The sequence below is a fragment of the Nothobranchius furzeri genome, chromosome 7, assembly GCF_043380555.1.
Source record: "Nothobranchius furzeri strain GRZ-AD chromosome 7, NfurGRZ-RIMD1, whole genome shotgun sequence".
In the NCBI taxonomy this organism is placed as follows: Eukaryota; Metazoa; Chordata; class Actinopteri; order Cyprinodontiformes; family Nothobranchiidae; genus Nothobranchius; species Nothobranchius furzeri.
This window is the reverse complement of record NC_091747.1, coordinates 18,796,672-18,868,760: the sequence shown is the minus strand read 5'-3', so window position 1 is coordinate 18,868,760 and position 72,089 is coordinate 18,796,672. Positions and strand designations below refer to the sequence as shown.

At 42.0% G+C, this 72,089-nt stretch overlaps 2 pseudogenes; both read left to right on the top strand.

The window, feature by feature from the left end:
* The first annotated feature begins 43,653 nt into the window (after window positions 1-43,653).
* Window positions 43,654-45,900, top strand: LOC139070647 (piggyBac transposable element-derived protein 4-like; annotated as a pseudogene).
* Window positions 45,901-52,653: 6,753 nt separating this feature from the next.
* Window positions 52,654-54,922, top strand: LOC129161155 (piggyBac transposable element-derived protein 4-like; annotated as a pseudogene).
* Window positions 54,923-72,089: the final 17,167 nt, after the last annotated feature.

Sequence of the window (72,089 nt, the reverse complement as noted above, 5' to 3'; positions counted from 1 at the left end):
CTGGGTGCCATTTACAAACCATAAGTGCTAATGACTCCATTCCTTTTTGTGGTTGTAGGGGCTGTTGATTGGAGTACACTGAAACAAACCTAATATCTCTAGGACATTCAGAAGCCAAGTTATAAGCCGACAAATGTGTAACTTGACCACTTCTTTAAATTGACACCAGATCCGGTGACCTTTGGGACATGGTTTGACCCCCTTAGGAAAGTGCTATCATCATGAAACGTTCAGATCACTTACAACTCAATAGATTCTACCTTCCTGTAATGTGTCAGCCTGATTGGACCTTGTTTTCAGACAAATGAACCCAGAATGATGTGAAATTGTGCTTCGTGCAACATAATTATGGGTGCCATTTACAAACCATGAGTGCTAATGACTCCATTCCTTTTTGTGGTTGTAGGGGCTGTTGATTGGAGTACACTAAAACAAACCTGACCTCTCTAGGACATTCAGAAGCCAAGTTATAAGCCCACAAAGGTGTAACTGCACTACTTCTTTAAAGTGACACCAGGCCCGGTGACCTTTGGGACATGGTTTGACCCCCTATAGGAATGTGCGATCATTATGAAACGTTCAGATCACTTACAACTCAATAGATTCTACCTTCTTGTAACGTTTCAGCCTGATTGGACCTTGTTTTCACACAAATGGACCCAGAATGATGTGAAATTGTGCTTCGTGCAACATAATTCTGGGTGCCATTTACAAACCATAAGTGCTAATGACTCCATTCCTTTTTGTGGTTGTAGGGGCTGTTGATTGGAGTTCACTAAAAAAAACCTGATATCTCTAGGACATTCAGAAGCCAAGTTAAAAGCCGACAAATGTGTAACTGGACCACTTCTTTAAATTGACAGCAGATCCGGTGACCTTTGGGACATGGTTTGAACGCCTTAGGAAAGTGCTATCATCATGAAACGTTCAGATCACTTACAACTCAATAGATTCTACCTTCCTGTAACGTTTCAGCCTGATTGGACCTTGTTTTCACACAAATGAACCCAGAATGATGTGAAATTGTGCTTCGTGCAACATAATTCTGGGTGCCATTTAAAACCCATAAGTGCTAATGACTCCATTCCTTTTTGGGTTAATGGGGGCTGTTAATTGAAGTACACTAAATTAAACCTGACCTCTCTAGGATATTCAGAAGCCAAGTTATAAGCCCACAAATGTGTAACTGCACTACTTCTTTAAAGTGACACCAGGCCTGGTGACCTTTGGGACATGGTTTGACCTGCTATAGGAATGTGTGATCATCATGAAATGTTCAGATCACTTACAACTCAATAGATTCTACCTTCTTGTAACGTTTCAGCCTGATTGGACCTTGTTTTCACACAAATGGACCCAGAATGATGTGAAATTGTGCTTCGTGCAACATAATTCTGGGTGCCATTTAAAAACCATGAGTGCTAATGACTTCATTCCTTTTTTGGGTAATGGGGGCTGTTGATTGGAGTACACTAAAACAAACCTGATCTCTCTACGACATTCAGAAGCCAAGTTATAAGCCCACAAATGTGTAACTGGACTACTTCTTTAAATTGACACAGATTCGGTGACCTTTGGGACATGGTTTGACCCCCTTAGGAAAGTGCTATCATCATGAAACGTTCAGATCACTTACAACTCAATAGATTCTACCTTCCTGTGACGTTTCAGCCACATTGGACCTTGTTTTCACACAAATGGACCCAGAATGATGTGAAATTGTGCTTCGTGCAACATAATTCTGGGTGCCATTTAAAAACCATGAGTGCTAATGACTCCATTCCTTTTTGTGGTTGTAGGGGCTGTTGATTGGAGTACACTAAAACAAACCTGACCTCTCTAGGACATTCAGAAGCCAAGTTTTAAGCCCACAAATGTGTAACTGGACTACTTCTTTAAAGTGACACCAGGCCCGGTGACCTTTGGGACATGGTTTGACCCCTTATAGGAATGTGCGATCATCATGAAACGTTCAGATCCCTTACAACTCATTAGATTCTACCTTCCTGTAACATTTCAGCCTGATTGGACCTTGTTTTCACACAAATGAACCCAGAATGATGTTAAATTGTGCTTCGTGCAACATAATTCTGGGTGCCATTTAAAAACCATAAGTGCTAATGACTCCATTCCTTTTTGGGGTAATGGGGGCTGTTAATTGGAGTACTCTAAATTAAACCTGACCTCTCTAGGATATTCAGAAGCCAAGTTATAAGCCCACAAAGGTGTAACTGGACTACTTCTTTAAAGTGACACCAGGCCCGGTGACCTTTGGGACATGGTTTGACCCCCTATAGGAATGTGCGATCATCATGAAACGTTCAGATCACTTACAACTCAATAGATTCTACCTTCTTGTAACGTTTCAGCCTGATTGGACCTTGTTTTCACACAAATGGACCCAGAATGATGTGAAATTGTGCTTCGTGCAACATAATTCTGGGTGCCATTTACAAACCATAAGTGCTAATGACTCCATTCCTTTTTGTGGTTGTAGGGGCTGTTGATTGGAGTACACTAAAACAAACCTAATATCTCTAGGACATTCAGAAGCCAAGTTATAAGCCGACAAATGTGTAACTGGACTACTTCTTTAAATTGACACCAGATCCGGTGACCTTTGGGACATGGTTTGACCCCCTTAGGAAAGTGCTATCATCATGAAACGTTCAGATCACTTACAACTCAATAGATTCTACCTTCCTGTAATGTGTCAGCCTGATTGGACCTTGTTTTCACACAAATGAACCCAGAATGATGTGAAATTGTGCTTCGTGCAACATAATTCTGGGTGCCATTTACAAACCATGAGTGCTAATGACTCCATTCCTTTTTGTGGTTGTAGGGGCTGTTGATTGGAGTACACTAAAACAAACCTGACCTCTCTAGGACATTCAGAAGCCAAGTTTTAAGCCCACAAATGTGTAACTGGACTACTTCTTTAAAGTGACACCAGGCCCGGTGACCTTTGGGACATGGTTTGACCCCTTATAGGAATGTGCGATCATCATGAAACGTTCAGATCACTTACAACTCAATAGATTCTACCTTCCTGTAACATTTCAGCCTGATTGGACCTTGTTTTCACACAAATGAACTTAGAATGATGTGAAATTGTGCTTCGTGCAACATGATTCTGGGTGCCATTTACAAACCATGAGTGCTAATGACTCCATTCCTTTTTGTGGTTGTAGGGGCTGTTTATTGGAGTATACTAAAACAAACCTGATCTCTCTAGGACATTTAGAAGCCAAGTTATAAGCCCACAAATGTGTAACTGGACTACTTCTTTAAATTGACACCAGATCCGGTGACCTTTGGGACATGGTTTGACCCCCTATAGGAATGTGCGATCATCATGAAACGTTCAGATCACTTACAACTCAATAGATTCTACCTTCTTGTAACGTTTCAGCCTGATTGGACCTTGTTTACACACAAATGGACCCAGAATGATGTGAAATTGTGCTTCGTGCAACATAATTCTGGGTGCCATTTAAAAACCATAAGTGCTAATGACTCTATTCCTTTTTGTGGTTGTAGGGGCTGTTTATTGGAGTACACTAAAACAAACCTGATTTCTCTAGGATATTCAGAAGCCAAGTTATAAGCCCACAAATGTGTAACTGGACTACTTCTTTAAAGTGACACCAGGCCCGGTGACCTTTGGGACATGGTTTGACCCCCTATAGGAATGTGCGATCATCATGAAACGTTCAGATCACTTACAACTCAATAGATTCTACCTTCCTGTAACGTTTCAGCGTGATTGGACCTTGTTTTCACACAAATGAACCCAGAATGATGTGAAATTGTGCTTCATGCAACATAATTCTGGGTGCCATTTAAAAACCATAAGTGCTAATTACTCCATTCCTTTTTGGGGTAATGGGGGCTGTTAATTGGAGTACTCTGAAACAAACCTGACCTCTCTAGGACATTCAGAAGCCAAGTTATAAGCCCACAAATATGTAACTGGACTACTTCTTTAAAGTGACACCAGGCCCGGTGACCTTTGGGACATGTTTTGACCCCCTATAGGAATGTGCGATCATCATGAAACGTTCAGATCACTTACAACTCAATAGATTCTACCTTCTTGTAACGTTTCAGCCTGATTGGAGCTTGTTTTCACACAAATGGACCGAGAATGATGTGAAATTGTGCTTCGTGCAACATGATTCTGGGTGCCATTTACAAACCATAAGTGCTAATGACTCCATTCCTTTTTGTGGTTGTAGGGGCTGTTGATTGGAGTACACTAAAACAAACCTGATCTCTCTAGGACATTCAGAAGCCAAGTTATAAGCCCACAAATGTGTAGCTGGACTACTTCTTTAAAGTGACACCAGGCCCGGTGACCTTTGGGACATGGTTTGACCCCCTATAGGAATGTGCGATCATCATGAAACGTTCAGATCACTTACAACTCAATAGATTCTACCTTCCTGTAAGGTTTCAGCCTGATTGGACCTTGTTTTCACACAAATGAACCCAGAATGATGTGAAATTGTGCTTCGTGCAACATAATTCTGGGTGCCATTTACAAACCATAAGTGCTAATGACTCCATTCCTTTTTGTGGTTGTAGGGGCTGTTGATTGGAGTACACTAAAACAAACCTGATCTCTCTAGGACATTCAGAAGCCAAGTTATAAGCCCACAAATGTGTAACTGGACTACTTCTTTAAATTGACACCAGATCCGGTGACCTTTGGGACATGGTTTGACCCCCTATAGGAATGTGCGATCATCATGAAACGTTCAGATACCTTACAACTCAATAGATTCTACCATCTTGTAACGTTTCAGCCTGATTGGACCTTGCTTTCACACAAATGGACCCAGAATGATGTGAAATTGTGCTTCGTGCAACATAATTCTGGGTGCCATTTAAAAACCATAAGTGCTAATGACTCTATTCCTTTTTGTGGTTGTAGGGGCTGTTGATTGGAGTACACTAAAACAAACCTGATCTCTCTAGGACATTCAGAAGCCAAGTTATCAGCCCACAAATGTGTAACTGGACTACTTCTTTAAATTGACACCAGATCCGGTTACCTTTGGGACATGGTTTGACCCCCTATAGGAACGTGCGATCATCATGAAACGTTCAGATCACTTACAACTCAATAGATTCTACCTTCCTGTAACGTTTCAGCCTGATTGGACCTTGTTTTCACACAAATGAACCCAGAATGATGTGAAATTGTGCTTCATGCAACATAATTCTGGGTGCCATTTAAAAACCATAAGTCCTAATGACTCCATTCCTTTTTGGGGTAATGGGGGCTGTTAATTGGAGTACTCTGAAACAAACCTGACCTCTCTAGGACATTCAGAAGCCAAGTTATAAGCCCACAAATATGTAACTGGACTACTTCTTGAAAGTGACACAAGGCCCGGTGACCTTTGGGACATGGTTTGACCCCCTATAGGAATGTGCGATCATCATGAAACGTTCAGATCACTTACAACTCAATAGATTCTACCTTCTTGTAACGTTTCAGCCTGATTGGAGCTTGTTTTCACACAAATGGACCTAGAATGATGTGAAATTGTGCTTCGTGCAACATGATTCTGTGTGCCATTTACAAACCATAAGTGCTAATGACTCCATTCCTTTTTGTGGTTGTAGGGGCTGTTGATTGGAGTACACTAAAACAAACCTGATCTCTCTAGGACATTCAGAAGCCAAGTTATAAGCCCACAAATGTGTAACTGGACTACTTCTTTAAATTGACACCAGGACCGGTAACCTTTGGGACATGGTTTGACCCCCTTAGGAAAAAGTGCTATCATCATGAAACGTTCAGATCACTTACAACTCAATAGATTCTACCTTCCTGTAATGTTTCAGCCTGATTGGACCTTGTTTTCACACAAATGAACCCAGAATGATGTGAAATTGTGCTTCGTGCAACATAATACTGGGTGCCATTTACAAACCATGAGTGCTAATGACTCCATTCCTTTTTGTGGTTGTAGGGGCTGTTGATTGGAGTACACTAAAACAAACCTGACCTCTCTAGGACATTCAGAAGCAAAGTTTTAAGCCCACAAATGTGTAACTGGACTACTTCTTTAAAGTGACACCAGGCCCGGTGACCTTTGGGACATGGTTTGACCCCTTATAGGAATGTGCGATCATGATGAAACGTTCAGATCACTTACAACTCATTAGATTCTACCTTCCTGTAACATTTCAGCCTGATTGGACCTTGTTTTCACACAAATGAACCCAGAATGATGTGAAATTGTGCTTCGTGCAACATAATTCTGGGTGCCATTTAAAAACCATAAGCGCTAATGACTCCATTCCTTTTTGGGGTAATGGGGGCTGTTGATTGGAGTACTCTAAATTAAACCTGACCTCTCTAGGATATTCAGAAGCCAAGTTATAAGCCCACAAAGGTGTAACTGCACTACTTCTTTAAAGTGACACCAGACCCGGTGACCTTTGGGACATAGTTTGACCCCCTATAGGAATGTGCGATCATCATGAAACGTTCAGATCACTTACAACTCAATAGATTCTACCTTCTTGTAACGTTTCAGCCTGATTGGACCTTGTTTTCACACAAATGGACCCAGAATGATGTGAAATTGTGCTTCGTGCAACATAATTCTGGGTGCCGTTTACAAACCATAAGTGCTAATGACTCCATTCCTTTTTGTGGTTGTAGGGGCTGTTGATTGGAGTACACTAAAACAAACCTGATATCTCTAGGACATTCAGAAGCCAAGTTATAAGCCGACAAATGTGTAACTGGACCACTTCTTTAAATTGACACCAGATCCGGTGACCTTTGGGACATGGTTTGACCGCCTTAGGAAAGTGCTATCATCATGAAACGTTCAGATCACTTACAACTCAATAGATTCTACCTTCCTGTAGCGTTTCAGCCTGATTGGACCTTGTTTTCACACAAATGAACCCAGAATGATGTGAAATTGTGCTTCGTGCAACATAATTCTGGGTGCCATTTAAAACCCATAAGTGCTAATGACTCCATTCCTTTTTGGGTTAATGGGGGCTGTTAATTGAAGTACACTAAATTAAACCTGACCTCTCTAGGATATTCAGAAGCCAAGTTATAAGCCCACAAAGGTGTAACTGCACTACTTCTTTAAAGTGACACCAGGCCTGGTGACCTTTGGGACATGGTTTGACCTGCTATAGGAATGTGTGATCATCATGAAATGTTCAGATCACTTACAACTCAATAGATTCTACCTTCTTGTAACGTTTCAGCCTGATTGGACCTTGTTTTCACACAAATGGACCCAGAATGATGTGAAATTGTGCTTCGTGCAACATAATTCTGGGTGCCATTTAAAAACCATGAGTGCTAATGACTTCATTCCTTTTTTGGGTAATGGGGGCTGTTGATTGGAGTACACTAAAACAAACCTGATCTCTCTAGGATATTCAGAAGCCAAGTTATAAGCCCACAAATGTGTAACTGGACTACTTCTTTAAATTGACACAGATCCGGTGACCTTTGGGACATGGTTTGACCCCCTTAGGAAAGTGCTATCATCATGAAACGTTCAGATCACTTACAACTCAATAGATTCTACCTTCCTGTAACGTTTCAGCCTGATTGGACCTTGTTTTCACACAAATGGACCCAGAATGATGTGAAATTGTGCTTCGTGCAACATAATTCTGGGTGCCATTTAAAAACCATAAGTGCTAATGACTCTATTCCTTTTTGTGGTTGTAGGGGCTGTTGATTGGAGTACACTAAAACAAACCTGATCTCTCTAGGATATTCAGAAGCCAAGTTATAAGCCCACAAATGTGTAACTGGACTACTTCTTTAAAGTGACACCAGGCCCGGTGACCTTTGGGACATGGTTTGACCCCCTATAGGAATGTGCGATCATCATGAAACGTTCAGATCACTTGCAACTCAATAGATTCTACCTTCCTGTAACGTTTCAGCCTGATTGGACCTTGTTTTCACACAAATGAACCCAGAATGATGTGAAATTGTGCTTCATGCAACATAATTCTGGGTGCCATTTAAAAACCATAAGTGCTAATGACTCCATTCCTTTTTGGGGCAATGGGGGCTGTTAATTGGAGTACTCTAAATTAAACCTTGACCTCTCTAGGACATTCAGAAGCCAAGTTATAAGCCCACAAATTTGTAACTGGACTACTTCTTTAAAGTGACACCAGGCCCGGTGACCTTTGGGACATGGTTTGACCCCCTATAGGAATGTGCGATCATCATGAAACGTTCAGATCACTTACAACTCAATAGATTCTACCTTCCTGTAATGTTTCAGCCTGATTGGACCTTGTTTTCACACAAATGAACCCAGAATGATGTGAAATTATGCTTCATGCAACATGATTCTGGGTGCCATTTACAAACCATAAGTGCTAATGACTCCATTCCTTATTGTGGTTGTAGGGGCTGTTGATTGGAGTACACTAAAACAAACCTGATCTCTCTAGGACATTCAGAAGCCAAGTTATAAGCCCACAAATGTGTAACTTGACTACTTCTTTAAATTGACACCAGATCCGGTGACCTTTGGGACATGGTATGACCCCCTTAGGAAAGTGCTATCATCATGAAACGTTCAGATCACTTACAACTCAATAGATTCTACCTTCCTGTAATGTTTCAGCCTGATTGGACCTTGTTTTCACACAAATGAACCCAGAATGATGTGAAATTGAGCGTTGTGCAACATAATTCTGGGTGCTATTTACAAACCATGAGTGCTAATGACTCCATTCCTTTTTGTGGTTGTAGGGGCTGTTGATTGGAGTACACTAAAACAAACCTGACCTCTCTAGGACATTCAGAAGCCAAGTTATAAGCCCACAAATGTGTAACTGGACTACTTCTTTAAAGTGACACCAGGCCCGGTGACCTTTGGGACATGGTTTGACCCCCTATAGGAATGTGTGATCATCATGAAATGTTCAGATCACTTACAACTCAATAGATTCTACCTTCTTGTAACATTTCAGCCTGATTGGACCTTGTTTTCACACAAATGAACCCAGAATGATGTGAAATTGTGCTTCGTGCAACATAATTCTGGGTGCCATTTACAAACCATAAGTGCTAATGACTCCATTCCTTTTTGTGGTTGTAGGGGCTGTTGATTGGAGTACACTAAAACAAACCTGATCTCTCTAGGACATTCAGATGCCAAGTTATAAGCCCACAAATGTGTAACTGGACTACTTCTTTAAATTGACACCAGATCCATGACGTTTGGGACATGGTTTGACCCCCTTAGGAAAGTGCTATCATCATGAAACGTTCAGATCACTTACAACTCAATAGATTCTACCTTCCTGTAACGTTTCAGCCTGATTGTACCTTGTTTTCACACAAATGAACCCAGAATGATGTGAAATTGTGCTTCGTGCAACATAATTCTGGGTGCCATTTAAAAAACATAAGTGCTAATGACTCCGCTCCTTTTTGTGGTTGTAGGGGCTGTTGATTGGAGTACACTAAAACAAACCTGACCTCTCTAGGACATTCAGAAGCCAAGTAATAAGCCCACAAATGTGTTACTGGACTACTTCTTTAAAGTGACACCAGGCCCGGTGACCTTTGGGACATGGTTTGACCCCCTATAGGAATGTGCGATCATCATGAAACATTCAGATCACTTACAACTCAATATATTCTACCTTCTTGTAAAGTTTCAGCTTGATTGGACCTTGTTTTCACACAAATGGACCCAGAATGATGTGAAATTGTGCTTCGTGCAACATAATTCTGGATGCCATTTACAAACCTTAAGTGCTAATGACTCCATTCCTTTTTGTGGTTGTAGGGGCTGTTGATTGGAGTACACTAAAACAAACCTGATCTCTCTAGGACATTCAGAAGCCATGTTATAACCCCACAAATGTGTAACTGGACTACTTTAAATTGACACCAGATCCGGTGGCATTTGGGACATGGTTTGACCCCCTTAGGAAAGTGCTATGATCATGAAACTTTCAGATAACTTACAACTCAATAGATTATACCTTCCTGTAACGTTTCAGTCTGATTGGACCTTGTTTTCACACAAATGAACCCAGAATGATGTGAAATTGTGCTTCGTGCAACACAATTCTGGGTGCCATTTAAAAACCATAAGTGCTAATGACTCCATTCTTTTTTGTGGTAATGGGGGCTTATAATTGGAGTACTCTAAAACAAACCTGACCTCTCTAGGATACTCAGAAGCCAAGTTATAAGCCCACAAAGGTGTAACTGCACTACTTCTTTAAAGTGACACCAGGCCCAGTGACCTTTGGGACATGGTTTGACCCCCTATAGGAATGTGCGATCATCATGAAACGTTCAGATCACTTACAACTCAATAGATTCTACCTTCTTGTAACGTTTCAGCCTGATTGGACCTTGTTTTCACACAAATGGACCCAGAATGATGTGAAATTGTGCTTCGTGCAAAATAATTCTGGTTGCCATTTAAAAACCATAAGTGCTAATGACTCCATTCCTTTTTGGGGTAATGGGGGCTGTTGATTGGAGTACACTAAAACAAACATGATCTATCTAGGACATTCAGAAGCCAAGTTATAAGCCAACAAATGTGTAACTGGACTACTTCTTTAAAGTGACACCAGGCCCTGTGACCTTTGGGACATGGTTTTACCCCCTATAGGAATGTGCGATCATCATGAAACGTTCAGATCACTTACAACTCTTTAGATTCTACCTTCTTGTAACGTTTCAGCCTGACTGGACCTTGTTTTCACACAAATGGACCCAGAATGATGTGAAATTGTGCTTCGTGCAACATAATTCTGGGTGCCATTTACAAACCATAAGTGCTAATGACTCCATTCCTTTTTGTGGTTGTAGGGGCTGTTGATTGGAGTACACTAAAACAAACCTGACCTCTCTAGGACATTCAGAAGCCACGTTATAAGCCCACAAATGTGTAACTGGACTACTTCTTTAAAGTGACACCAGGCCCGGTCACCTTTGGGACATGGTTTGACCCCCTATAGGAATGTGCGATCATCATGAAACGTTCAGATCACTTACAACTCAATAGATTCTACCTTCTTGTAACGTTTCAGCCTGATTGGACCTTGTTTTCACACAAATGGACCCAGAATGATGTGAAATTGTGCTTCGTGCAACATAATTCTGGGTGCCATTTACAAACCATAAGTGCTAATGACTCCATTCCTTTTTGTGGTTGTAGGGGCTGTTGATTGGAGTACACTAAAACAAACCTGATCTCTCTAGGACATTCAGAAGCCAAGTTATAAGCCCACAAATGTGTAACCGGACTACTTCTTTAAAGTGACACCAGGCCCGGTGACCTTTGGGACATGGTTTGACCCCCTATAGGAATGTGCGATCATCATGAAACGTTCAGATCACTTACAACTCAGTAGATTCTACCTTCTTGTAACGTTTCAGCCTGATTGGACCTTGTTTTCACACAAATGGACCCAGAATGATGTGAAATTTTTTTTCGTGCAACATAATTCTGGGTGCCATTTACAAACCATAGGTGCTAATGACTCCATTCCTTTTTGTGGTTGTAGGGGATGTTGATTGGAGTACATTAAAACAAACCTGATCTCCCTAGGACATTCAGAATCCAAGTTATAAGCCCACAAAGGTGTAACTGGACTACTTCTTTAAATTGACACCAGGCCCGGTGACCTATGGGACATGGTTTGACCCCCTATAGGAATGTGCGATCATCATGAAATTTTCAGATCACTTACAACTCAATAGATTCTACCTTCCTGTAACGTTTCAGCCTGATTGGACCTTGTTTTCACACAAATGAACCCAGAATGATGTGAAATTGTGCTTCGTGCAACATAATTCTGGGTGCCATTTAAAAACCATAAGCGCTAATGACTCCATTCCGTTTTGTGGTAATGGGGGCTGTTAATTGGAGTACATTAAAACAAACCTGATCACTCTAGGACATTCAGAATCCAAGTTATAAGCCCACAAAGGTGTAACTGGACTACTTCTTTAAAGTGACACCAGGCCCGGTGACCTATGGGACATGGTTTGACCCCCTATAGGAATGTGCGATCATCATGAAATGTTCATATCACTTACAACTCAATAGATTCTACCTTCCTGTAACGTTTCAGCCTGATTGGACCTTGTTTTCACACAAATGAACCCAGAATGATATGAAATTGTGCTTCGTGCAACATAATTCTGGGTGCCATTTAAAAACCATAAGCGCTAATGACTCCATTCCTTTTTGTGGTAATGGGGGCTGTTAATTGGAGTACTCTAAAACAAACTGACCTCTCTAGGATATTCAGAAGCCAGGTTATAAGCCCACAAAGATGTAACTGGACTACTTCTTTAAATTGACACCAGATCCGGTGACCTTTGGGACATGGTTTGACCCCCTTAGGAAAGTCTTATCATCATGAAACGTTCAGATCCCTTACAACTCTATAGATTCTACCTTCCTGTAACGTTTCCACCTGATTGGACCTTCTTTTCACACAAATGAACCCAGAATGATGTAAATTGTGCTTCGTGCAACATAATTCTGGGTGCCATTTAAAAACCATCAGTGCTAATGACTCCATTCCTATTTGGGGTAATGGGGGCTCTTAATTGGAGTACTCTAAAACAAACCTGACCTCTCTAGGATATTCAGAAGCCAAGTTATAATCCCACAAATGTGTAACTGGACTACTTCTTTAAATTGACACCAGATCCGGTGACCTTTGGGACATGGTTTGACTCCCTTAGGAAAGTGCTATCATCATGAAACGTTCAGATCACTTACAACTCAATAGATTCTACCTTCCTGTAACGTTTCAGCTTGATTGGACCTTGTTTTCACACAAATGAACCCAGAATGATGTGAAATTGTGCTTCGTGCAACATAATTCTGGGTGCCATTTAAAAACCATAAGTGCTAATGACTCCATTCCTTTTGTGGTTGTAGGGGCTGTTGATTAGAGTACACTAAAACAAACCTGATCACTCTAGGACATTTAGAAGCCAAGTTATAAGCCCACAAATGTGTAACTGGACTATTTCTTTAAATTGACACCAGATCCGGTGACCTTTGGGACATGGTTTGACCCCCTATAGGAATGTGCGATCATCATGAAACGTTCAGATCACTTACAACTCAATACATTCTACCTTCTTGTAACGTTTCAGCCTGATTGGACCTTGTTTTCACACAAATGGACCCAGAATGATGTGAAATTGTGCTTCATGCAACATGATTCTGGGTGCCATTTAAAAACCATCAGTGCTAATGACTCCATTCCTATTTGGGGTAATGGGGGCTCTTAATTGGAGTACTCTAAAACAAACCTGACCTCTCTAGGATATTCAGAAGCCAAGTTATAAGCCCACACATGTGTAACTGGACTACTTCTTTAAAGTGACACCAGATCCGGTGACCTTTGGGACATGGTTTGACCCCCTTAGGAAAGTGCTATCATCATGAAACGTTCAGATCACTTACAACTCAATAGATTCTACCTTCCTGTAAGGTTTCAGCCTGATTGGACCTTATTTTCACACAAATGAACCCAGAATGATGTGAAATTGTGCTTCATGCAACATAATTCTGGGTGCCATTTAAAAACCATAAGTGCTAATGACTCCATTCCTTTTTGGGGTACTGGGGGGCTGTTAATTGGAGTACTCTAAAACAAACCTGACCTCTCTAGGATATTCAGAAGCCAAGTTATAAGCCCACAAATGTGTAACTGGACTACTTCTTTAAAGTGACACCAGGCCCGGTGACCTTTGGGACATGGTTTGACCCCCTATAGGAATGTGCGATCATCATGAAATGTTCAGATCACTTACAACTCAATAGATTCTACCTTCTTGTAATGTTTCCGCCTGATTGGACCTTGTTTTCACACAAATGAACCCAGAATGATGTGAAATTGTGCTTCGTGCAACATAATTCTGGGTGCCATTTAAAAACCATAAGCGCTAATGACTCCATTCCTATTTGGGGTAATGGGGGCTGTTAATTGGAGTACTCTAAAAAAAACTGACCTCTCTAGGATATTCAGAAGCCAAGTTATAAGCCCACACATGTGTAACTGGACTACTTCTTTAAAGTGACACCAGATCCGGTGACCTTTGGGACATGGTTTGACCCCCTTAGGAAAGTGCTATCATCATGAAACGTTCAGATCACTTACAACTCAATAGATTCTACCTTCCTGTAAGGTTTCAGCCTGATTGGACCTTATTTTCACACAAATGAACCCAGAATGATGTGAAATTGTGCTTCGTGCAACATAATTCTGGGTGCCATTTAAAAACCATAAGTGCTAATGACTCCATTCCTTTTTGGGGTAATGGGGGGCTGTTAATTGGAGTACACTAAAACAAACCTGACCTCTCTAGGATATTCAGAAGCCAAATTATAAGCCCACAAAGGTGTAACTGGACTACTTCTTTATAGTGACACCAGATCCGGTGACCTTTGGGACATGGTTTGATCCCCTATAGGAATGTGCAATCATCATGAAACGTTCAGATCACTTACAACTCAATAGATTATACCTTCTTGTAACGTTTCAGCCTGATTGGACATTGTTTTCACACAAATGGACCCAGAATGATGTGAAATTGTGCTTCGTGCAACGTAATTCTGGGTGCCATTTACAAACCATAAGTGCTAATGACTCCATTCCTGTTTGTGGTTGTAGGGGCTGTTGATTGGAGTACACTAAAACAAACCTGATCTCTCTAGGACATTCAGAAGCCAAGTTATAAGCCCACAAATGTGTAACTGGACTACTTCTTTAAATTGACACCAGATCCGGTGACCTTTGGGACATGGTTTGACCCCCTTAGGAAAGCGCTATCATCATGAAACGTTCAGATCACTTACAATTCAATAGATTCTACCTTCCTGTAACGTTTCTGCCTGATTGTACCTTGTTTTCACACAAATGAACCCAGAATGATGTGAAATTGTGCTTCGTGCAACATAATTCTGGGTGCCATTTAAAAACCATAAGTGCTAATGACTCCATTCCTTTTTGAGGTAATAGGGGCTGTTAATTGGAATACTCTAAAACAAACCTGACCTCTCTAGGATATTCAGAAGCCAAGTTATAAGCCCACAAATGTGTAACTGGACTACTTCTTTAAAGTGACACCAGGCCCGGTGACCTTTGGGACATGGTTTGACCCCGTATAGGAATGTGCGATCATCATGAAACGTTCAGATCACTTAAAACTCAATAGATTCTACCTTCTTGAAACGTTTCCGCCTGATTGGACCTTGTTTTCACACAAATGAACCCAGAATGATGTGAAATTGTGCTTCGTGCAACATAATTCTGGGTGCCATTTACAAACCATAAGTGCTAATGACTCCATTCCTTTTTGTGGTTGTAGGGGCTGTTGATTGGAGTACTCCGAAACAAACCTGATCTCTCTTGGACATTCAGAAGCCAAGTTATAAGCCCACAAATGTGTAACTGGACTACTTCTTTAAATTGACACCAGATCCGGTGACCTATGGGACATGGTTTGACCCCTTTAGAAAAGTGCTATCATCATGAACAGTTCAGATCACTTACAACTCAATAGATTCTACCTTCCTGTAATGTTTCAGCCTGATTGGACCTTGTTTTCACAAAAATGGACCCAGAATGATGTGAAATTGTGCTTCGTGCAACATAATTCTGGGTGCCATTTAAAAACCATAAGTGCTAATGACTCCATTCCTTTTTGTGGTTGTAGGGGCTGTTGATTGGAGTACACTAAAACAAACCTTATCTCTCAAGGATATTCAGAAGACAAGTTATAAGCCCACAAATGTGTAACTGGACTACTTCTTTAAAGTGACACCAGGCCCGGTGACCTTTGGGACATGGTTTGACCCCCTATAGGAATGTGCGATCATCATGAAACGTTCAGATCACTTACAACTCAATAGATTCTACCTTCCTGTAACGTTTCAGCCTGATTGTACCTTGTTTTCACACAAATGAACCCAGAATGATGTGAAATTGTGCTTCATGCAACATAATTCTGGGTGCCATTTAAAAACCATAAGTGCCAATGACTCCAATCCTTTTTGTGGTTGTAGGGGCTGTTGATTGGAGTACTCTGAAACAAACCTGATCTCTCTAGGACATTCAGAAGCCAAGTTATAAGCCCACAAATGTGTAACTGGACTACTTCTTTAAATTGACACCAGACCTGGTGACCTTTGGGACATGGTTTGACCCCCTTAGGAAAGTGCTATCATCATGAAACGTTCAGATCACTTACAACTCAATAGATTCTACCTTCCTGTAACGTTTCAGCCTGATTGGACCTTGTTTTCACACAAATGAACCCAGAATGATGTGAAATTGTGCTTCGTGCAACATAATTCTGGGTGCCATTTACAAACCATAAGTGCTAATGACTCCATTCCTCTTTGTGGTTTTAGGGGCTGTTGATTGGAGTACACTAAAACAAACCTGATCTCTCTAGGACATTCAGAAGCCAAGTTATAAGCCCACAAATGTGTAACTGGACTACTTCTTTAAATTGACACCGATCCGGTGACCTTTGGGACATGGTTTGACCCCCTTAGGAAAGTGCTATCATCATGAAACGTTCAGATCACTTACAACTCAATAGATTATACCTTCCTGTAACGTTTCAGCCTGATTGGACCTTGATTTCACACAAATGAACCCAGAATGATGTGAAATTGTGCTTCGTGCAACATAAATCTGGGTGCCATTTACAAACCATAAGTGCTAATGACTCCATTTCTTTTTGTGGTTGTAGGGGCTGTTCATTGGAGTACTCTGAAACAAACCTGATCTCTCTAGGACATTCAGAAGCCAAGTTATAAGCCCAAAAATGTGTAACTGGACTACTTATTTAAATTGACACCAGATCCGGTGACCTTTGGGACATGGTTTGACCCCCTTAGGAAAGTGCTATCATAATGAAACGTTCAGATCACTTACAACTCAATAGATTCTACCTTCCTGTAATGTTTCAGCCTGATTGGACCTTGTTTTCACACAAATGAACCCAGAATGATGTGAAATTGTGCTTCGTGCAACATAATTCTGGGTGCCATTTAAAAACCATAAGTGCTAATGACTCCATTCCTTTTTGTGGTTGTAGGGGCTGTTGATTGGAGTACAATAAAAAAAACCTGATCTCTCTAGGACATTCATAAGCCAAGTTATAAGCCCACAAATGTGTAACTGGACTACTTCTTTAAATTGACACCAGATCCGGTTACCTTTGGGACATGGTTTGACCCCCTATAGGAATGTGCGATCATCATGAAACGTTCAGATCACTTACAACTCAATAGATTCTACCTTCCTGTAACGTTTCAGCCTGATTGGACCTTGTTTTCACACAAATGAACCCAGAATGATGTGAAATTGTGCTTCGTGCAACATAATTCTGGGTGCCATTTACAAACCATAAGTGCTAATGACTCCATTCCTTTTTGTGGTTGTAGGGGCTGTTGATTGGAGTACACTAAAACAAACCTGATCTCTCTAGGACATTTAGAAGCCAAGTTATAAGCCCACAAATGTGTAACTGGACTACTTCTTTAAATTGACACCAGATCCGGTGACCTTTGGGACATGGTTTGACCCCCTATAGGAATGTGCGATCATCATGAAACGTTCAGATCACTTACAACTCAATAGATTCTACCTTCTTGTAACGTTTCAGCCTGATTGGACCTTGTTTACACACAAATAGACCCAGAATGATGTGAAATTGTGCTTCGTGCAACATAATTCTGGGTGCCATTTAAAAACCATAAGTGCTAATGACTCTATTCTTTTTTGTGGTTGTAGGGGCTGTTGATTGGAGTACACTAAAACAAACCTGATCTCTCTAGGATATTCAGAAGCCAAGTTATAAGCCCACAAATGTGTAACTGGACTACTTCTTTAAAGTGACACAAGGCCCGGTGACCTTTGGGACATGGTTTGACCCCCTATAGGAATGTGCGATCATCATGAAACGTTCAGATCACTTACAACTCAATAGATTCTACCTTCCTGTAACGTTTCAGCCTGATTGGACCTTGTTTTCACACAAATGAACCCAGAATGATGTGAAATTGTGCTTCGTGCAACATAATTCTGGGTGCCATTTAAAAACCATAAGTGCTAATGACTCCATTCCTTTTTGTGATTGTAGGGGCTGTTGATTGGAGTACACTAAAACAAACCTGATCTCTCTAGGACATTCAGAAGCCAAGTTATAAGCCCACAAATGTGTAACTGGACTACTTCTTTAAATTGACACCAGATCCGGTGACCTTTGGGACATGGTTTGACCCCCTATAGGAATGTGCGATCATCATGAAACGTTCAGATCACTTACAACTCAATAGATTCTACCTTCTTGTAACGTTTCAGCCTGATTGGACCTTGTTTTCACACAAATGGACCCAGAATGATGTGAAATTGTGCTTCGTGCAACATAATTCTGGGTGCCATTTAAAAACCATAAGTGCTAATGACTCTATTCCTTTTTGTCGTTGTAGGGGCTGTTGATTGGAGTACACTAAAACAAACCTGATCTCTCTAGGATATTCAGAAGCCAAGTTATAAGCCCACAAATGTGTAACTGGACTACTTCTTTAAAGTGACACCAGGCCCGGTGACCTTTGGGACATGGTTTGACCCCCTATAGGAATGTGCGATCATCATGAAACGTTCAGATCACTTACAACTCAATAGATTCCACCTTCCTGTAACGTTTCAGCCTGATTGGACCTTGTTTTCACACAAATGAACCCAGAATGATGTGAAATTGTGCTTCATGCAACATAATTCTGGGTGCCATTTAAAAACCATAAGTGCTAATGACTCCATTCCTTTTTGGGGTAATGGGGGCTGTTAATTGGAGTACTCTGAAACAAACCTGACCTCTCTAGGACATTCAGAAGCCAAGTTATAAGCCCACAAATATGTAACTGGACTACTTCTTTAAATTGACACCAGATCCGGTGACCTGTGGGACATGGTTTGACCCACTTAGGAAAGTGCTATCGTAATAAAATGTTCAGATCACTTACAACTCAATAGTTTCTACCTTCCTGTAATGTTTCAGCATGATTGGACCTTGTTTTCACACAAATGAACCCAGAATGATGTGAAATTGTGCTTCGTGCAACATAATTCTGGGTGCCATTTAAAAACCATAAGTGCTAATGACTCCATTCCTTTTTGTGGTTGTAGGGGCTGTTGATTGGAGTACACTAAAACAAACCTTATCTCTCTAGGACATTCAGAAGCAAAGTTATAAGCCCACAAATGTGTAACTGGACTACTTCTTTAAATTGACACCAGATCCGGTGACATTTGGGACATGGTTTGACCACCCTTAGGAAAGTGCTATCATCATGAAACGTTCAGATCACTTACAACTCAATAGATTCCACCTTCCTGTAACGTTTCAGCCTGATTGGACCTTGTTTTCACACAAATGAACCCAGAATGATGTGAAATTGTGCTTCATGCAACATAATTCTGGGTGCCATTTAAAAACCATAAGTGCTAATGACTCCATTCCTTTTTGGGGTAATGGGGGCTGTTAATTGGAGTACTCTGAAACAAACCTGACCTCTCTAGGACATTCAGAAGCCAAGTTATAAGCCCACAAATATGTAACTGGACTACTTCTTTAAATTGACACCAGATCCGGTGACCTGTGGGACATGGTTTGACCCACTTAGGAAAGTGCTATCATAATAAAACGTTCAGATCACTTACAACTCAATAGTTTCTACCTTCCTGTAATGTTTCAGCATGATTGGACCTTGTTTTCACACAAATGAACCCAGAATGATGTGAAATTGTGCTTCGTGCAACATAATTCTGGGTGCCATTTAAAAACCATAAGTGCTAATGACTCCATTCCTTTTTGTGGTTGTAGGGGCTGTTGATTGGAGTACACTAAAACAAACCTTATCTCTCTAGGACATTCAGAAGCAAAGTTATAAGCCCACAAATGTGTAACTGGACTACTTCTTTAAATTGACACCAGATCCGGTGACCTTTGGGACATGGTTTGACCCCCTTAGGAAAGTGCTATCATCATGAAACGTTCAGATCACTTACAACTCAATAGATTCTACCTTCCTGTAACGTTTCAGCCTGATTGGACCTTGTTTTCACACAAATGAACCCAGAATGATGTGAAATTGTGCTTCATGCAACATAATTCTGGGTGCCATTTAAAAACCATAAGTGCTAATGACTCCATTCCTTTTTGGGGTAATGGGGGATGTTAATTGGAGTACTCTGAAACAAACTTGACCTCTCTAGGACATTCAGAAGCCAAGTTATAAGCCCACAAATATGTAACTGGACTACTTCTTTAAATTGACACCAGATCCGGTGACCTGTGGGACATGGTTTGACCCACTTAGGAAAGTGCTATCATAATGAAACGTTCAGATCACTTACAACTCAATAGTTTCTACCTTCCTGTAATGTTTCAGCCTGATTGGACCTTGTTTTCACACAAATGAACCCAGAATGATGTGAAATTGTGCTTCGTGCAACATAATTCTGGGTGCCATTTAAAAACCATAAGTGCTAATGACTCCATTCCTTTTTGTGGTTGTAGGGGCTGTTGATTGGAGTAAACTAAAACAAACCGTATCTCTCTAGGACATTCAGAAGCAAAGTTATAAGCCCACAAATGTGTAACTGGACTACTTCTTTAAATTGACACCAGATCCGGTGACCTTTGGGACATGGTTTGACCCCCTTAGGAAAGTGCGATCATCATGAAACGTTCAGATCACTTACAACTCAATAGATTCTACCTTCCTGTAACATTTCATCCTGATTGGACCTTGTTTTCACACAAATGAACCCAGAATGATGTGAAATTGTGCTTCGTGCAACATAATTCTGGGTGCCATTTACAAACCATAAGTGCTAATGACTCCATTCCTTTTTGTGGTTGTAGGGGCTGTTGATTGGAGTACACTAAAACAAACCTGATCTCTCTAGGACATTGAGAAGCCAAGTTATAAGCCCAGAAATGTGTAACTGGACTACTTCTTTAAATTGACACCAGATCCGGTGACCTTTGGGACATGGTTTGACCCCCTATAGGAATGTGCGATCATCATGAAACGTTCAGATCACTTACAACTCAATAGATTCTACCTTCTTGTAACGTTTCAGCCTGATTGGACCTTGTTTTCACACAAATGGACCCAGAATGATGTGAAATTGTGCTTCATGCAACATAATTCTGGGTGCCATTTAAAAACCATAAGTGCTAATGACTCCATTCCTTTTTGGGGTAATGGGGGCTGTTAATTGGAGTACTCTGAAACAAACTTGACCTCTCTAGGACATTCAGAAGCCAAGTTATAAGCCCACAAATATGTAACTGGACTACTTCTTTAAATTGACACCAGATCCGGTGACCTTTGGGACATGGTTTGACCCCCTATAGGAATGTGCGATCATCATGAAACGTTCAGATCACTTACAACTCAATAGATTCTACCTTCTTGTAACGTTTCAGCCTGATTGGAGGTTGTTTTCACACAAATGGACCCAGAATGATGTGAAATTGTGCTTCGTGCAACATGATTCTGTGTGCCATTTACAAACCATAAGTGCTAATGACTCCATTCCTTTTTGTGGTTGTAGGGGCTGTTGATTGGAGTACACTAAAACAAACCTGATCTCTCTAGGACATTCAGAAGCCAAGTTATAAGCCCACAAATGTGTAACTGGACTACTTCTTTAAAGTGACACCAGGCCCGGTGACCTTTGGGACATGGTTTGACCCCCTATAGGAATGTGCGATCATCATGAAACGTTCAGATCACTTACAACTCTATAGATTTTACCTTCCTGTAACGTTTCAGCCTGATTGGACCTTGTTTTCACACAAATGAACCCAGAATGATGTGAAATTGGTCTTCGTGCAATATAATTCTGGGTGCCATTTAAAAACCATAAGTGCTAATGACTCCATTCCTTTTTGTGGTTGTAGGGGCTGTTGATTGGAGTACACTAAAACAAACCTGATCTCTCTAGGACATTCAGAAGCCAAGTTATAAGCCCACAAATGTGTAACTGGACTACTTCTTTAAATTGACACCAGATCCGGTGACCTTTGGGACATGGTTTGACCCCCTATAGGAATGTGCGATCATCATGAAACGTTCAGATCACTTACAACTCAATAGATTCTACCTTCTTGTAACGTTTCAGCCTGATTGGACCTTGTTTTCACACAAATGGACCCAGAATGATGTGAAATTGTGCTTCGTGCAACATAATTCTGGGTGCCATTTAAAAACCATAAGTGCTAATGACTCTATTCCTTTTTGTGGTTGTAGGGGCTGTTGATTGGAGTACACTAAAACAAACCTGATCTCTCTAGGATATTCAGAAGCCAAGTTATAAGCCCACAAATGTGTAACTGGACTACTTCTTTAAAGTGACACCAGGCCCGGTGACCTTTGGGACATGGTTTGACCCCCTATAGGAATGTGCGATCATCATGAAACGTTCAGATCACTTACAACTCAATAGATTCTACCTTCCTGTAACGTTTCAGCCTGATTGGACCTTGTTTTCACACAAATGAACCCAGAATGATGTGAAATTGTGCTTCGTGCAACATAATTCTGGGTGCCATTTACAAACAATAAGTGCTAATGACTCCATTCCTTTTTGTGGTTGTAGGGGCTGTTGATTGGAGTACACTAAAACAAACCTTATCTCTCTAGGACATTCAGAAGCCAAGTTATAAGCCCACAAATGTGTAACTGGACTACTTCTTTAAATTGACACCAGATCCGGTTACCTTTGGGACATGGTTTGACCCCCTATAGGAATGTGCGATCATCATGAAACGTTCAGATCACTTACAACTCAATAGATTCTACCTTCCTGTAACGTTTCAGCCTGATTGGACCTTGTTTTCACACAAATGAACCCAGAATGATGTGAAATTGTGCTTCATGCAACATAATTCTGGGTGCCATTTAAAAACCATAAGTGCTAATGACTCCATTCCTTTTTGGGGTAATGGGGGCTGTTAACTGGAGTACTCTGAAACAAACCTGACCTCTCTAGGACATTCAGAAGCCAAGTTATAAGCCGACAAATATGTAACTGGACTACTTCTTGAATGTGACACCAGGCCCGGTGACCTTTGGGACATGGTTTGACCCCCTATAGGAATGTGCGATCATCATGAAACGTTCAGATCACTTACAACTCAATAGATTCTACCTTCTTGTAACGTTTCAGCCTGATTGGAGCTTGTTTTCACACAAATGGACCTAGAATGATGTGAAATTGTGCTTCGTGCAACATGATTCTGGGTGCCATTTACAAACCACAAGTGCTAATGACTCCATTCCTTTTTGTGGTTGTAGGGGCTGTTGATTGGAGTACACTAAAACAAACCTGATCTCTCAAGGACATTCAGAAGCCAAGTTATAAGCCCACAAATGTGTAACTTGACTACTTCTTTAAAGTGACACCAGGCCCGGTGACCTTTGGGACATGGTTTGACCCCCTATAGGAATGTGCGATCATCATGAAACGTTCAGATCACTTACAACTCAATAGATTCTACCTTCCTGTAACGTTTCAGCCTGATTGGACCTTGTTTTCACACAAATGAACCCAGAATGATGTGAAATTGTGCTTCATGCAACATAATTCTGGGTGCCATTTAAAAACCATAAGTGCTAATGACTCCATTCCTTTTTGGGGTAATGGGGGCTGTTAATTGGAGTACTCTGAAACAAACCTGACCTCTCTAGGACATTCAGAAGCCAAGTTATAAGCCGACAAATATGTAACTGGACTACTTCTTGAAAGTGACACCAGGCCCGGTGACCTTTGGGACATGGTTTGACCCCCTATAGGAATATGCGATCATCATGAAACGTTCAGATCACTTACAACTCAATAGATTCTACCTTCTTGTAACGTTTCAGCCTGATTGGAGCTTGTTTTCACACAAATGGACCTAGAATGATGTGAAATTGTGCTTCGTGCAACATGATTCTGGGTGCCATTTACAAACCACAAGTGCTAATGACTCCATTCCTTTTTGTGGTTGTAGGGGCTGTTGATTGGAGTACACTAAAACAAACCTGATCTCTCTAGGACATTCAGAAGCCAAGTTATATCCCCACAAATGTGTAACTGGACTACTTCTTTAAATTGACACCAGATCCGGTGACCTTTGGGACATGGTTTGACGCCCTATAGGAATGTGCGATCATCATGAAACGTTCAGATCACTTACAACTCAATAGATTCTACCTTCCTGTAACGTTTCAGCCTGATTGGACCTTGTTTTCACACAAATGAACCCAGAATGATGTGAAATTGTGCTTCGTGCAACATAATTCTGGGTGCCATTTACAAACCATAAGTGCTAATGACTCCATTCCTTTTTGTGGTTGTAGGGGCTGTTGATTGGAGTACAATAAAACAAACCTGATCTCTCTAGGACATTCAGAAGCCAAGTTATAAGCCCACAAATGTGTAACATGACTACTTCTTTAAATTGACACCAGATCCGGTGACCTTTGGGACATGGTTTGACCCCCTTAGGAAAGTGCTATCATCATGAAATGTACAGATTACTTACAACTCCATAGATTCTACCTTCCTGTAACGTTTCAGCCTGATTGGACCTTGTTTTCACACAAATGAACCCAGAATGATGTGAAATTGTGCTTCGTGCAACATAATTCTGGGTGCCATTTACAAACCATAAGTGCTAATGACTCCATTCCTTTTTGTGGTTGTAGGGGCTGTTGATTGGAGTACACTAAAACAAACCTGACCTCTCTAGGACATTCAGAAGCCAAGTTATAAGCCCACAAAGGTGTAACTGGACTACTTCTTTAAAGTGACACCAGGCCCGGTGACCTTTGGGACATGGTTTGACCCCCTATAGGAATGTGGGATCATCATGAAACGTTCAGATCACTTACAACTCAATAGATTCTACCTTCTTGTAACGTTTCAGCCTGATTGGACCTTGTTTTCACACAAATGGACCCAGAATGATGTGAAATTGTGCTTCGTGCAACATAATTCTGGGTGCCATTTAAAAACCATAAGTGCTAATGACTCCATTCCTTTTTGGGGTAATGGGGGCTGTTAATTGGAGTACTCTGAAACAAACCTGACCTCTCTAGGACATTCAGAAGCCAAGTTATAAGCCGACAAATGTGTAACTGGACTACTTCTTGAAAGTGACACCAGGCCCGGTGACCTTTGGGACATGATTTGACCCCCTATAGGAATGTGCGATCATCATGAAACGTTCAGATCACTTACAACTCAATAGATTCTACCATCTTGTAACGTTTCAGCCTGATTGGAGCTTGTTTTCACACAAATGGACCTAGAATGATGTGAAATTGTGCTTCGTGCAACATGATTCTGGGTGCCATTTACAAACCACAAGTGCTAATGACTCCATTCCTTTTTGTGGTTGTAGGGGCTGTTGATTGGAGTACACTAAAACAAACCTGATCTCTCTAGGACATTCAGAAGCCAAGTTATAAGCCCACAAATGTGTAACTGGACTACTTCTTTAAATTGACACCAGATCCGGTGACCTTTGGGACATGGTATGACCCCCTTAGGAAAGTGCTATCATCATGAAACGTTCAGATCACTTACAAGTCAATAGATTCTACCTTCCTGTAATGTTTCAGCCTGATTGGACCTTGTTTTCACACAAATGAACCCAGAATGATGTGAAATTGTGCTTCGTGCAACATCATTCTGGGTGCCATTTAAAAACCATAAGTGCTAATGACTCCATTCCTTTTTGGGGTAATGGGGGCTGTTAATTGGAGTACTCTAAATTAAACCTGACCTCTCTAGGATATTCAGAAGCCAAGTTATAAGCCCACAAAGGTGTAACTGCACTACTTCTTTAAAGTGACACCAGGCCCGGTGACCTTTGGGACATGGTTTGACCCCCTATAGGAATGTGCGATCATCATGAAACGTTCAGATCACTTACAACTCAATAGATTCTACCTTCTTGTAACGTTTCAGCCTGATTGGACCTTGTTTTCACACAAATGGACCCAGAATGATTTGAAATTTCAGTCAGACCCAGTGTTGACATGTGGTAAGACGCTCCTCGGGGCGGGTCTTGCTTGGCCCTCTCTCCTGGAGGCGCTCAGTCAGACCCAGTGTTGACATGTGGCAAGACGCTCCTCGGGGCGCATCTTGCTTGGGCCTCTCTCCTGGAGGCGCTCAGTCAGACCCAGTGGTGACACGTGGAAAGACGCTCCTCGGGGCGCGTCCTGCTTTGGCCTCTCTCCTAGAGGCGCTCAGTCAGACCGAGTGCTGACATGTGGCAAGAAGCTCCTGGGGCGCGTCTTGCTTTGGCTTCTCTCCTGGAGGCGCTCAGTCAGACCCAGTGTTGACATTTGGTAAGAAACTCCTCGGGGCGCGTCTTGCTTGGGCCTCTCTCATGGAGGCCCTCTGTCAGACCCAGTGTTGACATGTGTCAAGACGCTCCTCGGGGGGCGTCTTGCTTTGGCCTCTCTCCTGGAGGCGCTCAGTCAGACCGAGTGCTGACATGTGGCAAGAAGCTCCTCGGGGCGCGTCTTGCTTGGGCTTCTCTCCTGGAGGCCCTCAGTAAGAACCATTGTTGACATGTGGCAAGACGCTCCTCGGGGCGCGTCTTGCTTGGGCCTCTCTCCAGAAGGCCCTCAATCAGACCCAGTGTTGACACGTGGCAAGACGCTCCTCGGGGCGCGTCTTGCTTGGGCCTGTCTCCTGGAGGCGCTCAGTCAGACTGAGTAGTGACATGTGGCTTGACGCTCCTCGGGGCGCGTGTTGCTTGGGCCTCTCTCCTGGAGGCGCTCAGTCAGACCAAGTGGTGACACGTGGCAAGACACTCCTCAGGGCGCATCTTGCTTTGGCCTCTCTCCTGGAGGCGCTCAGTCAGACCGAGTGCTGACATGTGGCTAGAAGCTCCTCGGGGCGCGTCTTGCTTGGGCTTCTCTCCTGGAGGCCCTCAGTAAGACCCATTGTTGACACGTGGCAAGACGCTCCTCGGGGCGCGTCTTGCTTGGGCCTCTCTCCTGGAGGCGCTCAATCAGAATGAGTAGTGACATGTGGCCTGACGCTCCTCGGGGCGCGTGTTGCTTGGGCCTCTCTCCTGGAGGCGCTCAGTCAGACCGAGTGGTGACATGTGGCCTGATGCTCCTCGGGGCGCGTGTTGCTTGGGCCTCTCTCCTGGAGGCGTTCAGTCAGACCAAGTGGTGACATGTGGCAAGACACTTCTCGGGGCGCGTCTTGCTTGGGCCTCTCTCCTGGAGGCCCTCTGTCAGACCCAGTGTTGACATGTGTCAAGACACTCCTCGGGGTGCGTGTTGCTTGGGCCTCTCTCCTGGAGGCGCTCAGTCAGACTGAGTAGTGACATGTGGCCTGACGCTCCTCGGGGCGCGTGTTGCTTGGGCCTCTCTCCTGGAGGCGCTCAGTCAGACCAAGTGGTGACATGTGGCAAGACACTCCTCGGGGCGCGTCTTGCTTGGGCCTCTCTCCTGGAGGCCCTCTGTCAGACCCAGTGCTGACATGTGATTTAGAGTACTCCAATTAACAGCCCCCATTACCCCAAAAAAGAATTTAGTCATTAACACTTATGGTTTTTAAATGGCACCCAGAATTATGTTGCACGAAGCACAATTTCACATCATTCTGGGTCCATTTGTGTGAAAACAAGGTCCAATCAGGCTGAAACGTTACAGGAAGGTAGAATCTATTGAGTTGTAAGTGATCTGAACGTTTCATGATGATAGCACTTTCCTAAGGGGGTCAAACCATGTCCCAAAGGTATCCGGGCCTGGTGTCACTTTAAAGAAGTAGTCCAGTTACACCTTTGTGGGCTTATTACTTGGCTTCTGAATGTCCTAGAGAGGTCAGGCTTGTTTTAGTGTACTCCAATCAACAGCCCCTACAGCCACAAAAAGGAATGGAGTCATTGGCACTTATGGTTTGTAAATGGCACCCAGAATTATGTTGCACGAAGCACAATTTCACATCATTCTGGGTCCATTTGTGTGAAAACAAGGTCCAATCAGGCTGAAACGTTACAGGAAGGTAGAATCTATTGAGTTGTAAGTGATCTGAACGTTTCATGATGATAGCACTTTCCTAAGGGGGTCAAACCATGTCCCAAAGGTCACCGGGCCTGGTGTCACTTTAAAGAAGTAGTCCAGTTACACATTTGTGGGCTTATAACTTGGCTTCTGAATGTCCTAGAGAGATCAGGTTTGTTTTAGTGTACTCCAATCAACAGCCCCTACAACCACAAAAAAGAATGGAGTCATTAGCACTTATGGTTTGTAAATGGCACCCAGAATTATGTTGCACGAAGCACAATTTCACATCATTCTGGGTCGATTTGTGTGAAAACAAGGTCCAATCAGGCTGAAACGTTACAAGAAGGTAGAATCTATTGAGTTGTAAGTGATATGAACGTTTCATGATGATCGCACATTCCTATAGGGGGTCAATCCATGTCCCAAAGGTCACCGGGCCTGGTGTCACTTTAAAGAAGTAGTCCAGTTACACCTTTGTGGGCTTATAACTTGGCTTCTGAATGTCCTAGAGAGATCAGGTTTGTTTTAGTGTACTCCAATCAACAGCCCCTACAACCACAAAAAGGAATGGAGTCATTAGCACTTATGGTTTGTAAATGGCACCCAGAATTATGTTGCACGAAGCACAATTTCACATCATTCTGGGTCCATTTGTGTGAAAACAAGGTCCATTAAGGCTGAAACGTTACAAGAAGGTAGAATCTATTGAGTTGTAAGTGATCTGAACGTTTCATGATGATCGCACATTCCTATAGGGGGTCAAACCATGTCCCAAAGGTATCCGGGCCTGGTGTCACTTTAAAGAAGTAGTCCAGTTACACCTTTGTGGGCTTATAACTTGGCTTCTGAATGTCCTAGAGAGGTCAGGCTTGTTTTAGTGTACTCCAATCAACAGCCCCTACAGCCACAAAAAGGAATGGAGTCATTGGCACTTATGGTTTGTAAATGGCACCCAGAATTATGTTGCACGAAGCACAATTTCACATCATTCTGGGTCCATTTGTGTGAAAACAAGGTCCAATCAGGCTGAAACATTACAGGAAGGTAGAATCTATTGAGTTGTAAGTGATCTGAACGTTTCATGATGATAGCACTTTCCTAAGGGGGTCATACCATGTCCCAAAGGTCAGCGGGCCTGGTGTCACTTTAAAGAAGTAGTCCAGTTACACATTTGTGGGCTTATAACTTGGCTTCTGAATATCCTAGAGAGGTCAGGTTTAATTTAGAGTACTCCAATTAACAGCCCCCATTACCCCAAAAAGGAATTTAGTCATTAACACTTATGGTTTTTAAATGGCACCCAGAATTATGTTGCACGAAGCACAATTTCACATCATTCTGGGTCCATTTGTGTGAAAACAAGGTCCAATCAGGCTGAAACATTACAAGAAGGTAGAATCTATTGAGTTGTAAGTGATCTGAACGTTTCATGATGATAGCACTTTCCTAAGGGGGTCAAACCATGTCCCAAAGGTCACCGGATCGGTGTCAATTTAAAGAAGTAGTCCAGTTACACATTTGTGGGCTTATAACTTGGCTTCTGAATGTCCTAGAGTGATCAGGTTTGTTTCAGAGTACTCCAATCAACAGCCCCTACAACCACAAAAAGGAATGGAGTCATTAGCACTTATGGTTTGTAAATGGCACCCAGAATTATGTTGCACGAAGCACAATTTCACATCATTCTGGGTCCATTTGTGTGAAAACAAGGTCCATTCAGGCTGAAACGTTACAAGAAGGTAGAATCTATTGAGTTGTAAGTGATCTGAACGTTTCATGATGATCGCACATTCCTATAGGGGGTCAAACCATGTCCCAAAGGTCACCGGGCCTGGTGTCACTTTAAAGAAGTAGTCCAGTTACACCTTTGTGGGCTTATAACTTGGCTTCTGAATGTCCTAGAGAGGTCAGGCTTGTTTTAGTGTACTCCAATCAACAGCCCCTACAGCCACAAAAAGGAATGGAGTCAAAAGCACTTATGGTTTGTAAATGGCACCCAGAATTATGTTGCACGAAGCACAATTTCAACCCCTCTCCAGGTCTCGGGTTCCAGAGCCAATGCAATGTGTCGAGGTGAGTCCGACTATATCTAGCCGGTACCGCTCAACCTCTGCCACAAGCTCCGGCTCCTTCCCCGCCAGCGAGGTGACGTTCCATGTCCCAAAAACTAGTTTTCTTGTCCGGGGATTGGACCGCCAAGGCTCCCGCCTTGGTCTGCCACCCGATTCGCATTGCACCGGACCCTTCATGTTCCTCCTGCGGGTGGTGGGTCCACAGTTGGACGAGCCCATGTATCCGGTTCGGGCTGGGCCCGGCCGGGCCCCATGGGCGAAAGCCCGGCCACCAGGCGCTCGCTCACGGGCCCCAACCCCAGGCCTGGCTCCAGGGTGGGACCCCGGTAACCCTCCGGGCCGGGTACTCCGACTCTTCATTTTAACCGCCATGAAAGATCCTTCGAACCGTTCTTTGTCTCACCCTTCACCTAAGACCAATTTGTCATGGGAGACCCTACCAGGGGCACTAAGTGCCCCAGACAACATAGCTCCTAGGATCATTAGGGCACTCAAACTCCTCCACCACGATAAGGTGACGGTTCAAGGAGGAGCGTGAGTTTGGTCCGCATAGCCGGTAGTAAGTCGGACCTGTTCCCAGTGAGGGTTGGACTCCGCCAGGGCTGCCCTTTGTCACCGGTTCTGTTCATCACTTTTATGGACAGAATTTCTAGACGCAGCCGTGGTGTGGAGTGTGTCGAGTTTGGTGGCAGGAGAATCTCGTCTCTGCTTTTTGCGGATGATGTGGTCCTCCTAGCTTCATCCAGCTCTGACCTTCAGCTCTTGCTGGGTAGGTTCGCGGCCGAATGTGAAGCGGCTGGGATGAGGATCAGCACCTCCAAATCTGAGACCATGGTTCTCGACCGGAAAAGGGTGGCTTGCCACCTCCGGGTCGGGGGAGAGGTCCTACCTCAAGTGGAGGAGTTTAAGTATCTCGGGGTCTTGTTCACGAGTGAGGGTAGGAGGGATCGGGAGATCGACAGGCGGATTGGTTCGGCGTCTGCAGTGATGCGGACGCTGAGCCGATCTGTCGTGGGGAAGAGGGAGCTGAGCCAGAAAGCCAGGCTCTCGATTTACCGGTCGATCTACGTCCCAATCCTCACCTATGGTCATGAGCTTTGGGTAATGACCGAAAGAACGAGATCGCGGATACAAGCGGCCGAAATGAGTTTCCTCCGTAGGGTGGCCGGGCTCAGCCTTAGAGATAGGGTGAGGAGCTCGGACATTCGGGAGGGACTCGGAGTAGAACCGCTGCTCCTCCGGATCGAAAGGAGCCAGTTGAGGTGGTTTGGGCATCTGGTCAGGATGCCTCCTGGACGCCTCCCCGGGGAGGTGTTTCGGGCATGTCCTGCCGGCAGAAGGCCCCCGGGTCGACCCAGGACACGTTGGAGAGGTTACATCTCCAATCTGGTCCGGGAACGCCTTGGGGTCCTGCCGGAGGAGCTGGTGGACAAGGCCGGGGAGAGGACGGCCTGGAGCTCCCTAGTTGGGATGCTGCCCCCGCGACCCGGACCCGGATAAGCGGAGGAAGACGAGACGAGAGACGAGACGAGACGAGAAGCACAATTTCACATCATTCTGGGTCCATTTGTGTGAAAACAAGGTCCAATCAGGTTGAAACGTTACAAGAAGGTAGAATCTATTGAGTTGTAAGTGATCTGAACGTTTCATGATGATAGTACTTTCCTAAGGGGGTCAAACCATGTCCCAAAGGTCACCGGATCTGGTGTCAATTTAAAGAAGTAGAACAGTTACACATTTGTGGGCTTATAACTTGGCTTCTGAATATCCTAGAGAGGTCAGTTTTAATTTAGAGTACTCCAAATAACAGCCCCCATTACCCCAAAAAGGAATGGAGTCATTAGCACTTATGGTTTTTAAATGGCACCCAGAATTATGTTGCACGAAGCACAATTTCACATCATTCTGGGTTCATTTGTGTGAAAACAAGGTCCAATCAGGCTGAAACGTTACAGGAAGGTAGAATCTATTGAGTTGTAAGTGATCTGAACGTTTCATGATGATAGCACTTTCCTAAGGGGGTAAAACCATGTCCCAAAGGTCACCGGATCGGTGTCAATTTAAAGAAGTAGTCCAGTTACACATTCGTGGGCTTATAACTTGGCTTCTGAATGTCCTAGATAGATCAGGTTTGTTTTAGTGTACTCCAATCAACAGCCCCTACAACCACAAAAAGGAATGGAGTCATTAGCACTCATGGTTTGTAAATGGCACCCAGAATTATGTGGCACGAAGCACAATTTCACATCATTCTGGGTTCATTTGTGTGAAAACAAGGTCCAATCAGGCTGAAACGTTACAGGAAGGTAGAATCTATTGAGTTGTAATTGATCTGAACGTTTCATGATGATAGCACTTTCCTAAGGAGGTAAAACCATGTCCCAAAGGTCACCGGATCGGTGTCAATTTAAAAAAGTAGTCCAGTTACACATTTGTGGGCTTATAACTTGGCTTCTGAATGTCCTAGAGAGATCAGGTTTGTTTTAGTGTACTCCAATCAACAGCCCCTACAACCACAAAAAGGAATGGAGTCATTAGCACTTATGGTTTTTAAATGGCACCCAGAATTATGTTGCACGAAGCACATTTTCACATCATTCTGGGTCCATTTGTGTGAAAACAAGGTCCAATAGGGCTGAAACGTTACAGGAAGGTAGGATCTATTTAGTTGTAAGTGATCTGAACGTTTCATGATGATAGCACTTTCCTAAGGGGGTCAAACCATGTCCCAGAGGTCACCGGATCTGTTGTCAATTTAAAGAAGTAGTCCAGTTACACATTTGTGGGCTTATAACGTGGCTTCTCAATGTCCTAGAGAGATCAGGTTTGTTTTAGTGTACTCCAATCAACAGCCCCTACAACCACAAAAAGGAATGGAGTCATTAGCACTTATGGTTTTTAAATGGCACCCAGATCTATGTTGCACGAAGCACAATTTCACATCATTCTGGGTCCATTTGTGTGAAAAAAAGGTCCAGTCAGGCTGAAACGTTACAAGAAGGTAGAATCTGTTGAGTTGTAAGTGATCTGAACGTTTCATGATGATCGCACATTCCTATAGGGGGTCAAACCATGTCCCAAAGGTCACCGGGCCTGGTGTCACTTTAAAGAAGTAGTCCAGTTAAACCTTTGTGGGCTTATAACTTGGCTTCTGAATATCCTAAAGAGGTCAGGTTTGTTTTAGAGTACTCCAATCAACAGCCCCCATTACCCCAAAAAGGAATGGAGTCATTAGCACTTATGGTTTTTAAATGGCACCCAGAATTATGTGGCACGAAGCACAATTTCACATCATTCTGGGTTCATTTGTGTGAAAACAAGGTCCAATCAGGCTGAAACGTTACAGGAAGGTAGAATCTATTGAGTTGTAAGTGATCTGAACGTTTCATGATGATAGCACTTTCCTAAGGAGGTAAAACCATGTCCCAAAGGTCACCGGATCGGTGTCAATTTAAAAAAGTAGTCCAGTTACACATTTGTGGGCTTATAACTTGGCTTCTGAATGTCCTAGAGAGATCAGGTTTGATTTAGTGTACTCCAATCAACAGCCCCTACAAACACAAAAAGGAATGGAGTCATTAGCACTTATGGTTTTTAAATGGCACCCAGAATTATGTTGCACGAAGCACAATTTCACATCATTCTGGGTCCATTTGTGTGAAAACAAGGTCCAATCAGGCTGAAACGTTACAGGAAGGTAGGATCTATTTAGTTGTAAGTGATCTGAACGTTTCATGATGATAGCACTTTCCTAAGGGGGTCAAACCATGTCCCAGAGGTCACCGGATCTGTTGTCAATTTAAAGAAGTAGTCCAGTTACACATTTGTGGGCTTATAACTTGGCTTCTCAATGTCCTAGAGAGATCAGGTTTGTTTTAGTGTACTCCAATCAACAGCCCCTACAACCACAAAAAGGAATGGAGTCATTAGAACTTATGGTTTTTAAATGGCACCCAGATCTATGTTGCACGAAGCACAATTTCACATCATTCTGGGTCCATTTGTGTGAAAACAAGGTCCAGTCAGGCTGAAACGTTACAAGAAGGTAGAATCTGTTGAGTTGTAAGTGATCTGAACGTTTCATGATGATCGCACATTCCTATAGGGGGTCAAACCATGTCCCAAAGGTCACCGGGCCTGGTGTCACTTTAAAGAAGTAGTCCAGTTAAACCTTTGTGGGCTTATAACTTGGCTTCTGAATATCCTAGAGAGGTCAGGTTTGTTTTAGAGTACTCCAATCAACAGCCCCCATTACCCCAAAATGGAATGGAGTCATTAGCACTTATGGTTTTTAAATGGCACCCAGAATTATGTTGCACAAAGCACAATTTCACATCATTCTGGGTTCATTTGTGTGAAAACAAGGTATAATCAGGCTGAAACGTTACAGGATGGTAGAATCTATTGAGTTGTAAGTGATCTGAACGTTTCATGATGATCGCACTTTTCTAAGGGGTTCAAACCATGTCCTAAAGGTCACCGGATCTGGTTTCACTTTAAAGAAGTAGTCCAGTTACATATTTGTGGGCTTATAACTTGGCTTCTGAATATCCTAGAGAGGTCAGGTTTGTTTTAGAGTACTCCAATTAACAGCCCCTACAACCTCAAAAAGAAATGGAGTCATTAGCACTTATGGTTTTTAAATGGCACCCAGAATTATGTTGCACAAAGCAGAATTTCACATCATTCTGGGTCCATTTGTGTGAAAACAAGGTCCAATCAGGCTGAAACGTTTCAAGAAGGTAGAATCTATTGAGTTGTAAGTGATCTGAACGTTTCATGATGATCTCACATTCCTAAGTGGGTCAAACCATGTCCCAAAAGTCACCGGATCTGGTGTCACTTTAAAGAAGTAGTCCAGTTACACATTTGTGGGCTTATAACTTGGCTTCTGAATGTCCTAGAGAGATCAGGCTTGTTTTAGTGTACTCCAATCAACAGCCCCTACAACCACAAAAAAGAATGGAGTCATTAGCACTTATGGTTTGTAAATGGCACCCAGAATTATGTTGCACGAAGCACAATTTCACATCATTCTGGGTCGATTTGTGTGAAAACAAGGTCCAATCAGGCTGAAACGTTACAAGAAGGTAGAATCTATTGAGTTGTAAGTGATATGAACGTTTCATGATGATCGCACATTCCTATAGGGGGTCAAACCATGTCCCAAAGGTCACCGAGCCTGGTGTCACTTTAAAGAAGTAGTCCAGTTACACCTTTGTGGGCTTATAACTTGGCTTCTGAATGTCCTAGAGAGATCAGGTTTGTTTTAGTGTACTCCAATCAACAGCCTCTACAACCACAAAAAGGAATGGAGTCATTAGCACTTATGGTTTGTAAATGGCACCCAGAATTATGTTGCACGAAGCACAATTTCACATCATTCTGGGTGCATTTGTGTGAAAACAAGGTCCAATCAGGCTGAAACGTTACAAGAAGGTAGAATCTATTGAGTTGTAAGTGATCTGAAAGTTTCATGATGATCGCACATTCCTAAGGGGGTCAAATTATGTCCCAAAGGTCACCGGATCTGGTGTCACTTTAAAGAAGTAGTCCAGTTACACCTTTGTGGGCTTATAACTTGGCTTCTGAATGTCCTAGAGAGATCAGGTTTGTTTTGGTGTACTCCAATCAACAGCCCCTACAACCACAAAAAGGAATGGAGTCATTAGCACTTATGGTTTGAAAATGGCACCCAGAATTATGTTGCACGAAGCACAATTTCACATCATTCTGGGTCCATTTGTGTGAAAACAAGGTCCATTAAGGCTGAAACGTTACAAGAAGGTAGAATCTATTGAGTTGTAAGTGATCTGAACGTTTCATGATGATCGCACATTCCTATAGGGGGTCAAACCATGTCCCAAAGGTATCCGGGCCTGGTGTCACTTTAAAGAAGTAGTCCAGTTACACCTTTGTGGGCTTATAACTTGGCTTCTGAATGTCCTAGAGAGGTCAGGCTTGTTTTAGTGTACTCCAATCAACAGCCCCTACAGCCACAAAAAGGAATGGAGTCATTGGCACTTATGGTTTGTAAATGGCACCCAGAATTATGTTGCACGAAGCACAATTTCACATCATTCTGGGTCCATTTGTGTGAAAACAAGGTCCAATCAGGCTGAAACGTTACAGGAAGGTAGAATCTATTGAGTTGTAAGTGATCTGAACGTTTCATGATGATAGCACTTTCCTCAGGGGGTCATACCATGTCCCAAAGGTCACCGGGCCTGGTGTCACTTTAAAGAAGTAGTCCAGTTACACATTTGTGGGCTTATAACTTGGCTTCTGAATATCCTAGAGAGGTCAGGTTTAATTTAGAGTACTCCAATTAACAGCCCCCATTATCCCAAAAAGGAATTAAGTCATTAACACTTATGGTTTTTAAATGGCACCCAGAATTATGTTGCACGAAGCACAATTTCACATCATTCTGGGTCCATTTGTGTGAAAACAAGGTCCAATCAGGCTGAAACGTTACAAGAAGGTAGAATCTATTGAGTTGTAAGTGATCTGAACGTTTCATGATGATAGCACTTTCCTAAGGGGGTCAAACCATGTCACAAAGGTCACCGGATCGGTGTCAATTTAAAGAAGTAGTCCAGTTACACATTTGTGGGCTTATAACTTGGCTTCTGAATGTCCTAGAGTGATCAGGTTTGTTTCAGAGTACTCCAATCAACAGCCCCTACAACCACAAAAAGGAATGGAGTCATTAGCACTTATGGTTTGTAAATGGCACCCAGAATTATGTTGCACGAAGCACAATTTCACATCATTCTGGGTCCATTTGTGTGAAAACAAGGTCCATTCAGGCTGAAACGTTACAAGAAGGTAGAATCTATTGAGTTGTAAGTGATCTGAACGTTTCATGATGATCGCACATTCCTATAGGGGGTCAAACCATGTCCCAAAGGTCACCGGGCCTGGTGTCACTTTAAAGAAGTAGTCCAGTTACACCTTTGTGGGCTTATAACTTGGCTTCTGAATGTCCTAGAGAGGTCAGGCTTGTTTTAGTGTACTCCAATCAAAAGCCCCTACAGCCACAAAAAGGAATGGAGTCAAAAGCACTTATGGTTTGTAAATGGCACCCAGAATTATGTTGCACGAAGCACAATTTCACATCATTCTGGGTTCATTTGTGTGAAAACAAGGTCCAATCAGGCTGAAACGTTACAGGAAGGTAGAATCTATTGAGTTGTAAGTGATCTGAACGTTTCATGATGATCGCACATTCCTATAGGGGGTCAAACCATGTCCCAAAGGTCACCGGGCCTGGTGTCACTTTAAAGAAGTAGTCCAGTTACACCTTTGTGGGCTTATAACTTGGCTTCTGAATATCCTAGAGAGGTCAGTTTTAATTTAGAGTACTCCAAATAACAGCCCCCATTACCCCAAAAAGGAATGGAGTCATTAGCACTTATGGTTTTTAAATGGCACCCAGAATTATGTTGCACGAAGCACAATTTCACATCATTCTGGGTTCATTTGTGTGAAAACAAGGTCCAATCAGGCTGAAACGTTACAGGAAGGTAGAATCTATTGAGTTGTAAGTGATCTGAACGTTTCATGATGATAGCACTTTCCTAAGGGGGTAAAACCATGTCACAAAGGTCACCGGATCGGTGTCAATTTAAAGAAGTAGTCCAGTTACACATTCGTGGGCTTATAACTTGGCTTCTGAATGTCCTAGAGAGATCAGGTTTGTTTTAGTGTACTCCAATCAACAGCCCCTACAACCACAAAAAGGAATGGAGTCATTAGCACTCATGGTTTGTAAATGGCACCCAGAATTATGTGGCACGAAGCACAATTTCACATCATTCTGGGTTCATTTGTGTGAAAACAAGGTCCAATCAGGCTGAAACGTTACAGGAAGGTAGAATCTATTGAGTTGTAATTGATCTGAACGTTTCATGATGATAGCACTTTCCTAAGGAGGTAAAACCATGTCCCAAAGGTCACCGGATCGGTGTCAATTTAAAAAAGTAGTCCAGTTACACATTTGTGGGCTTATAACTTGGCTTCTGAATGTCCTAGAGAGATCAGGTTTGTTTAAGTGTACTCCAATCAACAGCCCCTACAACCACAAAAAGGAATGGAGTCATTAGCACTTATGGTTTTTAAATGGCACCCAGAATTATGTTGCACGAAGCACAATTTCACATCATTCTGGGTCCATTTGTGTGAAAACAAGGTCCAATAGGGCTGAAACGTTACAGGAAGGTAGGATCTATTTAGTTGTAAGTGATCTGAACGTTTCATGATGATAGCACTTTCCTAAGGGGGTCAAACCATGTCCCAGAGGTCACCGGATCTGTTGTCAATTTAAAGAAGTAGTCCAGTTACACATTTGTGGGCTTATAACGTGGCTTCTCAATGTCCTAGAGAGATCAGGTTTGTTTTAGTGTACTCCAATCAACAGCCCCTACAACCACAAAAAGGAATGGAGTCATTAGCACTTATGGTTTTTAAATGGCACCCAGATCTATGTTGCACGAAGCACAATTTCACATCATTCTGGGTCCATTTGTGTGAAAAAAAGGTCCAGTCAGGCTGAAACGTTACAAGAAGGTAGAATCTGTTGAGTTGTAAGTGATCTGAACGTTTCATGATGATCGCACATTCCTATAGGGGGTCAAACCATGTCCCAAAGGTCACCGGGCCTGGTGTCACTTTAAAGAAGTAGTCCAGTTAAACCTTTGTGGGCTTATAACTTGGCTTCTGAATATCCTAAAGAGGTCAGGTTTGTTTTAGAGTACTCCAATCAACAGCCCCCATTACCCCAAAAAGGAATGGAGTCATTAGCACTTATGGTTTTTAAATGGCACCCAGAATTATGTGGCACGAAGCACAATTTCACATCATTCTGGGTTCATTTGTGTGAAAACAAGGTCCAATCAGGCTGAAACGTTACAGGAAGGTAGAATCTATTGAGTTGTAAGTGATCTGAACGTTTCATGATGATAGCACTTTCCTAAGGAGGTAAAACCATGTCCCAAAGGTCACCGGATCGGTGTCAATTTAAAAAAGTAGTCCAGTTACACATTTGTGGGCTTATAACTTGGCTTCTGAATGTCCTAGAGAGATCAGGTTTGTTTTAGTGTACTCCAATCAACAGCCCCTACAACCACAAAAAGGAATGGAGTCAAAAGCACTTATGGTTTGTAAATGGCACCCAGAATTATGTTGCACGAAGAACAATTTCACATCATTCTGGGTCCATTTGTGTGAAAACAAGGTCCAATCAGGCTGAAACGTTAGAAGAAGGTAGAATCTATTGAGTTGTAAGTGATCTGAACGTTTCATGATGATCGCACATTCCTAAGGGGGTCAAACCATGTCCCAAAGGTCACCGGGCCTGGTGTCACTTTAAAGAAGTAGTCCAGTTACACCTTTGTGGGCTTATAACTTGGCTTCTGAATATCCTAGAGAGGTCAGTTTTAATTTAGAGTACTCCAATTAACAGCCCCCATTACCCCAAAAAGGAATGGAGTCATTAGCACTTATGGTTTTTAAATGGCACCCAGAATTATGTTGCACGAAGCACAATTTCACATCATTCTGGGTCCATTTGTGTGAAAACAAGGTCCAATAGGGCTGAAACGTTACAGGAAGGTAGGATCTATTTAGTTGTAAGTGATCTGAACGTTTCATGATGATAGCACTTTCCTAAGGGGGTCAAACCATGTCCCAGAGGTCACCGGATCTGTTGTCAATTTAAAGAAGTAGTCCAGTTACACATTTGTGGGCTTATAACTTGGCTTCTCAATGTCCTAGAGAGATCAGGTTTGTTTTAGTGTACTCCAATCAACAGCCCCTACAACCACAAAAAGGAATGGAGTCAGTAGCACTTATGGTTTTTAAATGGCACCCAGATCTATGTTGCACGAAGCACAATTTCACATCATTCTGGGTCCATTTGTGTGAAAACAAGGTCCAGTCAGGCTGAAACGTTACAAGAAGGTAGAATCTGTTGAGTTGTAAGTGATCTGAACGTTTCATGATGATCGCACATTCCTATAGGGGGTCAAACCATGTCCCAAAGGTCACCGGGCCTGGTGTCACTTTAAAGAAGTAGTCCAGTTAAACCTTTGTGGGCTTATAACTTGGCTTCTGAATATCCTAAAGAGGTCAGGTTTGTTTTAGAGTACTCCAATCAACAGCCCCCATCACCCCAAAAAGGAATGGAGTCATTAGCACTTATGGTTTTTAAATGCACCCAGAATTATGTTGCACAAAGCACAATTTCACATCATTATGGGTTCATTTGTGTGAAAACAAGGTCCAATCAGGCTGAAACGTTACAGGATGGTAGAATCTATTGAGTTGTAAGTGATCTGAACGTTTCATGATGATCGCACTTTCCTAAGGGGTTCAAACCATGTCCTAAAGGTCACCGGATCTGGTGTCACTTTAAAGAAGTAGTCCAGTTACATATTTGTGGGCTTATAACTTGGCTTCTGAATATCCTAGAGAGGTCAGGTTTGTTTTAGAGTACTCCAATTAACAGCCCCTATTACCTCAAAAAGAAATGGAGCCATTAGCACTCATGGTTTTTAAATGGCACCCAGAATTATGTTGCACAAAGCACAATTTCACATCATTCTGGGTCCATTTGTGTGAAAACAACGTCCAATCAGGCTGAAACGTTTCAAGAAGGTAGAATCTACTGAGTTGTAAGTGATCTGAAAGTTTCATGATGATCGCACATTCCTAAGGGGGTCAAATTATGTCCCAAAGGTCACCGGATCTGGTGTCACTTTAAAGAAGTAGTCCAGTTACACCTTTGTGGGCTTATAACTTGGCTTCTGAATGTCCTAGAGAGATCAGGTTTGTTTTGGTGTACTCCAATCAACAGCCCCTACAACCACAAAAAGGAATGGAGTCATTAGCACTTATGGTTTGTAAATGGCACCCAGAATTATGTTGCACGAAGCACAATTTCACATCATTCTGGGTCCATTTGTGTGAAAACAAGGTCCATTAAGGCTGAAACGTTACAAGAAGGTAGAATCTATTGAGTTGTAAGTGATCTGAACGTTTCATGATGATCGCACATTCCTATAGGGGGTCAAACCATGTCCCAAAGGTCACCGGGCCTGGTGTCACTTTAAAGAAGTAGTCCAGTTAAACCTTTGTGGGCTTATAACTTGGCTTCTGAATATCCTAAAGAGGTCAGGTTTGTTTTAGAGTACTCCAATCAACAGCCCCCATCACCCCAAAAAGGAATGGAGTCATTAGCACTTATGGTTTTTAAATGGCACCCAGAATTATGTTGCACAAAGCACAATTTCACATCATTCTGGGTTCATTTGTGTGAAAACAAGGTCCAATCAGGCTGAAACGTTACAGGATGGTAGAATCTATTGAGTTGTAAGTGATCTGAACGTTTCATGATGATCGCACTTTCCTAAGGGGTTCAAACCATGTCCTAAAGGTCACCGGATCTGGTGTCACTTTAAAGAAGTAGTCCAGTTACATATTTGTGGGCTTATAACTTGGCTTCTGAATATCCTAGAGAGGTCAGGTTTGTTTTAGAGTACTCCAATTAACAGCCCCTATTACCTCAAAAAGAAATGGAGTCATTAGCACTCATGGTTTTTAAATGGCACCCAGAATTATGTTGCACAAAGCACAATTTCACATCATTCTGGGTCCATTTGTGTGAAAACAAGGTCCAATCAGGCTGAAACGTTTCAAGAAGGTAGAATCTATTGAGTTGTAAGTGATCTGAAAGTTTCATGATGATCGCACATTCCTAAGGTGGTCAAATTATGTCCCAAAGGTCACCGGATCTGGTGTCACTTTAAAGAAGTAGTCCAGTTACACCTTTGTGGGCTTATAACTTGGCTTCTGAATGTCCTAGAGAGATCAGGTTTGTTTTGGTGTACTCCAATCAACAGCCCCTACAACCACAAAAAGGAAAGGAGTCATTAGCACTTATGGTTTGTAAATGGCACCCAGAATTATGTTGCACGAAGCACAATTTCACATCATTCTGGGTCCATTTGTGTGAAAACAAGGTCCATTAAGGCTGAAACGTTACAAGAAGGTAGAATCTATTGAGTTGTAAGTGATCTGAACGTTTCATGATGATCGCACATTCCTATAGGGGGTCAAACCATGTCCCAAAGGTATCCGGGCCTGGTGTCACTTTAAAGAAGTAGTCCAGTTACACCTTTGTGGGCTTATAACTTGGCTTCTGAATGTCCTAGAGAGGTCAGGCTTGTTTTGGTGTACTCCAATCAACAGCCCCTACAGCCACAAAAAGGAATGGAGTCATTGGCACTTATGGTTTGTAAATGGCACCCAGAATTATGTTGCACGAAGCACAATTTCACATCATTCTGGGTCCATTTGTGTGAAAACAAGGTCCAATCAGGCTGAAACGTTACAGGAAGGTACAATCTATTGAGTTGCAAGTGATCTGAACGTTTCATGATGATAGCACTTTCCTAAGGGGGTCAAACCATGTCCCAAAGGTCACCAGGCCTGGTGTCACTTTAAAGAAGTAGTCCAGTTACACATTTGTGGGCTTATAACTTGGCTTCTGAATATCCTAGAGAGGTCAGGTTTAATTTAGAGTACTCCAATTAACAGCCCCCATTACCCCAAAAAGGAATTTAGTCATTAACACTTATGGTTTTTAAATGGCACCCAGAATTATGTTGCACGAAGCACAATTTCACATCATTCTGGGTCCATTTGTGTGAAAACAAGGTCCAATAGGGCTGAAACGTTACAGGAAGGTAGGATCTATTTAGTTGTAAGTGATCTGAACGTTTCATGATGATAGCACTTTCCTAAGGGGGTCAAACCATGTCCCAGAGGTCACCGGATCTGTTGTCAATTTAAAGAAGTAGTCCAGTTACACATTTGTGGGCTTATAACTTGGCTTCTCAATGTCCTAGAGAGATCAGGTTTGTTTTAGTGTACTCCAATCAACAGCCCCTACAACCACAAAAAGGAATGGAGTCAGTAGCACTTATGGTTTTTAAATGGCACCCAGATCTATGTTGCACGAAGCACAATTTCACATCATTCTGGGTCCATTTGTGTGAAAACAAGGTCCAGTCAGGCTGAAACGTTACAAGAAGGTAGAATCTGTTGAGTTGTAAGTGATCTGAACGTTTCATGATGATCGCACATTCCTAAGGGGGTCAAACCATGTCCCAAAGGTCACCGGGCCTGGTGTCACTTTAAAGAAGTAGTCCAGTTACACCTTTGTGGGCTTATAACTTGGCTTCTGAATATCCTAGAGAGGTCAGGTTTAATTTAGAGTACTCCAATTAACAGCCCCCATTACCCCAAAAAGGAATGGAGTCATTAGCACTTATGGTTTTTAACCTTCTTATTATGTTACGGGTCAATTTGACCCGTTCCAGTTTTTGTGTTGACCATAGCGCTGATCATCTTCTATTTTTCTTAATGAAACTTTATGACTTTTTCTTATCTGGAGTCATGAACTGGTATGAGAAATATGGACACTTTGATGTGTCCTGGGAAGTCTTAGCAGTTTTTGTATACAAAAATGATGTTGCGGGTCATTTTGACCCACACACTTTAATGTGAGTAAAAAGCTGTTCAGAACAAAAATAAACATGACTCTTTGATGTGCTATGTTGTGATTGCTTCTGAATATACATTCACACCCAGAGGCCCAGGTGTGTGCGCGAGAAACTTTTTCTGCCCTGTTCTTGTAACTGATGTCATGTGATTTCAACACAACAAAAATGAGCTCTAGAAGGTTGACAGCTGAAGAAGCTTTATCACAGCTTTTTAACTGGGATAGCAATGACGAAGAAGATGTTTCAGAGACAGAGGATTTTTCAGAGGCTGAGGACAATGTTACTGATGATCCAGACTACCAATTTTCTGATGAGGATTCTAAAGAGGAGTCTTCTGTCATCGCTTCATCAAGTGAAAACCAAGGAATGCAGCAATCATCATCTACAGAGGGGGCATGGACATCTAAAGATGGTAAAATAAAATGGTCAACATCACCACACCGAAGTCGAGGCAGACTGTCATCTGCTAATGTCATCAAAATGACACCTGGTCCTACAAGATTTGCAGTCACACGAGTTGATGATATCCATTCAGCATTTCATCTCTTCATACCCTCTCCAATAGAAAAGATTATACTGGACATGACTAACTTGGAGGGGAGGCGTGTATTTCAACAGAAATGGAAGCCCATGGATCTGACTGACTTGCATGCTTATATTGGAATCCTGGTATTAGCTGGAGTATACAGGTCAAAGGGAGAAGCAACTGCAAGTCTATGGAATGAAGAGAAGGGAAGGCCGATCTTTCGTGCAACAATGTCTCTTGAGACATTTCACAAGATATCTCGTGTGATCCGATTTGACAACCGTGAAACCAGAGCCAGTCGCTGTGAAAGAGACAAACTTCCTGCAATCAGAGATGTATGGGATAAATGGGGGGAGATTCTACCTTTGTTGTACAACCCTGGTCCCCATGTGACTGTAGATGAGCGCCTTGTTCCATTCAGGGGCCGCTGTCCTTTCCGACAGTATATGCCCAACAAGCCGGCCAAGTATGGCATCAAAATATGGGCAGCTTGTGATGCTAAATCTAGCTATGCATGGAATATGCAGGTGTACACTGGAAAGCTACCTGGAGAGGCATCTGAGAAGAATCAGGGGATGCGTGTGGTGCTGCAGATGAGTGAAGGGCTGCAAGGGCATAACATCACCTGTGACAACTTCTTTACATCCTACTGGCTTGGAGATGAACTTCAGAAAAGAAAGCTCACTATGTTGGGAACAATCAGGAAAAATAAACCAGAACTTCCCAGTGAAATTCTGAAGATGCAGGGAAGACCTCCACATTCCTCAAAATTTGTTTTCACCGAGAAAGCAACAGTTGTTTCATACTGCCCGAAGAAAAACAAAAATGTTCTTGTCATGAGCACAATGCACACAGATGCATCTCTGAGCACAAGAGAAGACAAAAAACCACAAATGATCCTGGACTACAACTCCACCAAAGGAGGAGTAGACAATCTTGACAAAGTCACAGCAACATACAGCTGCCAGCGCAAAATAGCTCGTTGGCCCTTGGTGATTTTCTACAACATTGTGGATGTGTCAGCTTACAGTGCCTTTGTCCTGTGGACTGAAATCAACCAACATCGGAATGTCGGCAAACTGTACCGACGTCGGCTTTTCCTAGAAGAACTGGGCAAAAGTCTTGTCACCCCCGAGATCCAGAGGCGAGCCAGACCAGCTCGATCCCCAGCAGCAGCAGCTATCATTGAAAACGTCAGGTCTGCATCATCTGACCAATGTACAATGAATCCAGTGGATACAGGTGCAAAGAAACGAAAAAGATGCCAGGTCTGTCCCTCACGATAAGACATTAAAACAAGCACCATTTGTGAGAAGTGCAAGAAGTGCATTTGCAGAAAGCACACAGTTACACTCTGTCCATCATGTGGACAACACTGAAAATGTTGAACATTGAAAATCTGAGAAAAATAAAAGTGTTTGTAAAGAAGGAAAACTTTTACTAACTAGTTCTTACAAATAGTTCTGGATATTCAAACTTTATTGTGTGTCTGTGTTTTAAATGTTTTTTCTAATGGAAAATAAAGTTCCTGTTTTATTGCAGTTTTTTTTACAGTTCTAAGTGAATTTAGACAGGGCGGGTCAAAATGACCCGCAACATAACCAATGTGATTTTTTTTCAACATAATACAAGGGTTAAATGGCACCCAGAATTATGTTGCACAAAGCACAATTTCACATCATTCTGGGTTCATTTGTGTGAAAACAAGGTCCAATCAGGCTGAAACGTTACAGGATGGTAGAATCTATTGAGTTGTAAGTGATCTGAACGTTTCATGATGATCGCACTTTCCTAAGGGGTTCAAACCATGTCCTAAAGGTCACCGGATCTGGTGTCACTTTAAAGAAGTAGTCCAGTTACATATTTGTGGGCTTATAACTTGGCTTCTGAATATCCTAGAGAGGTCAGGTTTGTTTTAAAGTACTCCAATTAACAGCCCCTATTACCTCAAAAAGAAGTGGAGTCATTAGCACTCACGGTTTTTAAATGGCACCCAGAATTATGTTGCACAAAGCACAATTTCACATCATTCTGGTTCCATTTGTGTGAAAACAAGGTCCAATCAGGCTGAAACGTTTCAAGAAGGTAGAATCTATTGAGTTGTAAGTGATCTGAAAGTTTCATGATGATCGCACATTCCTAAGGGGGTCAAATTATGTCCCAAAGGTCACCGGATCTGGTGTCACTTTAAAGAAGTAGTCCAGTTACACCATTGTGGGCTTATAACTTGGCTTCTGAATGTCCTAGAGAGATCAGGTTTGTTTTGGTGTACTCCAATCAACAGCCCCTACAACCACAAAAAGGAATGGAGTCATTAGCACTTATGGTTTGTAAATGGCACCCAGAATTATGTTGCACGAAGCACAATTTCACATCATTCTGGGTCCATTTGTGTGAAAACAAGGTCCATTAAGGCTGAAACGTTACAAGAAGGTAGAATCTATTGAGTTGTAAGTGATCTGAACGTTTCATGATGATCGCACATTCCTATAGGGGGTCAAACCATGTCCCAAAGGTATCCGGGCCTGGTGTCACTTTAAAGAAGTAGTCCAGTTACACCTTTGTGGGCTTATAACTTGGCTTCTGAATGTCCTAGAGAGGTCAGGCTTTTTTTGGTGTACTCCAATCAACAGCCCCTACAGCCACAAAAAGGAATGGAGTCATTGGCACTTATGGTTTGTAAATGGCACCCAGAATTATGTTGCACGAAGCACAATTTCACATCATTCTGGGTCCATTTGTGTGAAAACAAGGTCCAATCGGGCTGAAACGTTACAGGAAGGTACAATCTATTGAGTTGCAAGTGATCTGAACGTTTCATGATGATAGCACTTTCCTAAGGGGGTCAAACCATGTCCCAAAGGTCACCGGGCCTGGTGTCACTTTAAAGAAGTAGTCCAGTTACACATTTGTGGGCTTATAACTTGGCTTCTGAATATCCTAGAGAGGTCAGGTTTAATTTAGAGTACTCCAATTAACAGCCCCCATTACCCCAAAAAGGAATTTAGTCATTAACACTTATGGTTTTTAAATGGCACCCAGAATTATGTTGCACGAAGCACAATTTCACATCATTCTGGGTCCATTTGTGTGAAAACAAGGTCCATTCAGGCTGAAACGTTACAAGAAGGTAGAATCTATTGAGTTGTAAGTGATCTGAACGTTTCATGATGATCGCACATTCCTATAGGGGGTCAAACCATGTCCCAAAGGTCACCGGGCCTGGTGTCACTTTGAAGAAGTAGTCCAGTTACACCTTTGTGGGCTTATAACTTGGCTTCTGAATGTCCTAGAGAGGTCAGGCTTGTTTTAGTGTACTCCAATCAACAGCCCCTACAGCCACAAAAAGGAATGGAGTCAAAAGCACTTATGGTTTGTAAATGGCACCCAGAATTATGTTGCACGAAGCACAATTTCACATCATTCTGGGTCCATTTGTGTGAAAACAAGGTCCAATCAGGTTGAAACGTTACAAGAAGGTAGAATCTATTGAGTTGTAAGTGATCTGAACGTTTCATGATGATCGCACATTCCGAAGGGGGTCAAACCATGTCCCAAAGGTCACCGGGCCTGGTGTCACTTTAAAGAAGTAGTCCAGTTACACCTTTGTGGGCTTATAACTTGGCTTCTGAATATCCTAAAGAGGTCAGGTTTGTTTTAGTGTACTCCAATCAACAGCCCCTACAACCACAAAAAAGAATGGAGTCATTAGCACTTATGGTTTTTAAATGGCACCCAGAATTATGTTGCACGAAGCACAATTTCACATCATTCTGGGTTCATTTGTGTGAAAACAAGGTCCAATCAGGCTGAAACGTTACAGGAAGGTAGAATCTATTGAGTTGTAAGTGATCTGAACGTTTCATGATGATAGCCCTTTCCTAAGGGGGTCAAACCATGTCCCAAAGATCACCGGATCGGTGTCAATTTAAAGAAGTAGTCCAGTTACACATTCGTGGGCTTATAACTTGGCTTCTGAATGTCCTAGAGAGATCAGGTTTGTTTTAGTGTACTCCAATCAACAGCCCCTACAACCACAAAAAGGAATGGAGTCATTAGCACTCATGGTTTGTAAATGGCACCCAGAATTATGTGGCACGAAGCACAATTTCACATCATTCTGGGTTCATTTGTGTGAAAACAAGGTCCAATCAGGCTGAAACGTTACAGGAAGGTAGAATCTATTGAGTTGTAAGTGATCTGAACGTTTCATGATGATAGCACTTTCCTAAGGAGGTAAAACCATGTCCCAAAGGTCACCGGATCGGTGTCAATTTAAAAAAGTAGTCCAGTTACACATTTGTGGGCTTATAACTTGGCTTCTGAATGTCCTAGAGAGATCAGGTTCGTTTTAGTGTACTCCAATCAACAGCCCCTACAGCCACAAAAAGGAATGGAGTCATTAGCACTTATCGTTTTTTAATGGCACCCAGAATTATGTTGCACGAAGCACAATTTCACATCATTCTGGGTCTATTTGTGTGAAAACAAGGTCCAATCAGGCTGAAACGTTACAGGAAGGTAGGATCTATTTAGTTGTAAGTGATCTGAACGTTTCATGATGATAGCACTTTCCTAAGGGGGTCAAACCATGTCCCAGAGGTCACCGGATCTGTTGTCAATTTAAAGAAGTAGTCCAGTTACACATTTGTGGGCTTATAACTTGGCTTCTCAATGTCCTAGAGAGATCAGGTTTGTTTTAGTGTACTCCAATCAACAGCCCCTACAACCACAAAAAGGAATGGAGTCAGTAGCACTTATGGTTTTTAAATGGCACCCAGATCTATGTTGCACGAAGCACAATTTCACATCATTCTGGGTCCATTTGTGTGAAAACAAGGTCCAGTCAGGCTGAAACGTTACAAGAAGGTAGAATCTGTTGAGTTGTAAGTGATCTGAACGTTTCATGATGATCGCACATTCCTATAGGGGGTCAAACCATGTCCCAAAGGTCACCGGGCCTGGTGTCACTTTAAAGAAGTAGTCCAGTTAAACCTTTGTGGGCTTATAACTTGGCTTCTGAATATCCTAAAGAGGTCAGGTTTGTTTTAGAGTACTCCAATCAACAGCCCCCATCACCCCAAAAAGGAATGGAGTCATTAGCACTTATGGTTTTTAAATGCACCCAGAATTATGTTGCACAAAGCACAATTTCACATCATTATGGGTTCATTTGTGTGAAAACAAGGTCCAATCAGGCTGAAACGTTACAGGATGGTAGAATCTATTGAGTTGTAAGTGATCTGAACGTTTCATGATGATCGCACTTTCCTAAGGGGTTCAAACCATGTCCTAAAGGTCACCGGATCTGGTGTCACTTTAAAGAAGTAGTCCAGTTACATATTTGTGGGCTTATAACTTGGCTTCTGAATATCCTAGAGAGGTCAGGTTTGTTTTAGAGTACTCCAATTAACAGCCCCTATTACCTCAAAAAGAAATGGAGCCATTAGCACTCATGGTTTTTAAATGGCACCCAGAATTATGTTGCACAAAGCACAATTTCACATCATTCTGGGTCCATTTGTGTGAAAACAACGTCCAATCAGGCTGAAACGTTTCAAGAAGGTAGAATCTACTGAGTTGTAAGTGATCTGAAAGTTTCATGATGATCGCACATTCCTAAGGGGGTCAAATTATGTCCCAAAGGTCACCGGATCTGGTGTCACTTTAAAGAAGTAGTCCAGTTACACCTTTGTGGGCTTATAACTTGGCTTCTGAATGTCCTAGAGAGATCAGGTTTGTTTTGGTGTACTCCAATCAACAGCCCCTACAACCACAAAAAGGAATGGAGTCATTAGCACTTATGGTTTGTAAATGGCACCCAGAATTATGTTGCACGAAGCACAATTTCACATCATTCTGGGTCCATTTGTGTGAAAACAAGGTCCATTAAGGCTGAAACGTTACAAGAAGGTAGAATCTATTGAGTTGTAAGTGATCTGAACGTTTCATGATGATCGCACATTCCTATAGGGGGTCAAACCATGTCCCAAAGGTCACCGGGCCTGGTGTCACTTTAAAGAAGTAGTCCAGTTAAACCTTTGTGGGCTTATAACTTGGCTTCTGAATATCCTAAAGAGGTCAGGTTTGTTTTAGAGTACTCCAATCAACAGCCCCCATCACCCCAAAAAGGAATGGAGTCATTAGCACTTATGGTTTTTAAATGGCACCCAGAATTATGTTGCACAAAGCACAATTTCACATCATTCTGGGTTCATTTGTGTGAAAACAAGGTCCAATCAGGCTGAAACGTTACAGGATGGTAGAATCTATTGAGTTGTAAGTGATCTGAACGTTTCATGATGATCGCACTTTCCTAAGGGGTTCAAACCATGTCCTAAAGGTCACCGGATCTGGTGTCACTTTAAAGAAGTAGTCCAGTTACATATTTGTGGGCTTATAACTTGGCTTCTGAATATCCTAGAGAGGTCAGGTTTGTTTTAGAGTACTCCAATTAACAGCCCCTATTACCTCAAAAAGAAATGGAGTCATTAGCACTCATGGTTTTTAAATGGCACCCAGAATTATGTTGCACAAAGCACAATTTCACATCATTCTGGGTCCATTTGTGTGAAAACAAGGTCCAATCAGGCTGAAACGTTTCAAGAAGGTAGAATCTATTGAGTTGTAAGTGATCTGAAAGTTTCATGATGATCGCACATTCCTAAGGTGGTCAAATTATGTCCCAAAGGTCACCGGATCTGGTGTCACTTTAAAGAAGTAGTCCAGTTACACCTTTGTGGGCTTATAACTTGGCTTCTGAATGTCCTAGAGAGATCAGGTTTGTTTTGGTGTACTCCAATCAACAGCCCCTACAACCACAAAAAGGAATGGAGTCATTAGCACTTATGGTTTGTAAATGGCACCCAGAATTATGTTGCACGAAGCACAATTTCACATCATTCTGGGTCCATTTGTGTGAAAACAAGGTCCATTAAGGCTGAAACGTTACAAGAAGGTAGAATCTATTGAGTTGTAAGTGATCTGAACGTTTCATGATGATCGCACATTCCTATAGGGGGTCAAACCATGTCCCAAAGGTATCCGGGCCTGGTGTCACTTTAAAGAAGTAGTCCAGTTACACCTTTGTGGGCTTATAACTTGGCTTCTGAATGTCCTAGAGAGGTCAGGCTTGTTTTGGTGTACTCCAATCAACAGCCCCTACAGCCACAAAAAGGAATGGAGTCATTGGCACTTATGGTTTGTAAATGGCACCCAGAATTATGTTGCACGAAGCACAATTTCACATCATTCTGGGTCCATTTGTGTGAAAACAAGGTCCAATCAGGCTGAAACGTTACAGGAAGGTACAATCTATTGAGTTGCAAGTGATCTGAACGTTTCATGATGATAGCACTTTCCTAAGGGGGTCAAACCATGTCCCAAAGGTCACCAGGCCTGGTGTCACTTTAAAGAAGTAGTCCAGTTACACATTTGTGGGCTTATAACTTGGCTTCTGAATATCCTAGAGAGGTCAGGTTTAATTTAGAGTACTCCAATTAACAGCCCCCATTACCCCAAAAAGGAATTTAGTCATTAACACTTATGGTTTTTAAATGGCACCCAGAATTATGTTGCACGAAGCACAATTTCACATCATTCTGGGTCCATTTGTGTGAAAACAAGGTCCAATAGGGCTGAAACGTTACAGGAAGGTAGGATCTATTTAGTTGTAAGTGATCTGAACGTTTCATGATGATAGCACTTTCCTAAGGGGGTCAAACCATGTCCCAGAGGTCACCGGATCTGTTGTCAATTTAAAGAAGTAGTCCAGTTACACATTTGTGGGCTTATAACTTGGCTTCTCAATGTCCTAGAGAGATCAGGTTTGTTTTAGTGTACTCCAATCAACAGCCCCTACAACCACAAAAAGGAATGGAGTCAGTAGCACTTATGGTTTTTAAATGGCACCCAGATCTATGTTGCACGAAGCACAATTTCACATCATTCTGGGTCCATTTGTGTGAAAACAAGGTCCAGTCAGGCTGAAACGTTACAAGAAGGTAGAATCTGTTGAGTTGTAAGTGATCTGAACGTTTCATGATGATCGCACATTCCTAAGGGGGTCAAACCATGTCCCAAAGGTCACCGGGCCTGGTGTCACTTTAAAGAAGTAGTCCAGTTACACCTTTGTGGGCTTATAACTTGGCTTCTGAATATCCTAGAGAGGTCAGGTTTAATTTAGAGTACTCCAATTAACAGCCCCCATTACCCCAAAAAGGAATGGAGTCATTAGCACTTATGGTTTTTAACCTTCTTATTATGTTACGGGTCAATTTGACCCGTTCCAGTTTTTGTGTTGACCATAGCGCTGATCATCTTCTATTTTTCTTAATGAAACTTTATGACTTTTTCTTATCTGGAGTCATGAACTGGTATGAGAAATATGGACACTTTGATGTGTCCTGGGAAGTCTTAGCAGTTTTTGTATACAAAAATGATGTTGCGGGTCATTTTGACCCACACACTTTAATGTGAGTAAAAAGCTGTTCAGAACAAAAATAAACATGACTCTTTGATGTGCTATGTTGTGATTGCTTCTGAATATACATTCACACCCAGAGGCCCAGGTGTGTGCGCGAGAAACTTTTTCTGCCCTGTTCTTGTAACTGATGTCATGTGATTTCAACACAACAAAAATGAGCTCTAGAAGGTTGACAGCTGAAGAAGCTTTATCACAGCTTTTTAACTGGGATAGCAATGACGAAGAAGATGTTTCAGAGACAGAGGATTTTTCAGAGGCTGAGGACAATGTTACTGATGATCCAGACTACCAATTTTCTGATGAGGATTCTAAAGAGGAGTCTTCTGTCATCGCTTCATCAAGTGAAAACCAAGGAATGCAGCAATCATCATCTACAGAGGGGGCATGGACATCTAAAGATGGTAAAATAAAATGGTCAACATCACCACACCGAAGTCGAGGCAGACTGTCATCTGCTAATGTCATCAAAATGACACCTGGTCCTACAAGATTTGCAGTCACACGAGTTGATGATATCCATTCAGCATTTCATCTCTTCATACCCTCTCCAATAGAAAAGATTATACTGGACATGACTAACTTGGAGGGGAGGCGTGTATTTCAACAGAAATGGAAGCCCATGGATCTGACTGACTTGCATGCTTATATTGGAATCCTGGTATTAGCTGGAGTATACAGGTCAAAGGGAGAAGCAACTGCAAGTCTATGGAATGAAGAGAAGGGAAGGCCGATCTTTCGTGCAACAATGTCTCTTGAGACATTTCACAAGATATCTCGTGTGATCCGATTTGACAACCGTGAAACCAGAGCCAGTCGCTGTGAAAGAGACAAACTTCCTGCAATCAGAGATGTATGGGATAAATGGGGGGAGATTCTACCTTTGTTGTACAACCCTGGTCCCCATGTGACTGTAGATGAGCGCCTTGTTCCATTCAGGGGCCGCTGTCCTTTCCGACAGTATATGCCCAACAAGCCGGCCAAGTATGGCATCAAAATATGGGCAGCTTGTGATGCTAAATCTAGCTATGCATGGAATATGCAGGTGTACACTGGAAAGCTACCTGGAGAGGCATCTGAGAAGAATCAGGGGATGCGTGTGGTGCTGCAGATGAGTGAAGGGCTGCAAGGGCATAACATCACCTGTGACAACTTCTTTACATCCTACTGGCTTGGAGATGAACTTCAGAAAAGAAAGCTCACTATGTTGGGAACAATCAGGAAAAATAAACCAGAACTTCCCAGTGAAATTCTGAAGATGCAGGGAAGACCTCCACATTCCTCAAAATTTGTTTTCACCGAGAAAGCAACAGTTGTTTCATACTGCCCGAAGAAAAACAAAAATGTTCTTGTCATGAGCACAATGCACACAGATGCATCTCTGAGCACAAGAGAAGACAAAAAACCACAAATGATCCTGGACTACAACTCCACCAAAGGAGGAGTAGACAATCTTGACAAAGTCACAGCAACATACAGCTGCCAGCGCAAAATAGCTCGTTGGCCCTTGGTGATTTTCTACAACATTGTGGATGTGTCAGCTTACAGTGCCTTTGTCCTGTGGACTGAAATCAACCAACATCGGAATGTCGGCAAACTGTACCGACGTCGGCTTTTCCTAGAAGAACTGGGCAAAAGTCTTGTCACCCCCGAGATCCAGAGGCGAGCCAGACCAGCTCGATCCCCAGCAGCAGCAGCTATCATTGAAAACGTCAGGTCTGCATCATCTGACCAATGTACAATGAATCCAGTGGATACAGGTGCAAAGAAACGAAAAAGATGCCAGGTCTGTCCCTCACGATAAGACATTAAAACAAGCACCATTTGTGAGAAGTGCAAGAAGTGCATTTGCAGAAAGCACACAGTTACACTCTGTCCATCATGTGGACAACACTGAAAATGTTGAACATTGAAAATCTGAGAAAAATAAAAGTGTTTGTAAAGAAGGAAAACTTTTACTAACTAGTTCTTACAAATAGTTCTGGATATTCAAACTTTATTGTGTGTCTGTGTTTTAAATGTTTTTTCTAATGGAAAATAAAGTTCCTGTTTTATTGCAGTTTTTTTTACAGTTCTAAGTGAATTTAGACAGGGCGGGTCAAAATGACCCGCAACATAACCAATGTGATTTTTTTTCAACATAATACAAGGGTTAAATGGCACCCAGAATTATGTTGCACAAAGCACAATTTCACATCATTCTGGGTTCATTTGTGTGAAAACAAGGTCCAATCAGGCTGAAACGTTACAGGATGGTAGAATCTATTGAGTTGTAAGTGATCTGAACGTTTCATGATGATCGCACTTTCCTAAGGGGTTCAAACCATGTCCTAAAGGTCACCGGATCTGGTGTCACTTTAAAGAAGTAGTCCAGTTACATATTTGTGGGCTTATAACTTGGCTTCTGAATATCCTAGAGAGGTCAGGTTTGTTTTAAAGTACTCCAATTAACAGCCCCTATTACCTCAAAAAGAAGTGGAGTCATTAGCACTCACGGTTTTTAAATGGCACCCAGAATTATGTTGCACAAAGCACAATTTCACATCATTCTGGTTCCATTTGTGTGAAAACAAGGTCCAATCAGGCTGAAACGTTTCAAGAAGGTAGAATCTATTGAGTTGTAAGTGATCTGAAAGTTTCATGATGATCGCACATTCCTAAGGGGGTCAAATTATGTCCCAAAGGTCACCGGATCTGGTGTCACTTTAAAGAAGTAGTCCAGTTACACCATTGTGGGCTTATAACTTGGCTTCTGAATGTCCTAGAGAGATCAGGTTTGTTTTGGTGTACTCCAATCAACAGCCCCTACAACCACAAAAAGGAATGGAGTCATTAGCACTTATGGTTTGTAAATGGCACCCAGAATTATGTTGCACGAAGCACAATTTCACATCATTCTGGGTCCATTTGTGTGAAAACAAGGTCCATTAAGGCTGAAACGTTACAAGAAGGTAGAATCTATTGAGTTGTAAGTGATCTGAACGTTTCATGATGATCGCACATTCCTATAGGGGGTCAAACCATGTCCCAAAGGTATCCGGGCCTGGTGTCACTTTAAAGAAGTAGTCCAGTTACACCTTTGTGGGCTTATAACTTGGCTTCTGAATGTCCTAGAGAGGTCAGGCTTGTTTTGGTGTACTCCAATCAACAGCCCCTACAGCCACAAAAAGGAATGGAGTCATTGGCACTTATGGTTTGTAAATGGCACCCAGAATTATGTTGCACGAAGCACAATTTCACATCATTCTGGGTCCATTTGTGTGAAAACAAGGTCCAATCGGGCTGAAACGTTACAGGAAGGTACAATCTATTGAGTTGCAAGTGATCTGAACGTTTCATGATGATAGCACTTTCCTAAGGGGGTCAAACCATGTCCCAAAGGTCACCGGGCCTGGTGTCACTTTAAAGAAGTAGTCCAGTTACACATTTGTGGGCTTATAACTTGGCTTCTGAATATCCTAGAGAGGTCAGGTTTAATTTAGAGTACTCCAATTAACAGCCCCCATTACCCCAAAAAGGAATTTAGTCATTAACACTTATGGTTTTTAAATGGCACCCAGAATTATGTTGCACGAAGCACAATTTCACATCATTCTGGGTCCATTTGTGTGAAAACAAGGTCCATTCAGGCTGAAACGTTACAAGAAGGTAGAATCTATTGAGTTGTAAGTGATCTGAACGTTTCATGATGATCGCACATTCCTATAGGGGGTCAAACCATGTCCCAAAGGTCACCGGGCCTGGTGTCACTTTAAAGAAGTAGTCCAGTTACACCTTTGTGGGCTTATAACTTGGCTTCTGAATGTCCTAGAGAGGTCAGGCTTGTTTTAGTGTACTCCAATCAACAGCCCCTACAGCCACAAAAAGGAATGGAGTCAAAAGCACTTATGGTTTGTAAATGGCACCCAGAATTATGTTGCACGAAGCACAATTTCACATCATTCTGGGTCCATTTGTGTGAAAACAAGGTCCAATCAGGTTGAAACGTTACAAGAAGGTAGAATCTATTGAGTTGTAAGTGATCTGAACGTTTCATGATGATCGCACATTCCGAAGGGGGTCAAACCATGTCCCAAAGGTCACCGGGCCTGGTGTCACTTTAAAGAAGTAGTCCAGTTACACCTTTGTGGGCTTATAACTTGGCTTCTGAATATCCTAAAGAGGTCAGGTTTGTTTTAGTGTACTCCAATCAACAGCCCCTACAACCACAAAAAAGAATGGAGTCATTAGCACTTATGGTTTTTAAATGGCACCCAGAATTATGTTGCACGAAGCACAATTTCACATCATTCTGGGTTCATTTGTGTGAAAACAAGGTCCAATCAGGCTGAAACGTTACAGGAAGGTAGAATCTATTGAGTTGTAAGTGATCTGAACGTTTCATGATGATAGCACTTTCCTAAGGGGGTCAAACCATGTCCCAAAGATCACCGGATCGGTGTCAATTTAAAGAAGTAGTCCAGTTACACATTCGTGGGCTTATAACTTGGCTTCTGAATGTCCTAGAGAGATCAGGTTTGTTTTAGTGTACTCCAATCAACAGCCCCTACAACCACAAAAAGGAATGGAGTCATTAGCACTCATGGTTTGTAAATGGCACCCAGAATTATGTGGCACGAAGCACAATTTCACATCATTCTGGGTTCATTTGTGTGAAAACAAGGTCCAATCAGGCTGAAACGTTACAGGAAGGTAGAATCTATTGAGTTGTAAGTGATCTGAACGTTTCATGATGATAGCACTTTCCTAAGGAGGTAAAACCATGTCCCAAAGGTCACCGGATCGGTGTCAATTTAAAAAAGTAGTCCAGTTACACATTTGTGGGCTTATAACTTGGCTTCTGAATGTCCTAGAGAGATCAGGTTTGTTTTAGTGTACTCCAATCAACAGCCCCTACAGCCACAAAAAGGAATGGAGTCATTAGCACTTATCGTTTTTTAATGGCACCCAGAATTATGTTGCACGAAGCACAATTTCACATCATTCTGGGTCTATTTGTGTGAAAACAAGGTCCAATCAGGCTGAAACGTTACAGGAAGGTAGGATCTATTTAGTTGTAAGTGATCTGAACGTTTCATGATGATAGCACTTTCCTAAGGGGGTCAAACCATGTCCCAGAGGTCACCGGATCTGTTGTCAATTTAAAGAAGTAGTCCAGTTACACATTTGTGGGCTTATAACTTGGCTTCTCAATGTCCTAGAGAGATCAGGTTTGTTTTAGTGTACTCCAATCAACAGCGCCTACAACCACAAAAAGGAATGGAGTCATTAGCACTTATGGTTTTTAAATGGCACCCAGATCTATGTTGCACGAAGCACAATTTCACATCATTCTGGGTCCATTTGTGTGAAAACAAGGTCCAGTCAGGCTGAAACGTTACAAGAAGGTAGAATCTGTTGAGTTGTAAGTGATCTGAACGTTTCATGATGATCGCACATTCCTATAGGGGGTCAAACCATGTCCCAAAGGTCACCGGGCCTGGTGTCACTTTAAAGAAGTAGTCCAGTTAAACCTTTGTGGGCTTATAACTTGGCTTCTGAATATCCTAAAGAGGTCAGGTTTGTTTTAGAGTACTCCAATCAACAGCCCCCATTACCCCAAAAAGGAATGGAGTCATTAGCACTTATGGTTTTTAAATGGCACCCAGAATTATGTTGCACGAAGCACAATTTCACATCATTCTGGGTCCATTTGTGTGAAAACAAGGTCCAGTCAGGCTGAAACGTTACAAGAAGGTAGAATCTGTTGAGTTGTAAGTGATCTGAACGTTTCATGATGATCGCACTTTCCTAAGGGGTTCAAACCATGTCCTAAAGGTCACCGGATCTGGTGTCACTTTAAAGAAGTAGTCCAGTTACATATTTGTGAGCTTATAACTTGGCTTCTGAATATCCTAGAGAGGTCAGGTTTGTTTAAGAGTACTCCAATTAACAGCCCCTATTACCTCAAAAAGAAATGGAGTCATTAGCACTTATGGTTTTTAAATGGCACCCAGAATTAAGTTGCACAAAGCACAATTTCACATCATTCTGGGTCCATTTGTGTGAAAACAAGGTCCAATCAGGCTGAAACGTTTCAAGAAGGTAGAATCTATTGAGTTGTAAGTGATCTGAACGTTTCATGATGATCTCACATTCCTAAGTGGGTCAAACCATGTCCCAAAAGTCACCGGATCTGGTGTCACTTTAAAGAAGTAGTCCAGTTACACATTTGTGGGCTTATAACTTGGCTTCTGAATGTCCTAGAGAGATCAGGTTTGTTTTAGTGTACTCCAATCAACAGCCCCTACAACCACAAAAAAGAATGGAGTCATTAGCACTTATGGTTTGTAAATGGCACCCAGAATTATGTTGCACGAAGCACAATTTTACATCATTCTGGGTCGATTTGTGTGAAAACAAGGTCCAATCAGGCTGAAACGTTACAAGAAGGTAGAATCTATTGAGTTGTAAGTGATATGAACGTTTCATGATGATCGCACAATCCTATAGGGGGTCAAACCATGTCCCAAAGGTCACCGGGCCTGGTGTCACTTTAAAGAAGTAGTCCAGTTACACCTTTGTGGGCTTATAACTTGGCTTCTGAATGTCCTAGAGAGATCAAGTTTGTTTTAGTGTACTCCAATCAACAGCCCCTACAACCACAAAAAGGAATGGAGTCATTAGCACTTATGGTTTGTAAATGGCACCCAGAATTATGTTGCACGAAGCACAATTTCACATCATTCTGGGTCCATTTGTGTGAAAACAAGGTCCAATCAGGCTGAAACGTTACAAGAAGGTAGAATCTATTGAGTTGTAAGTGATCTGAAAGTTTCATGATGATCGCACATTCCTAAGGGGGTCAAATTATGTCCCAAAGGTCACCGGATCTGGTGTCACTTTAAAGAGCAAGTCACCCCCAAATCAACTATTTTTTTCTGATAAACTATATAAATGCGTGTCTAATCGTGCTGCAGACACGTGTAGTCAGTAGTTTTGCACTTTAGTGCATTTTAGTTAAAATTTAAATTTTCTGCCTGAAACTGTCAGTGTTGTGCCGTTGTCGGGTAAAAACTCTTCACTGGATTTGAATTAAATTCTGCTGCTGCTATTGGCTAAGAGGTATGCTATGATGTAAACTGGTACATTATGATGTCACAATGTTGTGAGTGTGTGTATTTGTTAGTGGCTCCACCCTCTCAGTCTGCCAAGCAACAGCATTTGTTGCATTTTTCAAACATGAAGTGGGAGTGAAGTACGCTTCTTGTAAGGGGTGACTTGCTCTTTAAAGAAGTAGTCCAGTTACACCTTTGTGGGCTTATAACTTGGCTTCTGAATGTCCTAGAGAGATCAGGTTTGTTTTGGTGTACTCCAATCAACAGCCCCTAAAACCACAAAAAGGAATGGAGTCATTAGCACTTATGGTTTGTAAATGGCACCCAGAATTATGTTGCACGAAGCACAATTTCACATCATTCTGGGTCCATTTGTGTGAAAACAAGGTCCATTAAGGCTGAAACGTTACAAGAAGGTAGAATCTATTGAGTTGTAAGTGATCTGAACGTTTCATGATGATCGCACATTCCTATAGGGGGTCAAACCATGTCCCAAAGGTATCCGGGCCTGGTGTCACTTTAAAGAAGTAGTCCAGTTACACCTTTGTGGGCTTATAACTTGGCTTCTGAATATCCTAAAGAGGTCAGGTTTGTTTTAGAGTACTCCAATCAACAGCCCCCATTACCCCAAAAAGGAATGGAGTCATTAGCACTTATGGTTTTTAAATGGCACCCAGAATTATGTTGCACAAAGCACAATTTCACATCATTCTGGGTCCATTTGTGTGAAAACAAGGTCCAATCAGGCTGAAACGTTACAGGATGGTAGAATCTATTGAGTTGTAAGTGATCTGAACGTTTCATGATGATCGCACTTTCCTAAGGGGTTCAAACCATGTCCTAAAGGTCACCGGATCTGGTGTCACTTTAAAGAAGTAGTCCAGTTACATATTTGTGAGCTTATAACTTGGCTTCTGAATATCCTAGAGAGGTCAGGTTTGTTTAAGAGTACTCCAATTAACAGCCCCTATTACCTCAAAAAGAAATGGAGTCATTAGCACTTATGGTTTTTAAATGGCACCCAGAATTATGTTGCACAAAGCACAATTTCACATCATTCTGGGTCCATTTGTGTGAAAACAAGGTCCAATCAGGCTGAAACGTTTCAAGAAGGTAGAATCTATTGAGTTGTAAGTGATCTGAACGTTTCATGATGATCTCACATTCCTAAGTGGGTCAAACCATGTCCCAAAAGTCACCGGATCTGGTGTCACTTTAAAGAAGTAGTCCAGTTACACATTTGTGGGCTTATAACTTGGCTTCTGAATGTCCTAGAGAGATCAGGTTTGTTTTAGTGTACTCCAATCAACAGCCCCTACAACCACAAAAAAGAATGGAGTCATTAGCACTTATGGTTTGTAAATGGCACCCAGAATTATGTTGCACGAAGCACAATTTTACATCATTCTGGGTCGATTTGTGTGAAAACAAGGTCCAATCAGGCTGAAACGTTACAAGAAGGTAGAATCTATTGAGTTGTAAGTGATATGAACGTTTCATGATGATCGCACAATCCTATAGGGGGTCAAACCATGTCCCAAAGGTCACCGGGCCTGGTGTCACTTTAAAGAAGTAGTCCAGTTACACCTTTGTGGGCTTATAACTTGGCTTCTGAATGTCCTAGAGAGATCAAGTTTGTTTTAGTGTACTCCAATCAACAGCCCCTACAACCACAAAAAGGAATGAAGTCATTAGCACTTATGGTTTGTAAATGGCACCCAGAATTATGTTGCACGAAGCACAATTTCACATCATTCTGGGTCCATTTGTGTGAAAACAAGGTCCAATCAGGCTGAAACGTTACAAGAAGGTAGAATCTATTGAGTTGTAAGTGATCTGAAAGTTTCATGATGATCGCACATTCCTAAGGGGGTCAAATTATGTCCCAAAGGTCACCGGATCTGGTGTCACTTTAAAGAAGTAGTCCAGTTACACCTTTGTGGGCTTATAACTTGGCTTCTGAATGTCCTAGAGAGATCAGGTTTGTTTTGGTGTACTCCAATCAACAGCCCCTAAAACCACAAAAAGGAATTGAGTCATTAGCACTTATGGTTTGTAAATGGCACCCAGAATTATGTTGCACGAAGCACAATTTCACATCATTCTGGGTCCATTTGTGTGAAAACAAGGTCCATTAAGGCTGAAACGTTACAAGAAGGTAGAATCTATTGAGTTGTAAGTGATCTGAACGTTTCATGATGATCGCACATTCCTATAGGGGGTCAAACCATGTCCCAAAGGTATCCGGGCCTGGTGTCACTTTAAAGAAGTAGTCCAGTTACACCTTTGTGGGCTTATAACTTGGCTTCTGAATGTCCTAGAGAGGTCAGGCTTGTTTTATTGTACTCCAATCAACAGTCCCTACAGCCACAAAAAGGAATGGAGTCATTGGCACTTATGGTTTGTAAATGGCACCCAGAATTATGTTGCACGAAGCACAATTTCACATCATTCTGGGTCCATTTGTGTGAAAACAAGGTCCAATCAGGCTGAAACGTTACAGGAAGGTAGAATCTATTGAGTTGTAAGTGATCTGAACGTTTCATGATGATAGCACTTTCCTAAGGGGGTCAAACCATGTCCCAAAGGTCACCGGATCGGTGTCAATTTAAAGAAGTAGTCCAGTTACACATTTGTGGGCTTATAACTTGGCTTCTGAATGTCCTAGAGAGGTCAGGCTTGTTTTAGTGTACTCCAATCAACAGCCCCTACAGCCACAAAAAGGAATGGAGTCAAAAGCACTTATGGTTTGTAAATGGCACCCAAAATTATGTTGCACGAAGCACAATTTCACATCATTCTGGGTCCATTTGTGTGAAAACAAGGTCCAATCAGGCTGAAACGTTAGAAGAAGGTAGAATCTATTGAGTTGTAAGTGATCTGAATGTTTCATGATGATCGCACATTCCTAAAGGGGTCAAACCATGTCCCAAAGGTCACCGGGCCTGGTGTCACTTTAAACAAGTAGTCCAGTTACACCTTTGTGGGCTTATAACTTGGCTTCTGAATATCCTAGAGAGGTCAGTTTTAATTTAGAGTACTCCAATTAACAGCCCCCATTACCCCAAAAAGGAATGGAGTCATTAGCACTTATGGGTTTTTAAATGGCACCCAGAATTATGTTGCACGAAGCACAATTTCACATCATTCTGGGTCCATTTGTGTGAAAACAAGCTCCAATCAGGCTGAAACGTTACAGGAAGGTAGAATCTATTGAGTTGTAAGTGATCTGAACGTTTCATGATGATAGCACTTTCCTAAGGGGGTAAAACCATGTCCCAAAGGTCACCGGATCTGGTGTCAATTTAAAGAAGTAGTCCAGTTACACATTTGTGGGCTTATAACTTGGCTTCTGAATGTCCTAGAGAGATCAGGTTTGTTTTAGTGTACTCCAATCAACAGCCCCTACAACCACAAAAAGGAATGGAGTCATTAGCACTCATGGTTTGTAAATGGCACCCAGAATTATGTGGCACGAAGCACAATTTCACATCATTCTGGGTTCATTTGTGTGAAAACAAGGTCCAATCAGGCTGAAACGTTACAGGAAGGTAGAATCTATTGAGTTGTAAGTGATCTGAACGTTTCATGATGATAGCACTTTCCTAAGGAGGTAAAACCATGTCCCAAAGGTCTCCGGATCGGTGTCAATTTAAAAAAGTAGTCCAGTTACACATTTGTGGGCTTATAACTTGGCTTCTGAATGTCCTAGAGAGATCAGGTTTGTTTTAGTGTACTCCAATCAACAGCCCCTACAACCACAAAAAGGAATGGAGTCATTAGTACTTATTGTTTTTAAATGGCACCCAGAATTATGTTGCACGAAGCACAATTTCACATCATTCTGGGTCCATTTGTGTGAAAACAAGGTCCAATCAGGCTGAAACGTTACAGGAAGGTAGAATCTATTGAGTTGTAAGTGATCTGAACGTTTCATGATGATAGCACTTTCCTAAGGGGGTCAAACCATGTCCCAGAGGTCACCGGATCTGTTGTCAATTTAAAGAAGTAGTCCAGTTACACATTTGTGGGCTTATAACTTGGCTTCTGAATGTCCTAGAGAGATCAGGTTTGTTTTAGTGTACTCCAATCAACAGCCCCTACAACCACAAAAAGGAATGGAGTCATTAGCACTTATGGTTTTTAAATGGCACCCAGAATTATGTTGCACGAAGCACAATTTCACATCATTCTCGGTCCATTTGTGTGAAAACAAGGTCCAGTCAGGCTGAAACGTTACAAGAAGGTAGAATCTGTTAAGTTGTAAGTGATCTGAACGTTTCATGATGATCGCACATTCCTATAGGGGGTCAAACCATGTCCCAAAGGTCACCGGGCCTGGTGTCACTTTAAAGAAGTAGTCCAGTTAAACCTTTGTGGGCTTATAACTTGGCTTCTGAATATCCTAAAGAGGTCAGGTTTGTTTTAGAGTACTCCAATTAACAGCCCCTATTACCTCAAAAAGAAATGGAGTCATTAGCACTTATGGTTTTTAAATGGCACCCAGAATTATGTTGCACGAAGCACAATTTCACATAATTCTGGGTTCATTTGTGTGAAAACAAGGTCCAATCAGGCTGAAACGTTTCAAGAAGGTAGAATCTATTGAGTTGTAAGTGATCTGAACGTTTCATGATGATCGCACATTCCTAAGTGGGTCAAACCATGTCCCAAAAGTCACCGGATCTGGTGTCACTTTAAAGAAGTAGTCCAGTTACACATTTGTGGGCTTATAACTTGGCTTCTGAATGTCCTAGAGAGATCAGGTTTGTTTTAGTGTACTCCAATCAACAGCCCCTACAACCACAAAAAAGAATGGAGTCATTAGCACTTATGGTTTGTAAATGGCACCCAGAATTATGTTGCACGTAGGCACAATTTCACATCATTCTGGGTTCATTTGTGTGAAAACAATGTCTAATCATGCTGAAACGTTACAAGAAGGTAGAATCTATTGAGTTGTAAGTGATCTGAACGTTTCATGATGATCGCACATTCCTATAGGGGGTCAAACCATGTCCCAAAGGTCACCGGGCCTGGTCTCACTTTAAAGAATAAGTCCAGTTACACCTTTGTGGGCTTATAACTTGGCTTCTGAATATCCTAGAGAGGTCAGGTTTGTTTTAGTGTACTCCAATCAACAGCCCCTACAACCACAAAAAGGAATAAAGCCATTAGCACTTATGGTTTGTAAATGGCACCCAGAATTATGTTGCACGAAGCACAATTTCACATCATTCTGGGTCCATTTGTGTGAAAACAAGGTCCAATCAGGCTGAAACGTTACAAGAAGGTAGAATCTATTGAGTTGTAAGTGATCTGAACGTTTCATGATGAGAGCACTTTCCTAAGGGGGTCAAACCATGTCCCAAAGGTCACCGGGCCTGGTGTCACTTTAAAGAAGTAGTCCAGTTACACATTTGTGGGCTTATAACTTGGCTTCTGAATATCCTAGAGAGGTCAGGTTTAATTTAGAGTACTCCAATTAACAGCCCCCATTACCCCAAAAAGGAATTTAGTCATTAGCACTTATGGTTTTTAAATGGCACCCAGAATTATGTTGCACGAAGCACAATTTCACATCATTCTGGGTCCATTTGTGTGAAAACAAGGTCCAATCAGGCTGAAACGTTACAAGAAGGTAGAATCTATTGAGTTGTAAGTGATCTGAATGTTTCATGATGATCGCACATTCCTATAGGGGGTCAAACCATGTCCCAAAGGTCACCGGGCCTGGTGTCACTTTAAACAAGTAGTCCAGTTTCACATTTGTGGGCTTATAACTTGGCTTCTGAATGTCCTAGAGAGGTCAGGTTTGTTTTAGTGTACTCCAATCAACAGCCCCTACAACCACAAAAATGAATGGAGTCATTAGCACTTATGGTTTGTAAATGGCACCCAGAATTATGTTGCACGAAGCACAATTTCACATCATTCTGGGTTCATTTGTGTGAAAACAAGGTCCAATCAGGCTGAAACGTTACAAGAAGGTAGAATCTATTGAGTTGTAAGTGATCTGAATGTTTCATGATGATCGCACATTCCTATAGGGGGTCAAACCATGTCCCAAAGGTCACAGGACCTGGTGTCACTTTAAAGATGTAGTCCAGTTACACCTTTGCGGGCTTATAACTTGGCTTCTGAATATCCTAGAGAGGTCAGGTTTGTTTGAGAGTACTCCAATTAACAGCCACCATTACCCCAAAAAGGAATGGAGTCATTGGCACTTATGGTTTTTAAATGTCACCCAGAATTATGTTGCACGAAGCACAATTTCACATCATTCTGGGTTCATTTGTGTGAAAACAATGTCCAATCATGCTGAAACGTTACAAGAAGGTAGAATCTATTGAGTTGTAAGTGATCTGAACGTTTCATGATGATCGCACATTCCTATAGGGGGTCAAACCATGTCCCAAAGGTCACCGGGCCTGGTCTCACTTTAAAGAATAAGTCCAGTTACACCTTTGTGGGCTTATAACTTGGCTTCTGAATATCCTAGAGAGGTCAGGTTTGTTTTAGTGTACTCCAATCAACAGCCCCTACAACCACAAAAAGGAATAAAGCCATTAGCACTTATGGTTTGTAAATGGCACCCAGAATTATGTTGCACGAAGCACAATTTCACATCATTCTGGGTCCATTTGTGTGAAAACAAGGTCCTGTCAGGCTGAAACGTTACAAGAAGGTAGAATCTATTGAGTTGTAAGGGATCTGAACGTTTCATGATGATTGCACATTCCTAAGGGGGTCAAACCATGTCCCAAAGGTCACCGGGCCTGGTGTCACTTTAAATAAGTAGTCCAGTTACACCTTTGTGGGCTTATAACATGGCTTCTGGATATCCTAGAGAGGTCATGTTTAATTTAGAGTACTCCAATTAACAGCCCCCATTACCCCAAAATGGAATGGAGTCATTAGCACTTATGGTTTTTAAATGGCACCCAGAATTATGTTGCACGAAGCACAATTTCACATCATTCTGGGTTCATTTGTGTGAAAACAAGGTCCAATCAGGCTGAAACATTACAGGAAGGTAGAATCTATTGAGTTTTAAGTGATCTGAACGTTTCATGATGATAGCACTTTCCTAAGGGGGTAAAACCATGTCCCAAAGGTCATCGGATCAGTGTCAATTTAAAGAAGTAGTCCAGTTACACATTTGTGGGCTTATAACTTGGCTTCTGAATGTCCTAGAGAGATCAGGTTTGTTTTAGTGTACTCCAATCAACAGCCCCTACAACCACAAAAAGGAATGGAGTCATTAGCACTTATGGTTTGTAAATGGCACCCAGAATTATGTGGCACGAAGCACAATTTCACATCATTCTGGGTTCATTTGTGTGAAAACAAGGTCCAATCAGGCTGAAACGTTACAGGAAGGTAGAATCTATTGAGTTGTAAGTGATCTGAACGTTTCATGATGATAGCACTTTCCTAAGGGGGTAAAACCATGTCCCAAAGGTCACCGGATCTGTGTCAATTTAAAGAAGTAGTCCAGTTACACATTTGTGGGCTTATAACTTGGCTTCTGAATGTCCTAGAGAGATCAGGTTTGTTTTAGTGTACTCCAATCAACAGCCCCTACAACCACAAAAAGGAATGGAGTCATTGGCACTCATGGTTTGTAAATGGCACCCAGAATTATGTGGCACGAAGCACAATTTCACATCATTCTGGGTTCATTTGTGTGAAAACAAGGTCCAATCAGGCTGAAACGTTACAGGAAGGTAGAATCTATTGAGTTGTAAGTGATCTGAACGTTTCATGATGATAGCACTTTCCTAAGGAGGTAAAACCATGTCCCAAAGGTCACCGGATCGGTGTCAATTTAAAAAAGTAGTCCAGTTACACATTTGTGGGCTTATAACTTGGCTTCAGAATGTCCTAGAGAGATCAGGTTTGTTTTAGTGTACTCCAATCAACAGCCCCTACAACCACAAAAAGGAATGGAGTCATTGGCACTCATGGTTTGTAAATGGCACCCAGAATTATGTGGCACGAAGCACAATTTCACATCATTCTGGGTTCATTTGTGTGAAAACAAGGTCCAATCAGGCTGAAACGTTACAGGAAGGTAGAATCTATTGAGTTGTAAGTGATCTGAACGTTTCATGATGATAGCACTTTCCTAAGGAGGTAAAACCATGTCCCAAAGGTCACCGGATCGGTGTCAATTTAAAAAAGTAGTCCAGTTACACATTTGTGGGCTTATAACTTGGCTTCAGAATGTCCTAGAGAGATCAGGTTTGTTTTAGTGTACTCCAATCAACAGCCCCTACAACCACAAAAAGGAATGGAGTCATTAGCACTTATGGTTTTTAAATGGCACCCAGAATTATGTTGCACGAAGCACAATTTCACATCATTCTGGGTCCATTTGTGTGAAAACAAGGTCCAATCAGGCTGAAACGTTACAGGAAGGTAGAATCTATTGAGTTGTAAGTGATCTGAACGTTTCATGATGATAGCACTTTCCTAAGGGGGTAAAACCATGTCCCAAAGGTCACCGGATCGGTGTCAATTTAAAGAAGTAGTCCAGTTACACATTTGTGGGCTTATAACTTGGCTTCTGAATGTCCTAGAGAGATCAGGTTTGTTTTAGTGTACTCCAATCAACAGCCCCTACAACGACAAAAAGGAATGGAGTCATTGGCACTCATGGTTTGTAAATGGCACCCAGAATTATGTGGCACGAAGCACAATTTCACATCATTCTGGGTTCATTTGTGTGAAAACAAGGTCCAATCAGGCTGAAACGTTACAGGAAGGTAGAATCTATTGAGTTGTAAGTGATCTGAACGTTTCATGATGATAGCACTTTCCTAAGGAGGTAAAACCATGTCCCAAAGGTCACCGGATCGGTGTCAATTTAAAAAAGTAGTCCAGTTACACATTTGTGGGCTTATAACTTGGCTTCAGAATGTCCTAGAGAGATCAGGTTTGTTTTAGTGTACTCCAATCAACAGCCCCTACAACCACAAAAAGGAATGGAGTCATTAGCACTTATGGTTTTTAAATGGCACCCAGAATTATGTTGCACGAAGCACAATTTCACATCATTCTGGGTCCATTTGTGTGAAAACAAGGTCCAATCAGGCTGAAACGTTACAGGAAGGTAGAATCTATTGAGTTGTAAGTGATCTGAACGTTTCATGATGATAGCACTTTCCAAAGGGGGTCAAACCATGTCCCAGAGGTCACCGGATCTGTTGTCAATTTAAAGAAGTAGTCCAGTTACACATTTGTGGGCTTATAACTTGGCTTCTGAATGTCCTAGAGAGATCAGGTTTGTTTTAGTGTACTCCAATCAACAGCCCCTACAACCACAAAAAGGAATGGAGTCATTAGCACTTATGGTTTTTAAATGGCACCCAGAATTATGTTGCACGAAGCACAATTTCACATAATTCTGGGTTCATTTGTGTGAAAACAAGGTCCAATCAGGCTGAAACGTTTCAAGAAGGTAGAATCTATTGAGTTGTAAGTGATCTGAACGTTTCATGATGATCGCACATTCCTAAGTGGGTCAAACCATGTCCCAAAAGTCACCGGATCTGGTGTCACTTTAAAGAAGTAGTCCAGTTACACATTTGTGGGCTTATAACTTGGCTTCTGAATGTCCTAGAGAGATCAGGTTTGTTTTAGTGTACTCCAATCAACAGCCCCTACAACCACAAAAAAGAATGGAGTCATTAGCACTTATGGTTTGTAAATGGCACCCAGAATTATGTTGCACGTAGGCACAATTTCACATCATTCTGGGTTCATTTGTGTGAAAACAATGTCTAATCATGCTGAAACGTTACAAGAAGGTAGAATCTATTGAGTTGTAAGTGATCTGAACGTTTCATGATGATCGCACATTCCTATAGGGGGTCAAACCATGTCCCAAAGGTCACCGGGCCTGGTCTCACTTTAAAGAATAAGTCCAGTTACACCTTTGTGGGCTTATAACTTGGCTTCTGAATATCCTAGAGAGGTCAGGTTTGTTTTAGTGTACTCCAATCAACAGCCCCTACAACCACAAAAAGGAATAAAGCCATTAGCACTTATGGTTTGTAAATGGCACCCAGAATTATGTTGCACGAAGCACAATTTCACATCATTCTGGGTCCATTTGTGTGAAAACAAGGTCCAATCAGGCTGAAACGTTACAAGAAGGTAGAATCTAATGAGTTGTAAGTGATCTGAACGTTTCATGATGAGAGCACTTTCCTAAGGGGGTCAAACCATGTCCCAAAGGTCACCGGGCCTGGTGTCACTTTAAAGAAGTAGTCCAGTTACACATTTGTGGGCTTATAACTTGGCTTCTGAATATCCTAGAGAGGTCAGGTTTAATTTAGAGTACTCCAATTAACAGCCCCCATTACCCCAAAAAGGAATTTAGTCATTAGCACTTATGGTTTTTAAATGGCACCCAGAATTATGTTGCACGAAGCACAATTTCACATCATTCTGGGTCCATTTGTGTGAAAACAAGGTCCAATCAGGCTGAAACGTTACAAGAAGGTAGAATCTATTGAGTTGTAAGTGATCTGAATGTTTCATGATGATCGCACATTCCTATAGGGGGTCAAACCATGTCCCAAAGGTCACCGGGCCTGGTGTCACTTTAAACAAGTAGTCCAGTTTCACATTTGTGGGCTTATAACTTGGCTTCTGAATGTCCTAGAGAGGTCAGGTTTGTTTTAGTGTACTCCAATCAACAGCCCCTACAACCACAAAAATGAATGGAGTCATTAGCACTTATGGTTTGTAAATGGCACCCAGAATTATGTTGCACGAAGCACAATTTCACATCATTCTGGGTTCATTTGTGTGAAAACAAGGTCCAATCAGGCTGAAACGTTACAAGAAGGTAGAATCTATTGAGTTGTAAGTGATCTGAATGTTTCATGATGATCGCACATTCCTATAGGGGGTCAAACCATGTCCCAAAGGTCACAGGACCTGGTGTCACTTTAAAGATGTAGTCCAGTTACACCTTTGCGGGCTTATAACTTGGCTTCTGAATATCCTAGAGAGGTCAGGTTTGTTTGAGAGTACTCCAATTAACAGCCACCATTACCCCAAAAAGGAATGGAGTCATTGGCACTTATGGTTTTTAAATGTCACCCAGAATTATGTTGCACGAAGCACAATTTCACATCATTCTGGGTTCATTTGTGTGAAAACAATGTCCAATCATGCTGAAACGTTACAAGAAGGTAGAATCTATTGAGTTGTAAGTGATCTGAACGTTTCATGATGATCGCACATTCCTATAGGGGGTCAAACCATGTCCCAAAGGTCACCGGGCCTAGTCTCACTTTAAAGAATAAGTCCAGTTACACCTTTGTGGGCTTATAACTTGGCTTCTGAATATCCTAGAGAGGTCAGGTTTGTTTTAGTGTACTCCAATCAACAGCCCCTACAACCACAAAAAGGAATAAAGCCATTAGCACTTATGGTTTGTAAATGGCACCCAGAATTATGTTGCACGAAGCACAATTTCACATCATTCTGGGTCCATTTGTGTGAAAACAAGGTCCAATCAGGCTGAAACGTTACAAGAAGGTAGAATCTATTGAGTTGTAAGGGATCTGAACGTTTCATGATGATTGCACATTCCTAAGGGGGTCAAACCATGTCCCAAAGGTCACCGGGCCTGGTGTCACTTTAAATAAGTAGTCCAGTTACACCTTTGTGGGCTTATAACATGGCTTCTGGATATCCTAGAGAGGTCATGTTTAATTTAGAGTACTCCAATTAACAGCCCCCATTACCCCAAAATGGAATGGAGTCATTAGCACTTATGGTTTTTAAATGGCACCCAGAATTATGTTGCACGAAGCACAATTTCACATCATTCTGGGTTCATTTGTGTGAAAACAAGGTCCAATCAGGCTGAAACATTACAGGAAGGTAGAATCTATTGAGTTTTAAGTGATCTGAACGTTTCATGATGATAGCACTTTCCTAAGGGGGTAAAACCATGTCCCAAAGGTCATCGGATCAGTGTCAATTTAAAGAAGTAGTCCAGTTACACATTTGTGGGCTTATAACTTGGCTTCTGAATGTCCTAGAGAGATCAGGTTTGTTTTAGTGTACTCCAATCAACAGCCCCTACAACCACAAAAAGGAATGGAGTCATTAGCACTTATGGTTTGTAAATGGCACCCAGAATTATGTGGCACGAAGCACAATTTCACATCATTCTGGGTTCATT